This window comes from Capsicum annuum, chromosome 8 (assembly GCF_002878395.1).
Source record: "Capsicum annuum cultivar UCD-10X-F1 chromosome 8, UCD10Xv1.1, whole genome shotgun sequence".
NCBI classification, from domain to species: Eukaryota; Viridiplantae; Streptophyta; class Magnoliopsida; order Solanales; family Solanaceae; genus Capsicum; species Capsicum annuum.
This window is the reverse complement of record NC_061118.1, coordinates 32302051-32374139: the sequence shown is the minus strand read 5'-3', so window position 1 is coordinate 32374139 and position 72089 is coordinate 32302051.

The window sequence follows — 72089 nt, the reverse complement described above, 5'->3', positions numbered from 1 at the left end:
ACAGTTCAAAACCACTATAACAACTATACCAACTCCAGATACCACAGCTCGGATACAACTTTACTATCCGCAGAACTCACTACTTTACTGGGGTACTGCATTACTGAATCACAGGATACCAACAATGATCAGTCGAAAATACTCACACCCCTAACTCCTGAAGATTTATTCTGACACAGAAATCATAAGAAGTAGTTACATAAATTACCATGACTTCTTGGAAGTAACTGAATATGTGGGGGTGCACGCAATAATTTCAATAATATCTTTGATTTCGTAAAACATGCGTACAGAAAATGAAGACTCACATGGCTTGAATTTAATTATCCATACTTCTCATAATATTATATAGAGAAAACATAAGTAAAATCTCATAAATCATCAATATTTATCATAAATTCTCGTGACTAATCATAGACAACCAAACTCATTAACTCAAGCCTCGGAGCGACTCGATAGTTCAACAAACATACTCTTATGGACAGGGGAGTTTCCTATAACCAACATCCCCACGCGAGCCGCGTGGAATACCAACGTTTTCCCTCTTAGGGAGAGTACTCCCATTGGCGGGAGTGTTGTACACTTTCCAGGGAGTACAACCTTAAAGCTTTCATAATCACAATTCGGCTCTCTGGCCAACAATATCATCATCAACAACCCTATGGTGGTACATAGGTTTGGGGAAATACCAAATTTCCCTCTCGGTGCTAACTAATACTCCCCGACTAGCTCAGAATGCGTTAGGAAACCCACCACAATATCACAAGGGTCTAGCATAAACACCAAATCAAATCTCTTTCTCATTTATCAAATCATATCAATTTGTGGATTCCTAACTCAACACATTTTAGCTCAAAACATTTTAATTTTCCTCAACATCAACATGGTATCAATAACACAACAATTCATCTCTGCGAGCTTAAAATCAATATAAATCATCCCGACTCTGCGAATGCAAATCAATATTCTTAAATGATCATTCTTTCATTCCAATATTCAAATCATGACAATAGCTTTTGAAAAGCATTTAAGATCTTCAAATCAATGTAAGATTTTATATGTCGTAATGTAACTCAAATCATGGCTCTTATATCAAGAATTCTTAAAAAAATAATTTCATAGTAGAGGTATGCAATTTATGGCAGAAAATCTCAATTCTAGGAAACAAGAGAATAAGGTTATTATGTATACCAATATTGGACGATTCAAAGTTCCATAAATCATATCTTGAAATCACTTGAAATATAACCTCATGGAAGAAATATGAAATTCACCATATCAAATCATAACTTGAAAATAATAAAGTAATCATGCATATCAAAGCTTAAACAATTTATATTTTTCATAACCTCATAATTCGTCATTAAAACATCTTGGGTATTTACCCACTTTATAAAATCATGAAATCCCAATGATAAAATCAATTCTTTGGGCACAAGAATGAAAAGATATTCTTTTTCAAAACCCCATATGCTAACTTCTCACGGAATTCATGTTAAGTTCTCAAATCATCGAAAAATCATCGATCGTAGCACGACTAAGATTATCGCGAAACTGACTCAGTTCTAGACCAGCAGACTATTTCGGGCATACGTACCCCCAGCAATCAATAACATAAGTATTACGTAGTGCAAAACAATGCATACTCACATGCCAACAGGCCATCATGCACCATGTATTTTTTAACACCTCACACCAATCATTTGAAGATTATATTCATATACAAGTATTGGGATCTCATGCCAATACATTGTAGATCATTCAAAAAGGATGCATATGGTTAAGGAACAATACAATATATCATAGTTCATCCAATCGGGATACACACAAATAACATAAATTCAACACATCATGGTTCACTTCTCAAGGTTCTTTCCTTTAAGATCTTGATATATGCAATTCGATCCATAATTAGACATTTCACACTTAGAGTGGCCTAATGGCTTTACCATTTCCCTCAATCATCATAGTCAACATGTAGCATGCAAGTATGGTATTAAATCATCACTTTGATCACAAGGGGTCATACGATTCATTCTTCTTCAACTAGGCATTTCTACAATTACCTTGCATGCACCATTTAGGCATAGATCAGTATGAACAATTACATGTGCTACAACACTATCATTCATCTTAATTCCACCAACAAAATCCCTCATCCACACTTACAACCATATCATAAGCCTTCCACACAACATCCCCAATTTTAGACAATAACATGGAGTTCATGTTGAACGTATACATAGAAAGTAGTCTAGTCATTTAGAACTTATTATATCCTAAGAACGTAAATTTATAGCTTCTTAGACAATTCCACAAACACCTTACATGCACTTTTAGGCATTGATGAATTTTTCAAATTCTCATATTTTCCGCCATCCCATATATCTCATCCAACACACATAATCATCACATGTATGTATCAACCAACATACACCATCACCACACATATATATATATCAACTAACATGCATAATCATCATATATATATATATCAAGTAACATCCATAATCCTCATATATATCTCAACCATCACATATTAATCAACATATATATATATATATACACATCATTAAAGTTATATATAAGTATATACATAACTTGAACTTTCAAAAAGTGATTCGTAGACTTTATGGACTAAAGGAGTCCATAGATAAACACTTGCATACCTTAGATTTTGTGGCCGAAAGAGATTGACGGAAGGAATTCTTGAATCAAAGCCTCCAATTAATTTCTCCCAATTGAAAACCCTAATCCTAACTTGATATATATATATATTTATATATATATAAGAGAAATGAGAGGAAAATAATACAAGTTTTCAGCTGAATGGGGTATTTATAGAGGTTTAAAAGAGTGGTGAAAGACCAAAATGCCCCTAAGAAACAAATAAAACCCGAATCTCTCCTTCAGTGATCTATCCCATAGGCTGAAGTAAATTAGTCATAACTTTTTACTCCGATGTCCAAATTGGATAAAACTAATTTTATTGGAAAGAAGACTCTCAGGGATTTCTGTTGTTATATAGCAGATCACACAGTTCATTATGCACAAGGAGTTATGATCATTTGAAGTTGCCCAAAAAAATCACCTAGCTACAGTATTTTTTTCCTGCATATTTTAGTGTTCACAGTTCGATCAGAATGGTCGTAGTTTGATCGGAATGGTCGTAACTTATTGCTCGAGTGTCTTTTTTGGATGATCCACATATCGTTTGAAAGCTTATTCGATGCTCCACGAAATGGTTGGTCAAACTCCAAGAAATGTCAAACAAAAAAATTATAAATCATTCTCGAAGATAGGATCCAATATGTTTACACACAAAATTTCGACGAAAAATTTTCCGAGGTATTACAGAGCCAATAGAATGTCTCCTTATATTATCATATGTTTATTATTCCTAAATTATTTAAGAGATGCTTTAGTGATTGTAATGGTAAATGAATATCCATGGTCTTGAATTATTCAAAAATGATTTTGTGTTAATTTTATGTTATCGAGTCCTAGGGGTATTTATACCCAAAAATTTAGTTGCAATCTAGAGCCAGTGTCAGTTTTATTGATAATCTCAGTCAAGCTGCAATTTTCAAAACACAGTGAGTTATAGAACTCTATACTCTCAGATAGATATAGAACGTAAGAAATCTCAGTATTCTCAGTAATCTCTGTATCGCTAGTATTCTATCCTCAGTTCAGTACATAGCTCAGATCTAGAAGTATTCAAGTGTTCAGTTTAGTCCTTAGTAGTATTCGAGTAATCTATCTCGAGCTCAGTATCATTTAGTTAGATGATGGGATTTACTAGTATTTCATCAGGTATGGAACCAAGTGAATTCAGCGTAACTCAGTTAGATCATTCGAGAAATATGATCAGTAATAGACTCAACTAAATTTAAGTTCTGTTAAGAATTAGTTCAGAGTCTTTTAGTTAAGAGTAGGAGCTAGCACCGACCGAGTGCAAGGATGGTAGCTCCCCGTTAGAGAGGCAAAGTTAATAGGAGCAATCCCTGAACTCCAGAACTGCTCTCCAGTGCAAGATGCAGGAGTCACCCGTTAGAATACGACTTGTCTATTATACTGCCTTAGGCTTGACTTCTTATTAGGGTCACCCATTAGAGAGGCTTGACCAGAGTTGAGTTCTTTACCCATGGCACGGTATTAATACCCTTCCAGTTGGGTTATAAGTTGGAACCCACCAGTTTAGATTCGAGGTATGTTGGTTAAGTGAGCACTCCCACAGTTGCAGTTTCAGTATCAATCTTCAGAGTAGAACTTAGAAATTAGGACTGTCAGATTCAATTATCTATCTCATTAAAGAACTCAGATAGTTCTATTGACTCATGGACCACCCACTATATAGGGATGGTCCCACATAAAGTTATTAAGTAATATCATTATCAGATCCAGAGATCACCCATTAGAGAGGCTTGATCTCAGTCTCAGATTTAGTTGAGTAATCTCATTATCAGATCTAGATATCACCTGTAAAAAAGGCTTGATGTCAGTCTCAGATTTAGTTGAGTAATCTCATCATCAGATCCAGAGATCATCTGTTAGATAGGCTTGAGCTCAGTCTCTGATTTAGTTGAGTAATCTCATCATCAGATCTAAAGATCACCCATTAGATAGGCTTGATCTCAGTCTCATATTCAGTTAAGTATTCTTATTATCAGATCTAGAGATCACCCATCAGATAGGCCTAATCTCAATCTCAGATTCAATGAATATTCTTATTATAAAATTTAGAGATCTTCCGCTAGATAGGTTTGATCTCAGACATGATCATTTCTTATCATTGATCGTAGATTAAGGGATCACTCGTTAGCGAGGTTTGATCTCAGATTCAATTATTTAAGAGCAGCAAGCACAGAGGTCAGTCATTAATATGAGTAGATTCAATTAATCAATTTCAGTATCATCAGTTTTTGAGATCACTCGCTAGATAAGACTGATCTCAACATCAGTACTCAGTTATCGATATCAAGAGATTCAGTTATTCCGTATCTCAGTATTGGTAGTGAGTTCAGATGGTAGTAAAGTAGTATTCGAGTTTCAGTATTTAGAGTCATGATGATTTTAGTTATCGTTTGTGCATTTATGCATATGTTCGCATTTAATATACGTATGATTCAGTTAAGTAATTGTTCATACATAAGCCCTCACACTTAGCCTTACCTCATCTTCATACTCAGTACATTCCTGTACTGATGCATTTGTGCTATGGTGTTTTATTGGACACCATAGGTTCAGAGGCACGAGATCTAGAGTACCCTTAGTAGCTCAGGCCCAGTCAGCAGCAGTAGATATAGTAGGGAGTCCTCTTCATTTGAGGATGATCCTTATTTTATTATTGTATCAAGTTTTGTTTATTTTTAGTAGACGGAGTTAGTTACGAACATGTCCTATCAAATCTACATTTTAGACAGTTTAGAGGCTTTTCGAATAGATGTATCAGTATTTAATTTTTAGTTTTGAGTAATTTTATATGTTTTGGACCGTATGGCCAGTTTCCGTATTTATTATCTATATTTTGCAGTGCTCAGGTACAGATATCAGTCGAGGGTTAGTTTATGGTCTTTTGGGATCATGTGCACCGTGTGACCTTTCGATTCTAGAATATCGAGTTGTTACAAACTTGGTATCAGAGCCTAAGGTTCAATAGTGTCCTAGGGAGTCTAGAAATCCGCATCTTGTAGAGTCTTGTACATGGGTGTATTACGTGCCACATTTATGTATGAGAGGTTATAATATGTTTTTAGGAGAAGTTTCCCTTTTTTTAATATTTATGTCATGTGAGTGAGCATGAGCTCAAGTTGATCCTTTGTCTAATCCTTCTCTTTCTTTTATTTATAGAGTATGCCTCCTCGCAGAGATAGTACCCATAGGATTGATGACTAGCAACCCCCTCTAGTAGATCCTGAGAATGAGAGTGTGTTACATGCTGAGTTTCGGGTAGCTTTTCATACCCTAGCCTAAGCTGTGATGATTAATATTTCGAGGAACTGTCAGGCTATGGCCTCACCTCAGCAAGATAGGGGTTCATCCACAGCTAGAATTAGAGATTTCATGAGGATGAGTCTGCCAGAGTTCTTAGGGTTAGTAGCAGGTAAGGACCCACAACTTTATCTAGAGGAGGTAAGGAAGATCGCTCAGATTATGCATGTTTCTGAGGAGGAGAGTGTAGAGTTAGCATCCTATAGGATGAAAGATATTGTTCTTGATTGGGTAGTGATATGGGATATGAGTAGAGGGGAGGGTGCAACTCTCATGACTTGGCAAGAGTTTCAGGATGCCTTTCTAAATAAGTTTTTTCCACTAGAGATAAAAAAGGCTAAGGTAGAAGAGTTCATGAACCTAAGGCAAGGCTCCATGACAGTGAAAGAGTATTGTCTTAGGTTCAACCAATTAGATAAGTATGCTTCTGACTTAATAGCTGACCCTAGAGCGAGTATGAGTAAGTTTGTGACTGGTGTATTCGGGTTAGTGTTGAAGGAGTGTAGGGATGCTATGCTTAATAGATATATGGAACTTACTAGACTGATGATTTATGCACAGCAGATTGAGGCAGATAAGACGAAAAAAGAAAGAGAGTGAGTAAGAAAACCAGAACATATACTCATAGTATCTCTCAGGAAGATTCCCAGGGTGGTAGCCGTTCTCAGCATAGCCAGAGATTTTCAATCCAAGCTCTATCCCCATCTAGTTTACCCACACCAATGTTTAGGGATGTCAGTTATGATGGGGTGCTAGGTTCCAAAGCCCTGAGTGGTGCTAGTGGTGTTCATACCTATCCACTTTGTAAAGAGTGTGGAAAAAATCACCTAGGTGTATGTAGAGCTAGAAGTGATGTGTGCCTTGGGTGTGGTAATCCAGGGCCCATAATGTGAGAGTGTAGATTGATAGCTTAGAGGGGCAGAGAGTTTCATCAGCAAGGTGCCCTTTTCGGTGCCAGTAGTGGTCAGTGTCAGGACAGACTGGTTGCGCTTCAGGCTCACCATGATCAGGAAAAGTTCCCTAATATAGATTCGGGTATGTTATGAGTCCTTCATCATTATGATATGCATTGTTAGATCCTTTGATCCCATTTTGAGCTTATATGCCATCATGGGTCATGCATTAGTTTTAGATCTCAGTCGGCCAATCATTACCCAGTTTGTAGGTGCCCCATTCACCACCCCAATATTTCAGTGAAGTGTGTTTAGAGGGATATAGAGTCCCAAGGGGGAGATACCCCATGATATTGCAATGCTTTCATGTCCTTAGACTCATTCAGTTCTATGTTCAGACTCTCCTTATGAAGTTAACATCAGTTATCATTGCATAGTCATTCATGCTTTTGAGAGTCAGTACAGTTAGACATCCGTGTATTAGATATGCATGTTCATTAGAGAGAATTTAGTTTTTTAGTGTATTTAGTCATGCATTCATGAGATCAACTCATTTATGCATCCATGCATTAGAAATGCATGTCCATTATGAGAGTTTAGCTTATGAGTAGCTTTAATCGAGTATTCCATACATCAGATATGCATGTCCAGTATAAGAGCTCAGTATATCAGTAGTTCCAGTTTCATAGTCATGTTTTAGATGTTCTCATTCCTTAATTTAGCTCAATTAATTAATATTCTTATCCTATCAAGTGACATTCGAGGATGAATTTTTCCAAGGCGGAGATATTGTAATACCCCACAAAATTTTCTCGTATTCTATGCCTTAGAGGGTGTATAGTGAAGCATAAATTCAGCTCAAAAAGATTGAGAAGTTCTTTCCCAAGTAAGAAAAATTTTGAACCATGAAAAATCTGGCATCGAACGAGGAATTTATGGCCGTTTTACTAAAAGTAGTCGGAACCGCCCAGGTGCAACGACCAGGCTAATGGACCATCGAGCTTTCGACGGACTATCGCAACAAAGGTAGTAACTCCCTTTTTAGTCTTAAGTGCGATAGCCAGGATGACAGACCATCGAGGCTGTGACGGACAATCGCGCAGAGGTAGTGTGGCCTCATCCTGGCCAACGTGTGATAGACGATCTGACGTATTATCTGGTTTGCGATAGACCATTGATAAGACTGCTGCATCGAGGAAGTGTGTTATTTTTATGACCAATGTGCAATGAACGATCCGACAGACCATCATACTAAGCGACGGACCGTCGCTTCGATCGTCGCAGCCCTCGTTCAACATTTTTAACTCACTTTTTAAAGGGCTTTTTGGTATTTCTCCCTCTTTTTAGCCCCTATTTATATCTGATGAAGGCTCACAACTTCATAATTAATCTTCAATATAAAAAATTTGAATTTCTAAAAAATCAAAATCCTTCTTTCTTCCTCAATAAAAATCAAGAGAAATAAAAAAATCAACAATCTCTCCAAGATCCTTCAAAAAAGAGTTTCATAAGATATACAGATATTGATTCTTGGGTCTCTTTCATCCAAGAAGCTGAAGAATCCTTTTCTAAACTCAAAGATTCATATGTTTATGAGTTTTCATGATTCTTGTGAATTGAAATTGGAGTTCAGGATATTATTAAGTTTTAATTCAAGTTTGTTTACAAGGTTTTCAAGCTTCAACCATAATATGTGATATTTATGTGATGTTCATGATAAACCCTCTTCAAGTTGCTTGCTATGTGATGTGTTCCTGTCAATTAAGTATAGAAATTGTTGAATAACCAAAGCATGCTCCCCATATGCTTGACAAAATGCTTATGTAAAGGAATTAGAGCCATTATAGCATGTTTACTAGAAATCCCCCATTGTGTGCAAACCCATACATGCCAAGTGTTTGTTTAAAAGCCCTAGTGAATGAATTGTGATATGATAGCATGAAATTTCCTTAATTATGTGCTCTTCGATACATGCTAAGAGTTTAATACATGCTAAGTATTTGATACACGATCTTGTTGCATGCAGTATGAGCCAATAGTGTGTCTCTCTATACTATCACATGTTTATGATTCCTAAATTCTTGAAGAGATGCTTTAGTGATTGTGATGGTGAATGAATGTCCATGGTCTTGAATTATTTAAGAATGATTTAGTCTTACCTTTATGTCATCAAGTCCTGGTGGTATTTATACTCAAAAAAATTATTGTAGTATAGAGCCAGTATCAGTTTTCTTGATAATCTCAGTCAAGCTGCAACTCTTAGAACTCAATGAGTTATAGAACTTTGCACTCTCAGATAGATATAGAACGTAAGAAATCTCAGTATTCCCAGTAATATCTGTATTACTAATGTTCTAGATTTAGTTCAGTACTCACCTAAAATCTAGTAGTATTTAAGTGTTCAGTTTAGTCCTCAGTAGTATTCGAGTAATCTATCTAGAGCTTAGTATTATTTAGTCAAATAACGAGATTTAGTAGTATTCCATCAGGTATGGAACCAAGTGAATTCAGCATAACTCAATCAGATCATTCAATAAATATGATCAGTAGCAGACTCAAGTTAGTTTAAGTTTAGTTAAGAATCAGTTCAGAGTCTTTCAGTTGGGAGTAGGAGCTAGCACCGAGTGAGTGTAGGGATGTCGTCTCCCCATTATAGAAGCAGAGTCGTTAGGAGCAATACCTGAAATCCAAAACTGCATAGCCAGCGCAAGAGAAAGGAGTCACCCATTAGAATAAGGCTTGAGAATTATACTGCCTTAGGATTGTCTTCATGTGAGTGTCACCCATTAGAGAGGCTTGACTAGAGTTGACGTCTTTACTGGTGGCATGGTGTTGACACCCTTCCAGCTAAGGTTACAGGTTGGACTCCACCAGGTCAAATTTGGGGTATGTCAATTAAGTGAGCACTCTCACAGTTGTAGTTTCAGTATTAATCTTCAGAGTAGAACTCAAAAATTAGGACTGTCAGATACAATTATCTATCTCAGTAAGAAACTCAGATAGGTCCATTGACTTACGTACCACCTGCTAGATAGGCAAGGTATCACATAAAGTTATTGAGTAATCTCATTATCAGATCTTGAGATCACCCGTTAGATAGGCTTGATCTCAGTCTCAGAATTAGTTGAGTAATCTCATTATCAGATCTAGAGATCACCCGTTAGATAGTCTTGATTTCAGCCTCGAATTTAGTTGAGTAATCTTATAATCAGATCTAGAAATCACCCATTAGATAGGCTTGATCTCATTTCATATTCAGTTGAGTATTTTTACTATCTAATCTCGAGATCACCCATTAGATAGGCCTGATCTCATTCTTAGATTTAGTGATTATTCTCATTATCAGATTCAGAGATCTTCTGCTAGATAGGTTTATTCTCAGACATGATCATTTCTTATCATTAATTATAGATTAAGGGATCACCCATTAGTAAGGTTTGATCTCAGATTCTATCAGTGGAGAGAAGCAAGCTCAGAGTTCAGTCATTGATATGAGTAGATTTAGTTAATCAGTTTCATTATCATTAATTTTTTAGATCACTTGATAGATAAGACTGATCTCAACTTCAGTACTCAGTTATCAATTTTAGGAGATTCAGTTATTCAGTATCTCAGTATTAGTAGTGATTTCAGACAATAGTAAAGTAGTATTTAAATTCAGTATTCAGAGTCATGATGATTTTAGTTGTTGTTTGTGCATTCATGTGTACGTTTACATTCAGTATTCTCATGATTATTTGTTGAAGTAATTGTTTATGCATAAGCCCTTATATTTATCCTTGCCTCATCTTCATACTCATTATATTCCCGTACTGATGCATTTGTGCTATGGTGTTTTAATTGACACCATAGGTTCAGAGGCATGAGATCCAAAGTACCCTTAGCAGCTTAGGCCTAGTCAGCATCAGTAGACGTAGTACTGAGTCCTCTTCATTTAAGGATGATCCTTAGTTTATTATTGCATCAAGTTTTGTTTATTTTTAGTAGACGGAGTTAGTTGGGGATATGTCCTATCAACTCCACAGTTCAACAAGTTTAGAGGCTTTTCGGATAGATATATCAGTATTTAGTTTTTTGTTTTGAGTATTTTTAGATATTTTGAACCTTATGCTCAGTTTTTGCATTTATTATATATATTATGAAGTACTCAGGTACAAATATCAGTAGAGGGTTAGCATGTGGTCCTTCGGGATCATGAGCACCGTGTGACATTTTAGTTCAAGAAAATTAGGTCGTCATAGTTTAGTTGGGTATTACAGGTGGTTTATTTAGAGCTTCTCTTTTACTGCTGCTCTATTGACTAAGTTGACTCATAAAAAGGTAAAGTTTTTGTGGTTTGATGCCTATGCATGTGGTTTTGAGAATATGAAGGATTAGTTAACTTCTAATCTTATTTTGACTCTGCCCTAGGGTACTAAGGGTTTTTTGTGTACTATGATGCATCTCATGTGGGATTGGGTCATTTGTTGATATAGCATAGAAAGTTTGTGTCTTATACATCTTGGTAGGTTAAGGTTCCTAAAAGGAATTATCCAACACATAATTTATTATTGGCAGCCATAGTGTTTGTATTGAAGATTTGGTGCCATTATTTTTATGGGGTTTATGTTTATATGTATTCATATTATAGAAGCCTGCACTATATATTTACCAAAAATGAGTTGAATCTCAGACAATAGAGATGACTTGAGTTACTCAATGACTATGACATGATTCTTCACTACCATCCAGGATAGGCTAATGTGGTTGTTTGTTCTCTTATCAAATTTTCCATTAGTAACTTGTCTCATATGGGTGAGGAAAAGCTGGTATTAGCAAAGGATATTCACTAATTGGATAATCTTGTAGTTCTTTCTTTAGATTCTGAGAATTGATGTGTGATTGTATAAGGGGTGGTAAAGTTAACTCTTGGTGTAGAGGTGAAGGAGAACCATGTTTTGGATCCCATATTGATGCAGATTAAGGATGATGTATGTCAGTAGAAGGTCATGGCATTTAAGTTTGGTGGAGATGGTATCTTAAGGTACCAAGGTAGGTTGTGTGTTCTGGTTGTTGATGAGTTATGAGAAAGGATTTTCGTTGAGGCTCATGAGTCAAGGTATATAGTTAATCCTGCTTCGACGAAGATGTGTCATAACTTGAAGGAGATCTCTTTGTGGAACAATATGAATAGGTATATGGATAACTTTATGGGTAAATGTATAATGTGTTAGCAAGGAAAGGTTGAGCATTTGACGTCTGGCATCATATCTAAAGAGATTGAGTGTCCCATATGAAAGTGGGAGGTTATCAATATGATTTTTCTTACAAATGTTCCACAAACTCGAAATCAGCATGATTCAATTTAGGTCATCGTGGATAGGATGACTATGTCTATGTACTTTTTGCCTCTTAGGACTACTTACTCTGGAGAGGATTATACAAAGTTATTTATTCAGGGGATTGTCAAATTGCATGATGCCTCGGTTTCCATTTTTTTTTATCGAGGTACATAGTTCTTTTTTTGCTTTTGGCATTTGTTTCATCAAGGCTTGGGCACACGAGTGAATCTTAGCAATGTATTCTACCCCCAAATGGATGGAGAAGTAGAGAGGACCATTTATTGTTTGAAAGATATGCTAAGGGCTTGTGTGATTGATTTTGGAGGTAGTTGGGTGGATCATTTTCCTCACATCAAGTTAACTTTCAATAATAGTTACTAGTATTAGGATGGATCCTTTTAAGAGTCTTTAAGGTAGCAGGTGTAGATCTCTTATTCGGTGGTTTGAGGTTGGTAAGACTAGATTGTTCTGTCCAAACTTTGTTCCCCAAGCCATGGACAAGGTAAAGGTAATTCCAAAGAGATTTAGGATTACTCTGAGTTGCCAAAAGTCCTATGTGGATGTGAGGTGAAGAGAGTTAGAGTTTGAGATTGGTGATTTGGTGTTCTTTATGAAAATGATGAGATTTGGAAAGAAGGGGATGCTCAGTCCCCATTATGTTTACCCGTACTTGATTCTAAGGAAAGTGGGAAATGTTGCTTATGAATTCTATTTTCCTATGATTTTGGGTTCTATTCATTCGGTTTTCCTTGTTAAAGGTTTTGTGATTGAATTCTTGTCTTTTAGTTGTGCTAAAAGATGCCTTGACTCCTTATTTGGGATGAATAATCTGGTGAGTGGGTGGTGTGGTAATGTAAGACCCCAGATTTTGCCTCTAAAAATTTCTTGACCATTGTGCTTACTACCTAGGTAATGACTCATCTAGCAAGTCGTAAAGATTAATTGCTAGACATATGACCCTAATAGTAGCCTGACCAGTATAGGTGTTGTGATACCCCAAACTTTCTTCAAGCCTAATTTCATCTTTAGAAGATTAAGGGATGACATCCAAAGTGAGTAATGTCTAAATTATATAGAATTTTCCAAATTTTGACTTTTTATCATGCGGGAAATTAAATTAGCTTTCCAACGATACAAGATTTGCCTAAATCTAATAATCATGCAAGAAGTTATGGCTAATTTAAGTTCTTGTCGTAAAACACCATCAGGATAGTGTTTAGTCCATTGTGGAGAGGGTTTATTTAATAATTGCCAAATTTTAATGGGACTCCACGATGGTGTCGCGTCGCGGAGGACCCCAATTTCCCAATTGCCAATTTCTAGAAGCTCGGTACGATAATGGTGCATCGAGCCAGCTGCCAAAATGGCATTTCCAAAAGGGCACCGCAATGGCTCCGTATTGCGGAGTCTGCCAAGTTCATAGTAGTCGATTTCAAGTGAGCCACCAGGATAGTGGTGCATTGTAGTGGCCACTCAGTTCGTAAATATTTCATTTTTCCAGTTTGATAAGAGTTAATGGGGGTATTTTGGTCAATTACCCTACCCACAATCCGTCCAAAAACATAAAATCAATTACATAACAAAGCATTTTATGCCTTCATCGTCATTCTCTTCAAAACAAAAAAACATAGTTCATCATACTTCTCCTCCAAGAAATTCAATATTTCTCCATGAATTATCCAAATTGAGTCAAGATTCCAAGTTCTTAGTGCAGGAATTCAAAGAACCCTCATTCAGGAGTTCCAATAACATCTCAAACGCAAGTTGTTCATTAAAATTTATCAATCTAAGGTATGTGGGGTTTGAACAAGAACAATCCTTGCGTTCTAGTGTCCAAAAACATTCTTTAAGTTATAAATTTCTGAATTTTACTATAATTTCCATGAAAATCAAGTTAGGGTTTATACCCATTACCATTATTTTCAAGATTATAAGATTCCCCATGGATTGAGAGTTGAATTACATGATTTTGTTTATATTTCTATGCCTATTGACGAATTTTACAGATTTTAAGTTGAATTATGAATAATTATGTTATAAAGTATGAATTTTTATGGTGTTTGATGAAAAATTGAAGCATGGGCCACTATGACCTAGTATGTATGTTGAGCTTCAAGAATGATCATGATTTAAGCATCCCATGAATAGCTATTTTCAGTTTTTGATGAAGAAAGTTGATCATTTGAGCCAAGCTAAGATAGGAATCCACACTATTCATTCAAGTTATGATTTAAGGTAAAAGATAAGCATCATCAGTTTTAACTCTAAACCTTTATACTATTTCTAGGTGAATTTCCTAAAGTTCTAGTAATAAGTATAGGAGTAGTACTTAGCACTGAGAGGGTATGATTCCAATGTCTCATGCCCCAGAACTATGAGCTACCATAGGTTTCTGAATTTCCCCAAGTGGGTTAAGATAGTGATCATTAAAGTTAAAGGTTCTATTCCGAGGGTAGAATAAAGTAGCTCTCCCTAACATGGGCAAGACGTTGGACTCTATGTCAGCTCACATGGTTTATGTCGGTATAAGAAACTCCCAAGCCCAAAGTCCCTAAGTCCCAATGTCCTATAATCTCTAAGTTTCAAAGAAGTCCCTTATTCTCCATAATATAAAAGTATAAGTTTTGAAAGCTATTTTTTTAAGTTTTCTCTTTCTTACAAAGTTTTGAGAATAATGATTTTAGAAGTAAAAATAATGACTCACGAGATTTGTACTATATGCTTCATTATACATAATTTATGAGATTCAGATTTTAATTTTTCCTCAAGATATGTGAGTCGTTATATCAGCATGCATGTTTTTCTACAAAGTTGATGATATTGTTTACTTATTGCATTGCACCCCCATATGCTCATTGCAACCCCAAAGTACTGATCCACATATACGTTTATGCGCCATATTGTCTTATAATGTAGGTCCAGGTGCTCAGTATCCGCAGTTTGAGTAGTCTGAGCATCTTTATATGTGCTCCCATAGTGGTGAGTACTCATGATATGAGGGCCTACTTCCTTAGATTTTTAGTTTTCTTTTAGTATATGGACTTGGACTATTATTTTTAGTTCAGTTCGAGTCAGCTGGGGGTCTGTCGCAATGACTCTCTAGTTCTTTATTAGTAGTAGAGGCTTATCGAACTACGAGTTTGTTTGAAGACTATTAGTATTTATTTTCCAAACAATATCTATCATTTATTCATTTTAGTTTTAATATGAAACAATATTTATTCTTGGCTAAACTATCTTAACATAAGTATTAGAAGAAGTAGCAGGCTCAAAGGGTTAGCTTAGGGCTACTAGTAGCCTTAAGCACCGTGTAACATCTTGAGATAATATTTTGAAGTGTTACAAACTTGGTATCAGAGCTTATGGTTTAAGGAGTCCTAGGGAGTTTGACAAGCTGCGTTATGTAGAGTCTTGATCATCGGTTTGTAGCATGCCACATCCATAAGCGAGAGGATGTAAGAGGTCGTATGAAAAAGTCACATCTTTCTTTTATATTCTGTTGTATTTATAGTTGTCTCTCTCTGCTATTAATTTGTGCTCTCTTATGAAAAATAATTCCTCCCTGAAGAGCTAACGCCCATAGAAATATCGATTAGCCACCTTAATCAGCCGATCCCCTGAATGAGAACGTGTCTCATACTACATTTTAGGTTGCCTTTCGGGAGTTACCCCAGGAAGTCATTGCTAATTTTTATGCCAATAAATCGACTGCAGTTTTGCATTAGCAAGGAGGTGATTTAGCTGCAGCTAAGATTCATGATTTCATGAGGATGAATTTGTGAGAGTTTTATGGGTCAAAGGTAGGTGAGGACCCACAGTTGTATCTTGAGAAGATGAAGAATATCACCCAAGTCATGCATATTTTTGAAGAAGAGGCTGTAGAGTTGGCCTCTTGTAGGCTGAACAATATTGCTTATGACTGGGTTGTGGCATGGAGGAAGACTAGAGGAGAGAATGTTGATCCTATGACTTGGTAGGTATTCCACAATGCATTCTTGAATAAGTTCTTCCCGCTTGAGATGACTCAAGTAAAGATAGAGGAATTCATGAACCCAAGGCAAGGCTCTATGACTTTTAAGCAGTATTGCCTTAAGTTCAACCAGCTAGCTAAGTATGCTCCAGACTTGCTAGCGACACCCAATCTAGTATGAGTAAGTTCGTGACCAGTACGTCTAGTTTTGTGCTAAAAGAGTGTAGGACTGCTATGCTCAATAGGGATATAGTTTGTCCAGACTGATAATGTATGCTCAGCAGATTGAGGTAGATAAAATAAGGGAGAGAGATAGAATAAGAGGAAACAAAAGGGCTAGGTTAGAGAAGTATGATCATGGTCAAACTAGATCCCATGGAGGGAACCAGCTGCTATTTCAGAGTTGTTCGTCTATGCTAGGGCCTTCATAAGCTAGTGGTCTCGCACCCAGAAACAAGTAGGAATAAGGGAATAAGTTTTCTATGTCCAGATACCAGCATAGTGTGAGGTTTGGCTAAGGACAGTAGCATTTATGGGTCATATTATATTAGCCGAAGGCATTAGAGTTGATCCCCAAAAGACAAAAGATGTAAGAAATTGGCCTAGACCTATCTCTGCGTCTGATATTAGGAGTTTCTTAGGTCTAGCTGGCTATTACCACTATTTTATTGAAGGTTTCTCATCTATTGCGTCTCCCATCACTCGATTGACCCAAAACCTAGTTAAGTTGCTTTGGTCGAATTCCGGTGAGAAGAGTTTTCATGAGTTGAAGACTCGACTCACTTCAGCCCCTGTGTTAACTTTGCCCGATAGTACGGATGGTTTTGTAGTGTAATGTGATGCCTTTAGATTTGGCTTGGGTTGTGTGTTGATGCAGAAAGGTCAGGTTATAGCCTATGCCTCTAGATAGTTGAAGTCGCATGAAAAGAATTACTCAACCCATGATCTTGAATTAGTTGTTGTGGTTTTTGCCTTGAAAATATGGAGGCATTATATATATGGCGTTCATATTGATGTGTTTACAGACCATAAAATCTTATAGTATGTGTTTACTCAGAGAGATTTGAATCTTAGACAGATAAGATGGTTAGAGTTGCTAAAAGATTATGATATAAGTGTGTTATATCATCTGGGCAAGGCCAGTGTAGTGGTAAACGCCCTTAGTAGGTTTTCTATAGGCAATATGGCTTAAGTGCAAAAGGACAAGAAGGATTTGGCTCGTGAAGTGCATCATTTTTCTAGAATGGGTGTTAGGTTGCTTGATTCAGCTAAAGGTAATGTTTGGGTTCAGAGTAGTTACGAATCCTTTTTAGTTTCGGAAGTAAAGAAAAAGCAAGAAATGGATCTTAGTTTGGTCAAACTGAAAGAATCATTTAAAGACCAAAAGGTAGAGGTTTTATCCCAAGGGGGAGATGGTGTATTGATGTTTCAAGATAGATTGTGTGTCCCTTGTTTTTATAACCTAAGACAGAGAATTATGGCTGAGGCGCATGGTGCATGATATTTTATTCATCCCGATGCTACTAAGATGTATCGCGACTTGCGGGGAATCTATTGGTAGAGTGGCACGAAGAAAGATGTAGCAGAGTTTGTGGCAAAATGTGGAACTTGCCAATAGGTTAAGGTAGAGAACCAAAGGCCTGGTGGTGTGACGCAAGAGTTTGGTAGACACACATGGAAGTAGGAAGAGGTAAATATAGATTTTTTGACTGGTTTACCTCTTTCGTGTTGTCATCATGATTCCCTTTGGGTTGTTGTAGATGGGTTGACTAAGTCAGTGCATTTCTTGCCGGAGCATACATCTTATATAGCTGAGGATTATGCTAGATTGTATATTCGGGAGTTAGTCAGATTACATGGATTTCCCTTGTCTTTCATCTCAGATACTGGCACTTAATTAACTTCTCAATTTTTGAGAGCTTTTCAGAAGTGTCTTGGTACCCAAGTTCACTTGAGTTTCGCTTTTCATCCACAGATAGATAGTTATACTGAGAGGACCATCCAAACTTTGGAAGATATGTTGAGAGCATGTGCTCTTCATTTCAAGCTTAGTTAGGATGAGCATTTACCATTGATTGAGTTTGCGTATAATAATAGTTATTACTCTAGCATCCAGATGGCCCCGTTTGAGGCTTTGTATGGGAGGAAATGTAGATCACCCATAGGTTGGTTTGAAGTGGGTGAGGCTACTTTAATTAGGCCTGATGTAGTATTTGAGGCTATGTAGAAAGTCAAGATAATTAGAGAGAGCTTAAAGATAGCTTAGAGTCATTAGAAGTCATACGTTGATATAAGGAGAAAAGATCTTGATTTTGAGATGGGTGATTTAGTGTACTTGAAAATTTCACCTATGAAAAGGGTGAAAAGGTTTGGGAAAAAGGGGAAGCTTAGTCCCCATTATGTTGGCCCTTATAGAATTTTGAGTCGTGTTGGGAAAGTGGCTTATGAAATTGAGTTGCCCGCATATCTATCATTTGTTCATCCCATCTTTAACATCTCCATGAATAAGAGGCATATTGGTGATTCCGTTGTTGTGGATCCTTCAGAGAGCTCGGATATTTAGACTAGTCTTTCATTTGAAGAAATTCCAATTGAGATTTTATACCACTAGATACATAGACTAAGGAACAAAGAAGTTCCCTTGGTCAAAGTTCGTTGGTGGAAATAGTCAGTTGAGGGCACTACATGGGAAATGAAATTTAATATACAGACAAGTACCATCATCTTTTTCCTACATATTCAGATTCAATTTAAGGGAACAAGTTACCTCAGCCCATCTCTTTCGTTCCATGTTTCATGCTTTATATAGGCATTTATGCGATAGCTCATGCACTTGTAAATTAGTGTAGTCATGCTCTTAGTAGCACACACCAGTTATAGCCTCAGTTTTAAGCATATCAATTTAGTCATACAAATTCGAGGATGAATGTTCCCAAGGGGGAGATATTGTGATACCTCGAACTTTCTTCAAGCCCAATTTTGTCCCTAAAAGATTAATAGATGACTTCCAAAGTGAGTAATGTGTAAATCATATAGAATTATCCTAATTTTGACATTTTATCATGTGGGAAATTGAATTAGACTTCCAACAATATAAGATTTTCCTAAATCTGATAACCGGGCATGAAGTTATGGTGAATTTAAGTTCTAGTCATTGAACACCGTCATTATGGTGTTTAGCGCATCGTGTATAGGGTTTATTTAACAATGGTCCATTTCCAGTGGGACTCCACGATAGCGGCACATCGCGGAGGACCCCAATTTTCTAGTTGTCACTTTTCAGAAGCTCAGCACGGTAACGGCACATCGCGCCAGGTGCTGAAATGGAATTTCCAAAGGGGCACTGCGATGGCTCTACATCGGAGTTTCCCCAATTCACAGTTTTTGATTTTGAGTAAACCCCGGTGATAGTGGCGCATCGCTGTGGCCACTCAATTTGCAAATATTTCATTTTTCCAGTTCGTTAAGAGTTAAAGGGGGGTATTTTGGTAATTACCCTACCCCCAATCTATCCAAAAACATAAAATCCATTACATAACAAAGCACTTTATGCCCTAATCCTCATTCTCAAAAAAACAAAAATCAAAGTTCATCATACTTCTCCTTCAAGAAACTCAAGATTTCTCCATCAATTCTAAAAAATGAGTCAAGATTCCAAGTTCTTCGTGCAAGAATTCTAAGAACCGCCATTCAAGAGTTTTAGTAGCATCTCGAACGTAAGTTGTTCATCCATGTTTATCAATTTAAGGTATATGGGGTTTGACCAAGAACAATCCTTGCGTTCTAGTGCCCAAATACTTTCCTTAAGTTATAAATTTTTGAATTTTACTATGATTTCCATGAAAATCAAGTTAGGTTTATACCGATTTCCATTATTTGCAAGATTATGAGATTTCCCATGGATTAAGAGTTGAATTACATGATTTTGTTTATATTTCTATGTCTATTGGTGAATTTTCCAGATTTTAAGTTGAATTATGAATAATTTTGTTATAAAGTATGAATTTTTATTTTGTTTGATATGAAATTGAAGCATGGGCCACAAAGCCCTAATATGTATGTTGAACTCCAAGAATGACCATGATTTAAGCATCTCATGAATAGCTATTTTCAGTTTTTGATGAAGAAAGTTGACCATTTGAACCAAGCTAAGATAGGAATCCACACTATTCATTCAAGTTATGATTTAAGGCAAAGATAAGCATAATCAGTTTTAACTCGAAACCTTTATGTTATTTTCATGTGGATTTTCTAATGTTCTGAGCAATAAGTATGGGAGTAGTATTTAGCACCGAGAGGGTATGATTCTGAGGTCTCATGCCCTAGAACTACGAGCCAGCATAGTTTTCTGAATTTCCCCAAGTGGGATAAGATACTGATCACTAAAGTTAAAGGTTCTATTTTGATGGCAAGGATAAATCAGCTCTCCCCAACGTGGGTAAGACATTGGACTCCATGTCAACCTACATTGTTTATGTCAGTTAGAAGAAACTCCAAAGCCCAAAGTCCCTAAATCCCAAAGTCTTATAATCTCTAAGTTTCAATGAAGTCCCTTATTCTCCATAAGATAAAAATATAAGTTTTGAAAGCTATTCTTTTAAGATTCATCTTTCTTACAAAGTTTCGATTACAAAATGAATAATAATGATTTTAGAAGTAAATATAATGACTCACGAGATTTGCACTATATGCTTCATTATACATGATTTATGAGATTCAGATTCCAATTTTTCCTCAAGCTACATGAGTCATTTATATAAGCATTCATGTTTTTCTACAAATTTGATGATATTTTTTACTTATTGTATTGTATCCCCATATGCTCAGTACATCCTGAAAGTACTGACCCATTAAACATCTATGTACTATATTGTCTCATATTGTAGATCCAGGTGATCAGTTTCCACAGCGTGAGTAGTCCAGAATCTTTATCTACGCTCCTACAGTGGTTAGTCATAATTTGAGTGCCTACTTCCTCAAATTTTTAGTTTTGTTTTAGTATACGGACTATTATTTTTAGTTCAGTTCGAGTCAGTTGGGGGTCTGTCCCAATTGCTCTCTAGTTCTTTGTTAGCAGTAGAGGTTTGTCGGACTACGAGTTTCTTTAAAGGCTATTAGTATTTGTTTTCCAGAAAATATTTATCATTTATTCATTTTAGTTTTGATATGACACAATATTTATGCATGGCTAGACTATCTTAACGTAAGTATTAGAAGAAGTAGCAGGCTCAAATGATTAGCTTAGGGCTACTTGTAGTCTTAAGCATTGTGTGATGTCTCGGGATGAGATTTTGGGGCGTTACAGGTGCCCAAGTTACTATTCTAATTAAGATATCTACCTTACGAACCGTAAGGTGAGGTCATGAGTCATATGGAGGGACTCATGACCAAACAAGTGGATTGACCAACGTTTCTATCCTGAGTACGACTAAGACCTTACGAGTTGTAAAGTCATACTATAAGTTGTATTGTACGACTCATAGGTTCAACAATAAGATTGCCTTGAGTTACTTCCCTGACTATAAGTCCAGGAAATTACTCATACCCAAACTTCTCGAGTTATGACGTAACCCGCATTGACTAGGTACAGTTTTTCCTACATATTTTTACTATGGGAAAATTGGTCTTTTCACCTATCAAACTTTTATCCCATGACTTAAACACTCTTAAGACCTATTATCATCAGATTATAATAACATAAGCACTATTCTTCACTCTCAAATACCCAAGATAAGAACAACTGGGGTTTCTAAGGATTTGGCTTCTAAAGCTTTAATTGGTGATTTCCCTCCATAATTCTCAATACATTCAGGCACGTATCTCTTCCCTAAAAACTTGTGTTTTATTCATGGCATGCAATGTTGATATTCATGCAGTTTTAAATGTTGAATTTGGAACTTAGGTTGAGGGTTTTGGATAATTGTTGCTTGAATGGTTTTCCTATGATTTTATGTGCATTTTTATGCTTAATTGATAGTTTTGAACTGATTGGGTGCATGGGCATGGTAATATGGGATGGTGGTCATTTCATTCCCCCAAAAATGAATTTTCGTATTGGAATTGGTTTGGATATTGTTTAATCTCCACCCACTTGCATAATTTGCCTTGAAACATGGTTAATCACATGGTTTGGCTTACTATCCTATACAATTACATTTCATAAAAGGATAAATGAAATAGAAATGATTTCTTGGAGGGCCTTAATGGCCATGTGTTTACTTAATTTTAAAATACGGGGATCGAGGCATACCTCTAAGTTAATTTTTATAAAATATAGAGGTAGAGGCATTCCCCCTAAGTATGACTTGATAAATCTCGGGGTTCCCCCTTAAGGTGATGAATAATTAGAATGACATAATGATATTATCTTGCAAGCATAATTTATTTGACGATACCAATGGTAAGTTGCGTAATGGATAATTCTTGGTTAATAAATAGAAATGTGTAAACTATTTTAATTGGTATAAATGTGGGGTTGTGTAGCTAACCATAAAGGTTTAAATCCCAGGTAGGAAGAACACTAGAAACCACATTTTCCATCATGGGGGTCTAGAAGATCGTGTGAATAATTTACACTAATATATATGTTCAAGTTTCCTTGAATAACATGGGGTTGGGATATTCCCTATTCTTTCTTAGATATCTCTAGTTCATGCATATAACGTCTCTTTCAGTAGGGGGAGTTGAACCCATTAGCCCTGGGTGCATAGATAATGGGATAGCTACATAGTCCTGGTTAATACTTTAACCCTCATGCTTAACCTTATTCACTATATTATTATGTTATATATATGTGTGTGTGTGTGTGCGATTATGTTTATATAATTTTGAATGAATTTGACTTACTTGATCATAAAATTATTTTGTCCCTTCCCTAAGTTATATACTAGTGCTTACCCCGCTAACCGTCCTCGATTGTTGTATCCCCACATGATCCAAGGCTTGAAGACACTTCTATTTTTCCAACATAACAATTGGTGGTTTTTGGATTGTCTAAAAGTCAGCTTTGAAGTGGGGAGATTCAATTCTTTGGAAGGCCCTTATTTCATTGTCTTGTCTTTATTTATGTCTTAGATTATTTTAGCTTATATTTGGATATGGTTGTAGGCATGTCCCAACTTTGGTTAATGTTAGGTTTCTTAGAGGGTTTTATCGACAAAGTGTGGGTGGATTGTGTTTTGGATTCATAGATCCGTCTTGATATAGTTTTCTCTATCTTTTTATATGTGTGGAACTCAACTTCATCTTTTCATACATTTGGAACTCAGCTCTATCTTATTATTTGTTTGAAATTCATCCACTACTAGTTATTTTATTCTTGTTGGCTAGGCTAATAGGGATGGTCCTTAGTCCTCAGTAAACTTGAGATAGCCATCATGACTAGGCCCAAGTTTGGGTCGTGACAAGGCTTGTATCAGAGTCTAGGTTTAGGATTATTTTGTATCCACAAAGCCGTGTCAAGTATAATCTCTTTTATGGGTGTGTAATGTGCCATACTTATAAGGGAGAGGCTACAAAGGATTTAAAAATGTTCCCCTTTATCTTATTCTATTTTGGGTTATAGAGTATAGCGCACTGAAATCTCCTATAACACTATTTGATTGCATTTCAGATCATGCCTCCCCAAATATCTAATGCTCGTGGAAACTCCTTTGTCTCGACTGAGGACAATATGGATGGAACTCATTCGACTTATAGAGTACAGACCCGGTCTAGGGTCCCTATTCTTAACTACCCATGTAGAGTTCCACTGATCTGTACCAGTCCTTCTTGGGGTTCTTGAACTGATGATATTTATTCCCCAACCCTCTAAAGAGATATTTATATGTCAAATTTCGTCAATCTATTCATCTGCTAACACAGTTGGTGACTTCTCAATCACGTCAGCCTGATCATGTTGGTTCTATTGCTCCATCTTTTGAGGTCACTAGAGTTGGTAAATTTTTTAGGTTAAAGCCTTCGACCTTTATAAGCTCTACTGTATCAGAGCATTCTCAAGTGTTCATCGATGAAATGGGGAATATATTCAGGGTGGTGCTTGATATTGATGTTGAGGTTATTGAGTTTGCCATATATTAGTTGAAGGATATGGCATATCAGTGGTATGAGGAGTGGGAACAACTGAGAGGTGATGCTGGTGAGCAGGCTATGTGGGAGAAATTTTCTAGTGCTTTCGTTGATTATTTCTTTCCTTAGGAGTTGAGAGAGGCTTAGGCTGAAGATCTTGTGAACTTAAAGAAGAGAAGGATAATTGTGAAGGAGTATTCTTTAAAATTTCACTAGTTGTCTCGTTATGCACCAGAGATAGTGTCAGAATGAGGGTGAGAGTGAGTAAGTTTTCTTCAGGTTAGTATGTAAGGCTTGGTACATAGATATCCCTAGGCTTATGATGTATATACAGTAGGTTGAAGAGGAACAGATGAAACAAGTAAAAATAGCGGAGAGGAGGAATAAAAAGTTTGGATATTTAGAGTAGGGTATAGGCTAGCAGAACAGTGGTAATTTTGTAGGCGATGGGGCAAAAAGAGGAATTGGGGAAACTTAGGTTCATATTCTACGACTAGTGCTCCATATCATATGCCATCTAGTGATCATCAATTTAAGACTAACAGTGGGTTTAAAGCCCAAGGTGCCTATTCTCAAGCTAGTGGAGCTTAGTTAGACCCACCCAATCCTCATTTCATATTTTATGGATAGATGGATCATGGTTAATGTGAAGAGGGGAAAAATATGTGTTTCAAATATGGCTATCCTGGACATATTTAGATGAGCTTTCCATTGGAAAATATTGCTACTGGAGCTAATAAAGTTCTAGTTGCTACTCCTCCAGTCTCGTGCTTAAGGGTTCTACTTTTGGTACTAGCACTGGCTTATATTATCATTATGCCCTTTCCTCCCATCATGAATTTGAGGAATCACTAGTATGTTATAGATTTTCTCTTATGATCTATATTATCTACTTATTTGGGGTCCACCCTTTCTTAGGTGACCATTTATGTGGCTATTCATTTTGGCTTTCGTCCTAAGTATATTTCCAATCACTTCTCCTTTTCTACCCCTATGGGTGATTCTATTTAAGCTAGGAAAGTCTATAGGGATTGTATGATGTCTATTTATGGTAGGGAGATCTTGAAGGATCTGATAGAGGTAGATATGGTAAACTTTAATGTGATCTCAGAGATGGATTAGCTTCACCCATGCTATGCGTCTCTTGATTGTAGGACCCAAATGATCAGTTTTGAATTCCATAATGAACTTACAATAGAGTGGGAGGGGATTTCCCTCATTTCAAAGGGAAGTTTCATTTCCTATCTTAGAGCCTATAAGCTAATTTTTAAGGGGTGTCTTTATCATCTAGTTTGGGTTAAAGGTTCTAGTTTTGGGGTTCCTTTTTACAATCTGTCCCTATTTTTAATGAGTTTATCATAGTGTTTCCTGATCATCCTTCTATTATTCCTCATGATAGGGAAATAGGTTTTGGGATTGATCTTCTACAGAACACCCATCCACCTTTATACCTCAATATAGAATGGTTTTATCTTTCTTGAAAGAACATAAGTAGAAGTTAAAGATTATGCTTGATAAGGGTTTCATCCATTATATAGTATTCTCGTGGGGTGCTCCCGTTCTTTTCATGCATAAGAAGGTTGATTCCCTTCAAATGTGTATAGATTATCGATAGCTAAATAAGGTGATAGTGAAGAATAAGTATCCTCTTATTAGGATAGATATTCTCTTTCACAAGCTTAGGGTGCTAGATGCGTTTCTAAATTGGTCTTTGGTCGGGTCACCTTCAGTTGAAGATTAGGAAAGCAAATATCCCTAAGAATACCTTCCGAACTAGATATGGTAATTATAACTTTCTGGTGATGTCATTCCAGTTGACTAATGCTCCAGCTGTTTTTATGGATCTCATAAACTAGTTATTACAATAATTTTTGGATTTATTTTTCATTGTATTTATTGATGATATCTTGGTATGTTCCAAGAGTGTGGAGGTTCATGCCAATCACTTCCGAGTGGCGTTGTAGATTCTTAAGGATTAATGATTGTATGCCAAGTTTTCAAAGTGTATGTTTAGGTTGAATATTATGAACTTTATAGGTTATGTTTCTTCTAGTAAGGGTATCATGTTGGATTCACCAAAAGTTGAGGCAGTTAAGAAGTGGCCTAGACCCACGCTCCAACTGATATTCATAGTTTTTTGAGTTTAGTTAGGTATTAGAGGTGGTTCGTGGAGTGCTTCTCTTCTATTATTGTTCTATTGACAAAGTTAACTCAGAAAAAATTTAAGTTTCTATGGTCTGATGCTTGTGAGGGTATTTTTGAGAAGCTTAAGGATAAGTTCACTTCTACTCAGGTTTGACTATACCTTAGAGTACTGATGGTTTTGTTGTGTACTATGATACATCCCGTGTGGGACTACATTATCTGTTAATACAACATGGTAATATTGTGTCTTATGCTTCTAGGCAAATGAAGGTTCATGAAAGGTATCACCTAACTCATGATTTAGACATGGCAGCTATGGTGTTTGCATTGAAGATTTGGTGCCATTATTTGTATGAGGTTGATATTGATATTTATTCACTTCTTAAAATACTTCACTTTGTTTTTACCAAGAAGGAGTTGAATCTAAGGCAAAGGATATGACTTTAGTTGCTCAAGGACTATGACATGAGTCTCCACTACCATCTAGGTAAGGCTAACGTGGTTGTTGATTCTCTTAGTGGGCTGTCCATGGATAGCTTGTCTCATGTGGATGAGGTGAAGTGGGGATTGGTGAAGGATATTCACTGATTGGCTAATCTTTGATTATGTCTTTTGGATTCTGAGGATCGAGGTGTGATTTTACAAGAGGTGGTAAAGTGATATCTTTGTGTAGAGCTGAATGAGAAGTAGGTTTTGGACCCTATCATAATGTAGATTAAGGATGATATGGGTTGGCAGAAGGTAATGGCATTTGAGATTGGTGGAGATGGTATCTTGAAGAATAAAGGTAGGCTATGCGTTTCAGTTGTTGATAGGTTGTGAGAATGGATTTTCACTGAGGCTCATGAGTTGAGGTATATAGTTTATCCTATTTTGATGAAGATGATCATGACTTGAAGGAGATCTATTGGTGGAAAAATATGAATAAGGATGTGGCTAACTTCGTGGCTGTGTGTGTTCTGTTAGTTTGTGAAAGTTGAGCACTTGAGACTTGGCGGCATGTCTCAAGAGATTGAGTTTCCCATGTAGAAGTAGGTGGTGATCAACATAGATTTTATTACTGGTCTTCTGGGGATACAAAATTAGCATAATTCGATTTAAGTCATCGTGGATAGGATGACTAAGTTTGTGCACTTTGCCTTTGACGACTACTTGCTCTAGAGTGGATTATTCTAAGTTGTTTATTCAGAAGATTGTCAAATTACATGGTCCCTCATTTTCCATTATTATTGATAGAGTTACGTTGTTCTCTTCCTACTTTTGGCATTTGTTACAGCAAGGCTTGGGCACACGGGTGAACCTTAGCACCTTATTCCACCTTCAAATAGATGGACAAGCGGAGAGGATCATTCATATTTTCAAAGATATGCTAAGGTCCTGTGTGATTGAATTTGGAGTTAGTTGGGTCGATTATTTTCCTCTCATTGAGTTTGCTTACAATAAAGTTATCACTCTAGTATTAGGATACCTCCTTTTAAGGCTCTTTATAGTAGGAGTTGTAGATCTCCTATTGGGTGGTTTGAGGTTTGTGAGACTAGATAGTTTGGTCTGGTGTTAGTTCACAAAACCATGGAGAAAGTGAAGGTGATTTAAGATAGTCTTAAGACTGCCCAAAGTCACCAAAAGTCCTATGCGGATGTGAGGCAAAGAATGATGGTGTTTAAGGTTTGTGATTGGGTATTCTTGAAGGTATCTTCTATGAAGGAAGTGATGAGATTTGGGAAGAAGGGGAAGATCAATCCCCATTATGTTGGCCCGTACCTGATTTTGAGGAGAGTGGGAAATATTGCATATGAATTAGATTTTCCTTCTATTTCGGGGTATATTTATCCGATTTTCCACGTATCAATGTTGAAGAAGTATGTTAGTGATCTTCTTATCGAGTCCAGGGGGTATCCAATACCCAAAACCTTAGTTGTTTACCTAGAGTTGTGGTAGTTACAAAATAGTCTTAGTACTGTCATGAACAGTAGTCCTAGTAGTCAGTCACATTTACATTTCAGTATTCAATTCAGACCTTGGTCGATCCAGCTAGTTAACAGAATTTAGTAGTACTCCGTTAGTAAATGAATATTAGTCAACTCAGTTCAGTTCAGTTAGACAGTACGACAAGTATAGTTCAGTCCAGCCTAGTACAGTTTAGAAATTAGTCCGGTGTCTATTCAGTTGGAAGTAGTATTCAACACCGAGCGAATCTAGGGATGAATGCATTCCAACCAGCAGAGGTTTTGACCTTTAGTAGTAGTCACTACATTACATAACTATGTATCCAGCATAGGTTGAGATATCTTCTTGCCAAACTAGGGTTAATATATCTTATACGAGTTTTCTTACAAGCGAGGGTTGATGAAAGAGCTTCCTGTCAGAGAGGGTTAACTTACATTTTATCATTACCTGTGGCACGGTAGTTACACCCTTTCGATTGGGGTTACAGATTGGATCCCAATCTATCCAAAAGGCGCATGTCAGTTAGATGATTTTCTCCCACAATCTTTGTTTTAGTTTCAGTCTTGATATAGAACTCAGCTTAGTTCTATAGAATCATGATTGTAAGATATAGTCACTTAGTTTAGTATGAAACTCAGTACAGTTCCACAGAATTAGGACTATCAGCTACAGCCATTCAGCTATCAATTATACAGTATCAGTAAACTCAGATATCAGTAAATCAGTGATTCAGACTTTAGTATCTAGTGACATCATGACCCTAGTTACAATTTATGTATTTTATTCATGTTCTCTCATTCATTTATACTCATATTATTCAATCAGTATTGTTCATGCATATGAACCCATTCATCTCAACCTACCTTACTTATCATACTAGTACATTTAAAATACTTACGCATACCTTTCTTTGCGCTATGATGTCTTAAATCATAGGTTCAGATGCTTGGTCTTCCGATCATACTTAGCACCCCGATCCACCAGCAACAGACTAGTGGTAAGTCCTCATTGTTCGAGGACAGATTTATTATTATAGTATTTCAGTATTCAATTTATTTCAGTAGTTGAAGCTAGTTGAGGACTTGTCCAATCAACTCCTTGTTCAAACAGTAGAGGCTTTTCAGACTATAGTATTTATAGACAGATGTTCAGTTTTGTTATTGATGTACCGTACTCAATATTTACTTATAATTTTTAACCTTATGGTAGATTTTTTCCAAATTTCTGCGTAATTACAGTATTAAAAATCCGTTATTGCAGCAGGTACCAGTCATGGGTTAGCTTGTGGTCCTTTGGGATTATAAGCACTGTGTAGTATCCAAGATACAGACTCGAGGTGTTACAAACTTGGTATCCAAGCCTAAGGTTCAACAGAGTCCTAGGAAGTCTGAAAGCCACATCTAGTAGAGTCTTGTGCATATGTGTGTAGCGTGCCACACTTATGGACAAGAGGCTACGAGATGTTTTAGGAAAAGTTTCCTTTCTTTTAGTAATCATGTCGTTTGAGTGAGCTCAAGATTAAGTTAAACTCTCTGTCTAGTTCATGTTTCTCTTCCGCTAACAGAATATGCCTCCAAAGAGGTCTAAGAGAAGAGAAATAGGAGACCAGCCAGACCTCAACCCATCCAGCCCGATCTTCTAGACGAACATGTCTTCCACACTGAATTTAGAGCAGCTTTCACCACCTTAGCTCATTCTTTGGTAGCCCAGAATGAACGCCCAGCTACCATTCTAGCCAACCCAATGGCCAATACTTCTGCATCCAAAATTTAGGACTTCACTCAAATGAACCCTCCATCTTTTACCAGGTCAAAGTTAGATGAGGACCCATAGGAATTTCTTGATTAGGTGCAGAAGGTTTCAGATATAATAGGGGTGACAACTAATGAGATTTTCGAGTTAGCTCCATATTAGTTGTAGGATGTGGCTCACTCATTGTTCAAATAGTGGAAAGCAGAGAGGGCCAAAGATGCAGGGCCCATAGAATGGGATGAATTTTCTATTGCTTTTGTAGATAGGTTCTTCCTGCTAGAGTTGAGGGAATCGAAGGTTTTGGAATTTATAAATTTGAAGCAGGGCAACATGATGGTACAAGAGTATTCTCTTAAGTTTACTCAATTAGCCAGATACACTCCTCATGTGGTAGTAGATAGCAGATCTAAGATGAGTAAGTTTGTGTCTGGCGTGTATAATAGTATGGTCAAGAAGTGTAGGACCATAATGTTTATTAAGGAGATGGACATATCAAGGGTCATGGTCCATACTCACCAGATAGAAGAGGCTAAGAATAAAGAAAAGGGGAGGGAGAACAAGAAAACAAAAATAGGTAGCTTCAACTTCACCCAGCCTAAGTCAGAGAGTGGTAATCATTCTCAGTTCCATCCAAAATCCTTAGTCCTAGCTCTGTCCTCAGCCAGTGCTCTCGTGCCAAAATTCAAAGATGATAATAGAGATAGGGCATCAGGACCTAAACCCCAGGGTAGTGTTAGCAGTGCCCAAACAAATCCTCTCTACCAGAAGTGTGAAAGAAATTATCAGGGTGTCAGTAGAGCTGGCAGTGACGTATGTTTTAGCTATGGCAAGCCAGGCTACAGAGTCAGACAGTGTCCTCAGGTGGGTTGCTAGAGTCAGCATATCCATCCCTCAGCTCATCCCAATCACCTAAATCAGCAGGGTTGTGCCTCCAGTGACACCAGTGGGCAACACCCAAATAGACTCTATGCACTTTAGTCCTAACATGTCACGACCCAAAATAAGGCCTGGCCGTGATGGACATCCCGAACCCTAAGGGCCCAAAATGTACCTCTCTATTTAGTAAGCATGCACACTTTTATATAAATAAAGAAGATGCAGAAATATAATCGGCTACGAAAACATGGTCAATTCTGAATTCAACATAAGTATGAAAATTGAAAATCAACTACACATCTAATAACATCTGACTCAGTTCCCAAAATCTCTACTAAAGGAAAATCTGACAATTGTCTGAAAATTGAGACAAGGCCCCCGGTAGACCAAAATCTGAAAGATGGGCCTTTTGGAATATAGAAGGCTTACTAACTAATTACTGCAATTCTATTTGACGAATCTACTGCCTTTCTAGACCCCTAAACTGAGCCTCAGAACCTAGAGGGAGGAAGGGGGGTCAATACAAATATACTAGTATGTAAAGCGATCCAAAATAAAGCTTATATGTAAATAAAATAGTTTGGGAAAGAACTTTGTCAAAACATTATACATCAAGTGGCTTTCGAAACACATGGGTGCATTTCCAAAAAACATGTAACTTGCCTGTTAATACAAGTCCTAATCTGTATATTACTTCTGAGTTAGGTGACACTCCCCTAAAATTCTGATATTCCATGGGTAGTATGGAATCCTCCATTGACTCGGCGGGAAAGCCCCCAACCCAAGTGTGTCGCAAGGGTTGGAGTTCCTGAATTTGATACGCCAAAGGGCTCTAGGCCAGCATAATAAATAAACCCAGATCATCAAATCATGGTTTTTGGCGATGACTTGTTTGATACTCAAGCCTTATTCGGGGAACCACCTAAACTCTTTTTATGCCCAATTTTATCCTGTTCTAAATCATGCATGTTTCTAGTGTCAACATCTGAAAAGTCTGATTTCAAACATGCATTAAATCTGTTCTAAATTATCATGGCATAATCTGAATTGGTGTCGTCACACCAAGAATTTCAAGTCCTATTTCTGAGCCATAATGCATCATGCATAATTCTTTCATTAAAACGCATTTCAGACCACCCAAACATGCAAACAATATAAAAGATTTCATATTTCGAGAACACAAGTCAAAACTATGTGGAGATTGTTCAAACTTATGGTGTTCATATGCTTTTGGCAAAATCATGAACTCTTTCATTATATGAATATTTTCAACATTTATCAATATGTACAACCCTCTCTTTCGAATCCGAAATCATAAATCAATTTGTAGCATTAATCAAGATATTTCATATCATGCTTTTCAAGATATATTCAAAACAATCCATATCATAAGAAAATTGGGAAAATAATACCAAGAGAAGGATTCATGTGCATCATGCTATCAATTTCTTCATAAATTATAAAACATATACATATGTATATATAATTTCAGATCAATTTGGGGAAGGTCAAAAGACCAAAAAAATATCGTCAAGATTTCTAAAATATGAATGTATTCATAATTCTGAAAACCCCTTTCTTAAAATCATGATTTCTATGCCCATGAGATTTTTAGGAAAATCCCGCGTACCTCAAAATAGGAAAACAATGGGTGTTTCTTAGAGCCTATTATCCGAGGATTTCAAATCTTCAATCGATTTTGAAAACCCACGGTTGAATCTTGAGTTTCTTGAAGTTCTTGTTTGAAGCTTTAGAGAGGATTCTTAAATATTTTGATGAAAGTAGGGTTAAGTTGCTCAAACATAACCTAAATCCTTTGTTTGGACAGTTTTAAAGGCTAGGAACAATTCAAAATTACCCTTAATGACTCCTAAACAAAACTAGAAATTTGAACTTAAAAACCCGATTTCGGGTGCAACCGCAATGCGCCACAATTATAGTGGTCCACAGGAATTCTACGAGTGGGAAATTGAGTGCCTCCGAGATGCACCACCATCGCGGAGCCCCATTGAAATTTGACGATTGTCAATTTGACCTTCTCCGCGACACGCTAGACACCAAAATGACGATGTTTACGATAGGAACTTTAAATTATTTATAACTTCTTCACCGAGGGTCCGTTTTGGATGAATCTTCTATCGTTGGAAAGCTAATTCAGTCATCTACATAATGAAAGGTTGAAATCTAGGAAATTCCATATGAAAGTTAATTTGATCATTCTATAAGATAATGCTTAGACTTTCCAAGGATGGAATTTAGCTAAGAAGACATCCGGGTGTTACACAATAGGATCAAGAAAGTTCTCCTGATGTGGTCATTGGTATGATACAATTTTATCATTTACATGTTTATGCATTACTAGATCTAGGAGCTCTTTTGTCTTTTATAACTCCTTATATAGCTGTTGACTTTGGATTCAGTCCTGAAATTCTAGCAGAGCCATTCTCAATCTCTACCCCAGTGGGTAAATCTATTATAGCCCGGTGGGTATACAGGAGCTGACCAATTATGGTATCTCAAAAAGTCACTTCAGCAGACTTAGTTGAATTAGAGGTGACTGATTTTGATGCCATTCTCGATATGGATTGGCTTCATTCATGTTATGCCTCAATCGACTATAGAAATAGAACTGTCCAGTTTCAGTTTTTTAATGAGCCTATCCTAGAGTAGAGGGATAATACTTCAGCACTTAGGTGTTAACTTGTTTCCTAACTTAAGGCAAAGAAATGATATCTAATGGATGTGTATACCATCTCATTCGAGTCCAGGACTCTAGATCAGAAACCCTAACTCTTGAATTAGTATCAGTAGCATATGAATTCCTAGATATGTTTCCTGAAGATCTTCTCGGAGTTCCTCTCAAAAGGGAAATAGACTTTGAAATACACCTTCTTCTAGATACTCACCCCATGACTATTTTGTCATACAGAATGGATTCAACAAAACTCAAAGAATTAAAAGAATAGTTGAAAGATCTCCTAGATAAGGGGTTCATCAAACCCAGTTTGTCCTCGTAGGGTGCACAGTTCTATTCGTGCATAAGAAAGATGATTCTCTCACAATATTTATAGACTACCATCAGCTAAATAAAGTAACAGTCAAGAACAAGTATCCATTACTCAGAATCGATGACTTATTTGACCAACTTCAGGGTACTAGTTGTTTTTCTAAGATAGACCTCAAATCAGGCTATCATCAGCTCAGAGCCAGAGCATGTGACATTCTAAAAATAGCTTTCACAACTCGATATGGTTACTTTGAATTCTTAGTTATGTTCTTTGTTCTTACCAATGCCCTAATAGCTTTTATGGACCTGATGAACAATGTGTTCAAGCAGTACTTGGACATTTTCATCATAGTCTTCATAGATGAAATTCTTGTCTACTCTCGTAGTGAGCATGATCATATATACCATCTCAAAAAAGTGTTATAGACCTTCCAAAACCATCAGCTATTCTTCAAATTCAGTAAGTGAAAATCTTAGCAAAGGTTAGTAGCTTTCCTCGGCCATATCATTTCTTGAGAGGGCATTAGAGTTGATCCCCAAAAGATCAAAACGGTAAAAAACTGGCCCAGATCCATCTCTTAGACAGATATTGGGAGTTTGTTAGGCTTGGCTGGCTAATACCGATGGTTTATTGAGGAATTTTGGTCTATTGCATCCCCAATGTCTAGATTGACTAAGAAGAATGTCATATTCCTGTGGTCAGATTCTTATGAGAATAGTTTTCAGGAGTTGAAGACTCAACTCACTACAGCCCTAGTTTTGACTCTACCAAATAGTTCCGGTGGATTTGTGGTATATTGTGATGGTTCCAGGGTTGGTTTGTGTGTGTTTTGATGTAGAGAGTTAAGTTCATAGCTTATGCCTCTAGATAACTTAAGCCCCATGAAAAGAACTATCCAACTCATAAGTTTGAGTTAGCAGCAGTAGTATTTTTTTTAAAGATTTAGAGGGACTATTTTTATAGGGTGCACGTTAATATGTTCACTAACCATAATAGCCTATAGTATGTGTTCTCTCAGGAAGACCTGAACCTCTATCAGAGAAGGTGGTTGTAGTTGTTGAAAAACTATGACATGAGTATTCTGTATCATCCGGGTAAAGCCAATATAGTGGCTAATGCTCTAAGTAGGATGTCTATGGGTAGTGTTTCTCATGTCGATAATGGTAATAAGAAGTTAGCATTGGAAGTTCATCATCTATCTCGACTAGGTGAATGCTTAGTTGATTCAGTAGAAGGTAATGTATGGGTGCAGAGTAGTTTAAAATCATCTCTGGTTTTTGAGGTGAAGGAAAAGCAGGATAGGGATCCCAACCTAGGTAAGTTGAAAGAATCAGTCAGAGATCAAAATATAGAGGTTTTCTCCAAAGGGAGAGATAGTGTATTACATTGTTAGGGTTGGCTATGAGTGCCAGGTGTAGATGACCTGACACTTCAAATTCTTGTAGAAGCGCATGGTGCGCGTTACTCTGTTTATCTAGGGGACACTAAGTTGTACTGTGATTTGTGGGAGATCTACAAGTGGAGTGGGATGAAGAGAGATATTGTAGAGTTTATAGCCAAGTGCTCTACATGTGAACAGGTTAAGATCAAGCATTAGAAGACTAGTGGGGCTTTGAAGGAGTTCAGTATTCCTACTTAGAAGTGGAAAGAAGTGAACATAGATTTTGTGATGGGTTTGCCCCGTACTCATTATCAGCACGATTTAGTTTGGGTTATTATATATAGGATGACCAAATCATATTATTTCCTACCAGTTTATACCTCTTTTTCAGCTGAGGACTATGCAAAGATCTATGTCAGAGTGTTTTTCAGATTACATGGAGTTTCACCATCCATTATCTCAGATAGAGGTATGCAGTTTACCTCTCATTTTCAGAAAGCCTTCCAAAAGGGTCTTGATACCCAAGTTCACCTTAGTATATCTTTCCACCCTTATACAGATGGTCCAACAGAAAAGACCATTCATACTTTAGAGGATATTCTGCGGGCATGTGCGATAGACTTTAAAGGGAGTTGGGATGACCACTTATCTTTGATTGAGTTTACATATAACAACAACTATCATTCCAGCATTCAGATGGCTCCATTTGAGGAGCTCTATAGGAGGATATGTAGGTCTCCTATTGGTTGGTTTAAAGTGGGAGAGGCCACAGTGGTAGGGCCTAACTTCGTGTTTGACACCTTAGATAAGGTTCAGCTGATCCGGGAAAGGCTTAAGACAGCTCAAAGTCGACAGAAATTGTATACAGATATGCCAAGAAAGGATCTAGAGTTTGAGATTGCTAATTATGTGTATTTGAAGATCTCTTCTATGAAAGGAGTGAAGAGGTTTGGCAAGAGGGGAAAACTCAATCCCCGATATGTCAGTCCTTACCACATTGTTAGTCATTTCATAAAGGTAGCATAAGAGTTTAAGTTGCATTTACATTTAGCTTTAGTTTATACATTATTCCATGTCTCCTTTCTAAAAAAATGCATAGGTGACCCAACAGTTGTAGTCCCTGTGGGGAGTATAGACGTTCAGAACAACCTCTCTTATGGAGAGATTCTAGTCCAAATCCTTGATTATCAGATCCGCAAACTGAAAAACAAAGAAGTCCCTTTAGTCAAAGTTATTTGGAAGATCAGTTAATTGAGGGGGCTACTTGGGAAGCAAAAGCAGATATGCAGACCAAGTATCCTTACCTTTTCTTCGGAAACTCAGACTCAGCCCAAGGTAACAGTTTTTCCTTGAACTTTCTAAATTCCATGCTTAGATTTTCCTTATAGACTTTGTATCAGTTACTATTGCATCTTTTAGTTATGTGTTCATGCATAAGATATGCATGTTCATCATGAGACACTCAGCTTATCAACGATTCCAGTCATGTATTCATGAATTATGTTCAACCATGTACTCATGGATCAGATATGCATGTTCAGTATGAAATTTCAGCATATTAGTAGTGTCAGTCATGCAATCATGTTACAGTTGTGCATGTCCTATATCTAAATTCAGTCTATAAGTATTCTTAGCTCATTCAGCCTTATTCGAGGATGAATATTCCCAAGGGGAGATATTGTAAGGCCCCACAAAATTCTAAGCTTAACTCAGACCTTTAAAGCTTGTTAAGGGGTCCCATACTTAGAAAATTTTAGCTAAGTATCCAGACTTAGTTTTATTTTAGCCTTTGTAGGTTGATGACTCTATTTCATGACCATTATGACCTTAAATTAATGATTTTTAGGTTGAATCACGATTAGGAATGTCCATGGGTGTTCCCGGACAAGTTTTAGATTTTTTGGACTTAATTTGGATCACATTTGAAAGCTCAAACCAGTGGATCGACGCGATCTCAATGTGCCACATCGCCCATAATGTCGATGAATATTTTTCTCCAACTCCCAGTGCAAATTCTAGTGAACCGACGTGGACTCAACTTGGCGCGTTGGCTATCACGTCAATGCCAATAACGTAGTGCATTGGTCTGTACGTTTCTAGGTCAGTTTTCAATCATTAAAAAGCCAAGTCCTTAAGGGTAATTGGTTCTTTTTTCCACATTTATCGGCCATAAAACATGAAATTAAACCCTTCTAAGAGCAAAAACAATTCATTCTACATAAGTTGCTCTCAAGAACAAACCTTAGAAGATTTCAAATTCAATTCAAGGCTCAAGAACTTACCATCAATCTTTCAGAATTTAATTGGTAAGGTATGTCAAGTACTCATTCAAGTGTCCCTTCTACCCTTGGAGTTCAAGAATCTATTTTTAAAACACCAAGTGTATTTATTACATGAATTTCATGTTGGGTTTGACTATATTCATTATTTTAATGATTAATTGGGTTTCTAATCAATGTTTTGTCACAAGTTTCATGTGGAATTATTTGATATATGATAGAATCATGTTAATCCATGCTAAACTCTTGAAATTCTAAATGGAGATTTCAATTATAGTGCCCATATATGGTTAGTGTTATGTGCAAGGATTATGTCCTCCAAGTATTTGATAAATTGCTCAAATAAACAAAGAAAAAGGGAAAACAATCATGTCATGTTAGCTTATGTGTAAGTTATATCAAGTGCACATGATTATGCCTTTTAAGTTTATGCTATAATTTATTTTTCATGCTATCGATTCCTGGGGATATCCAATACCTAAAACCTTAGCTGTTTACCTAGAGTATGGTAGTTACAGAACAGTCTCAGTAGTGTCACAAATAGTAGACTTAGTAATCAGTCACAGTTACAGTTCAATATTCCTTTTAGACCTTAATAGATCAAGCTAGTTAATAGAATTCAGTAGTACTCCATCAGTTAACAAAACTCAGTGAACTCAGTTCAGTTCAGTTAGACAATACGACCAGTAATAGTTTAGTTCAGCCTAGTAAAATTTAGAAATTAGTCCAATATCTATTCAGATAGGAGTATTATTCAGCACCGAGTGAACCCAGGGATGGGGGTATTCTTGCTAACAAAGGGTTTGACCTTTAGTCGCAGTCCCTGCATTATAGAACTACGTAGCTAATATAGGTTGAAATATCTTCCTGCTAGACTAAGATTGATATATCTCTCCCAAGTTTTCCTACCAGTGAGGGTTGATGAAGAGATTCATGTCAGAAAGGGTTAACTCATAACTTGTCATTACCTATGGCACAGTACTGACACCCTTCCAACTACAGTTACAGTTAAGACACGAATCTATCCAGAAGGGGGAAAGTTGGTTAGGTGATTAACTCCCACAGTATTAGTTTTAGTTTTAATCTCAGTATAGAACTCAGTTTAGTTCTACGAAAGCATGACTGTCAGATATAGTCACTCAATTCAGTACAGAACTCAGCATAGTTTCACAGAATCAGGACTGTCAACTACAGTCATTCAGCTATCAGTTATACATTATCAGTGAACTCAGATATCAGAAAATCAATGATTCAGAAAACAGTATCCAGTGTAATCATGACCTCAGTTACAATTTACTTATTTCATGCATGTTTTCTCATTCAGTTATACTCATGTTATTCAGTGAGTATTGTTCATGCATATAAAACCATACATCTAAGCCTACCTCACTTAGCATACTAGTACATTCAAAGTACTGACGCATGCCTTTATTTGTGCTATGATGTCTTATATCATAGGTTAAGATGCATGGGCTTTCGATCATACTTAACAGCCTGATCCATCAGCAGAAAACTAGTGGTGATTCCTTAATGTTCGAGGACAGATTTATTATTATAGTATTTTAGTACTCAGTTTATTTAAGTAATCAGAATTAGTTGGGGACTTGTCCCATCAACTCCTTGTTCACACAGTAGAGGATTTTCAGACTAGAGTTTTTATAGACGGATGTTCAATTTTGGTATGGATGTATCATACGCAGTATTTACTTATAGTTTTGAACCTTATGGCAGATTTTTGCCTAATTTATGTGTAATTATAGTATTACTATTCAGTTATTGCAGCAGGTACCAGTCATGGGTTAGCTTGTGGTCATTCGAGATTATGAGCACTGTGTAGTATTCGGGGTACATACTCGGTGTGTTTCAACCTATTTCTGCTCCATGTCTTTCGGCTGTACTTATTTTTTTTTTTTTTAATCTTTTTTACCTCAAGTCCACATCTTTCTATCTCATAACCTATATGCTTGCAAAAGGTGAATATTAGTGCATTTAATCATATATCTGTCCTATTATACATTTAAATAATAGAAATGTGTATGAATATTAAGTGAAAATAAGTGGTAAATTCACGACTCATCATCCTTCCTGGACATATTATAGTTTAATAAAATATGTAACTTTGTATAATCTGCAAATTCTATATTTTCAAGGTCGACTGAGCAATTTTTAAAGATGATTCGGGTTTCCTTAGCTCCTCTTTAGGTTGAGATATGAGAGTCTAACTAGGATTTTCACTGTTATAGTGAAATATTAATTGTGTTGACATATCTTGTAGCTTAGAATAATTAATAACAACAACAACGTACAAATTATAAATTTACAACTGATGTCTGCAAAGGATAAAGTATTTGTTGACCTGACAAGTACCTAAGGGAGGTATATTGCTTAAAATGTTCAAAAGGAATAAATGTATCAAAGATTAATTATTAGTGGACTATGCAATCCTACATTACCTCTTTAGAGCTAATGTGGATTGGTTCAAGTACACAAATCTCGTTAGTTTTTAGACTTTGCCTTTGTAGGCTATCATGTATTCAACAATAGAGCATATTTGAAAGAGCCAGATTTGTTCTGTCTCATCCATTGAGATAGTCCTAAAGAGTAATGTAGATGATAATAAGATTCTCTAGAGACTAATATGAAGTAGATTAGATACCAGGGGATCAAAGAGAGCTTTGAATGATTATGATGTGGTTTTGTCTGAGTATGAATCCCTTCCAAACCTTAATGAAGCTATTTCGATTCTCACTCATCCCTATCTCAAAAACCAACTATAGAGGTATCTAGTATATCTAAACACATTGAGGATACATATGGTCTTGATACTACCCAAGTGGCTAAATAAGAGGTACCTGCAACCTCAAATCAAGGCACCATTGACCTATGTAAGGCTGCTTTAGTAAGACTGACTCTATCCTATTCGCAGATATCACAAAGGGACTCACATCTTTATGTTTCTTTAGTTTATTTCCTTTAAGTACAAAGCATGACTTTTCAATGGGTATGGGGTCAATTCATATTGATATGTATAATTCAAACATTCATTTGATTTTTGCTTGGTATTATTACATATGATGATGAGAACAATACTTATTTCTATTTTATTTGATGTTGTATAGTGATGTGACATGCATTTGTATTTTATATTTTAAATTTTTCATTATTTTAGTTTAATTAGACTAGAATCTATTCAGTGTTGTACTCAAGTAACATTTGCTAGAAATAAAATAATCTGACTCAAAGGGTACTCCAGTAGTGATTTTCACATAAATGGAGTTTAAATTTTTTTATTGAACATGTATGTGTCCATTATTAGAAATTTGTATTGGTTTAGGTGAGATATTTGGATACTCATTAATATGAATACATGCATATTCTGTTGACTATTTAGTACCTTCTTGAAATGTGCAATAATTGAGATATATATCAATTTGGGAATTTAAAATGATGCTTGGAATGTGTAGTCAGGTAAAATGTGTGGTGAGGTCTCATCTTTGATATTGTGTTATTACATCAACTATAAAGTTTATTATTGTTCTTTTACTAAAAATAGGGTTTTATCAAGTTGTAGAAATCATCTCGGGCCATGAATATAGTGATACTTTGAAAAAGATATTTTAGCTTCTCATACTGTTAAATGAGTGATGCGAGACTACAAATCTTTCTTGATCAAATACATTACAAGCCACAATCCATTCTTGCAAAATACCCTTTCTTGAACCAAATCCTCCTTGAAGAACTAAAGTGTGGCCATAAAATAACTTAGGGCAAATAAATACCTAAGTTGGTGGTAAGGTAATCATTGAGTAAGATTTGGAAGTAAAAACAAATAAAGGCTGATGACTTCTTTCCTTTCTTACATGTATAATGTATAAGGTAGGTAATATAAGTTATAAGAAAAAGGGATTTTAGTGTAACTAAATAAGTCATTTTTAAGATCATAAGAGAAGGAGGTAAATAAGTGGCACAATAAAAAAGGTTACCATATGTTACAAAATGTTTCATGATTCTTTAGCATTGAAGAACAAGGTTATCAAGGGTCTCAAATAGTACTTCAGGAGGTTAGAGTCTCTATAATGATATTGTATCCTAGCATACCCATTCCCTACATTACAAGTACAAAGATATTTGAGATCTCTTACTTAGCATGCAAAAATATAGTGTGATGGAAAATATGGGCAATCCTATGGCATGCCATTAATGAATGATTTTTAATATAGTCCTTTATTTTATTCAATTGAATACATGATGAGTGAAGGTATATCTTTTTGTGTAAGGGCACTTAAACTATATACTTCTTCAATATTTGTAGGCCTTGGTTGGTATATATAATCTTGTGTATAGTATGGTAATATATAGTCATCATTTGAGGCATATACCTCATGTCCTAGTTTTAGATAATTGATTCTAGAACAATTGGTTTAAAAATTCAAGAGGTCATGGATGTTTTCACAAATGCATTTGTGCAAACTCCCAACAAGAACCAATTTTAGTCTCTGTGATTTTGTTGTGGCTAATAATTTGCTTAAGGAAAAACAAAAGATTATGTTTTCAGTGTTGATTAGAAAGTAATTTTTGTCTCACTTAGCCTTCAACTAATACTAAATTTATGTCCCTAATACTAATTTGAGTCATTTCTTATGTTAGTTTTTTTGGAATGTAGCTACTTAAGTTGAGAATACATTCAAGGAACACAAATTGGCCGAAAGAAGAAAAAACATTGAAGTAAAAGATAATATAATGGAAAGAAGAAGAATATAATATGAGTCAAAGGGTACTCCTGTGGTGATTTTCACATGAACGGAGTTCAAATTTTTTTATTGAACATATATGTGTCCATTATTACAAATTTGTATTGGTTGAGATGAGATATTTGGATACTCATGGTTGTGAATGCATGCATATTCTTTTGACTAATTACTACCTTCTTGAAATGTGCAATGATTAAGTTGTATATCAATAAGGGAATTTAAAATGATTCTTGGAATGTGTAGTTAGGTAAAATGAGTGGTGAGGTCTCATCTTTTCTATTGTGTTGTGACTTTAACTATAACTTTTATTGTTGTTCTTTTACTAAAAATAGGGTTTTGTGAAGTTGTAGAAATCATCTCAGGTCATAAACAAAGTGATACTTCAAAAATATATTTTAGCTTCCCATACCGTGAAATGAATGATGCGAGAATTTGAATCTTTCTTGAACAAACACATTACCGTGTCTTAAACCAAATCCTCCTTAAGCACTAAACTGTGGCCATAAAAAAACTTAGGCCAAATAAATGCCTAAGTTAGGGGTGAGGTAATCATTGAGTAAGGTTTGGAAGCGAAAACAAATAAAGGTTGATGACTTATTTCCTTTCTTACATGTATAATGTCAAAGGTAGGTAATAAAAGTTATAAAAAAAGGGATTTTAGTGTAACAACATAAGTCATTTTTTAAGATCATTAGCGAAGGAGGTAAATGAGCGGAACAATCAAAAAGGTTACCACATGTTGCAAACTATTTCAAGCTAGTTTAGCATTGAAGAACAAGGTGATTACGGGTCTCACATAGTACTTCAGGAGGTTAGAGTCTCTATAATGATATTGTATCCAATAATACCCATTCCCTACATTACAAGTACAAAGACATTTGAGATCTCTTACTTATCATGCAAAAATATAGTGTGATAAAAAATATGGGCAATTCTATGGCATGCCATTCACACACATGATCTTTTTTAAGAGTGCGAGCAAATTTTAATATGGTCCTTTATTTTATTCAATTGAATACATGATGAGTGAAGGTGTATCTTTTTGTATGAGGGAACTTAAACTATGCATATCTTCAACATTTGTAGGCCTTGGTTGGTATATATAATCTTGTGTATAGTATGGTAATGTATAGCCATCATTTGAGGCATGTAAATCATGTTCTAGTTTTTGATAATTGATGCTAGAACAATTGGTTTTAAAATTCAAGAGGGCATGGATGTTTTCATAAATGCATTTATACAAAACCCCAAAAAGTACTAATTTTGGTCTCTATGATTTTGTTGTGGCTAAAAATTTGCTTTAGGAAAAACAAAAGATTGTGTTCGTAGTATTGATTAGAAGGTAATTTTCATACCAGTTAGCCTTCAATTAATACAAAATTTATGACCCTAATTCCAATTTGAGTCATTTCTTATGTTAGTTTGTTTGGAATGTAGCTACTTAAGTTGAAAATACATCCAAAGAACATGAATTGACCAAAATAAGCAAAAACATTGAAGTAAAGGATAATATAATTGAAAGGAACATTACATAAGGTCTAGTTGTATCTCATATAAGTGCCCTATGGGTTTTCATAGTGTAAAAGTATATCACAAAACTTGACAGAAAATGAATAGAGCTTCAAGCAAATTTATGCAAGCCAAAACTACTTTTGTGTATTCCAAAATAGTTCTACGATGGTAAAGCATCACCATTAAAGTGAAAACTTGTTGAAGATACCATGTATTGGAATTTTTGTTATGTGAGATCGAAGAAATAGTTATGAATTGCAATAGTTTTAAGCAATCCCAACAAAACTCATATAACTCTCCGATTTGTTAAAAAAAGGGAATTTTAGATTTCTAAATCTTCATTAATTTCTATCTTTAGTTATGAAACTTTGTAATCATGTATATATGTTTTTGGTGAAAGATATTTTGGATTTTTACTTTTGAATTCTTTAATATCATTGTAGTTATTTAATATATGGCAACTATAACTTAACTGATGATATGAATATAATTACTTTTCATTAACTATGAAAAATTAAATCCCCAATACTTGGGGGTGTATATTGTTAGAATCTTGACTTGTTATTAGGTTTTAATTATTTGCTTCAATAATTGGTTATTTCAAGTGGTTTTACCTTATTCTCCATGTTTTAACTTTTAATTAGTGATTGAAAATAGTTGTTGGTCTTGGATAGCTTATTTTGTTGTATAAAAATGACAAGGTTGAGGAAAAATTATTGACAAAAACTTTATCTCATTCATAAAATAACTAATTCTAGAGATAGATTAGATAATTTGAGGATTTTGGTTAACTGGGGTTGATAAAATCCATTGGGAAATTATTGATGGATTGAGAAATTATCAATGATAATAATGTCCTACCCTACCAACATTGATAATGTTGTTTAAGCAGTGTTAATTAAGCAATTACATGCTTAGGTTCATTCTAGCACACACCTAAGATCATTTAACTTTTTATTCTAAATTCATTAAAAACAAATGTGTTGATAAATTATTCTATGTTGATGATTATGTTGACACAACTACTCAAATAGTTCTTAACACCCGCTCCCCCCCTCCCCCTTGTCCATTTACTTTATTTGCTTCATAATGAATGGAAACATCTAGTGAATCAATAAAATTGTAGGGTGATTTTTTTTTTGAGAGATCAACCCCATTTCTTTTGTTGGATTATTATATTAAAAATAACTATTTATATATCTTTTGAGTTGTATATTTGTAGGTTACCACCTTACATGTATACTGTTTGACTTCTACACTTGCCAACAATAACTAACAATTCAATCTACATAATAATCTGAGTTTAATTTACATCACAAAAAGGCAAAAGAAGCTAACTTTTTTAACAAATATCGTGTTTAAAGAAAATTTCACTTAGGGTTCTATTTTGAAATACTATCAAAACCTTTTATGTCAACAACTCTTAAGCATTTAATTTTGTCATCTTAACTCATCAAAAATCATGTTACTCAACAATTCTTTTGGTTTACTTTTGAGATTTTATTTATAAAAATTCAAAACAGAAAAGTCTTTAAATAAATGCACCAATATATACGTAAATTACACTAAATAAAAAATAAAAAACAAAAGCCTACTTCCAATGGCCCTAACCCGACCCAGTCCAAAATATGTAAATTTGCATATAAAAAAGAGTAGGGCTTCCAAATTGAGACATTCCTCTTCAACTTATTTACTATGCCTCCTTTTGAGTAATGTTCCCCTTTGTCAATCTTCATTTCTTTGTTCTTCAGCTTTGGGTTATATATATTGTGCGATGGCTGACCATTGATGGAGCTTTTTTAAAATTGTAGAAGTAAATCATTTGTATATCATCCAATTTGATTTTTGTTGTTATTCTTTTTTGATATCTTTGCTTTTTTTCAACTGTATTCTCCAGTGTATGGGACTTTGTTGTATGTTTTGTGATGAATTGAGGGTTCTAGTCGAGTGGGAACTATTACCACCTCCAAGTAAACTGCTTATGACCTGTTTTCTCTTCTTGATGTTGTGTATTTATATTGAGCTAAAATTCAAAAACCCACCTCAATAGATATAGCTAGTAGGGAGATAATGCGATGCTCAGAACCATAAGTGTTTGGCGAGTAACATGGCTCATGATCTCCGATCTAACTAACTTACCCTCCTATTTTGCCGTGAGTCCTTTTTTTGGCTGTTGTAAATTAGGCTAAATAGTTATTTTACCTTTTTTGTTCCCTTTTTGTTTTGTAATTATAATGCTTGTGAAAAACTTAGCTTTAGCCTTTCCAGCCCTATCACCCTTTTGATGGTTACAATCCCGGATAAGGACACTATAACTTATCACTTTTGACGATTCTCTTGCCTACTGCTTGTACTTGTTGAACATTTGTAAATGTGAAGTCCCCTTCATCAAATACCAAATAAGCAAAGTAATTAGCTAACTGGTTTACTTCCCTGAGTATATGCTGAAACTACACTTGCTTAATTGATATTAAATGCCAAAGTTGTTATACACAATCTGATATATTCCATGGACAATCCTAGTCTTTGTTTAAAATGCATTGCATTGATGATGAATCTGTCTGAATGATTACTTTATCATGTTTTTTGCAACTGCAATTCTTACTTTCCTATAGAATTGCAATTGTTTGTTCATCCATATTATTTCTATCCTGAATTATAGCACATTTTGCATATATTAAATAACCATACATATCTCTTAGATAAAAGGCATATGAACTAGCTCTTGAATTCCCTCTTGATGCTCCATTTAGTTTGTGCATCACCCATCCTTCTACAGGAAACTTCCATAAAACTTTAGTTACTCTAACTTTAGTCTTTAATTGTTCAAAATCTTTTTGAATTCCTGGACATTTGTAAGAGAATTCCAATTTTGATTTTCTCAAAATATGCAACATTCTGAAATTCCTTGTTATATTAAAAATCAGCCTCTGTCCATTCACTTCTTTACCTTCATGCTTAATGTTATTTCTTTTTCTCCATAATTTCCATTGAATTATGCTAGTTAAAGCATGGATATACATTTTTTCCGTCTATTTCACTTTTGCATTACACTATTTAAGTATTGTTTCCCTGAGGCTTAAACCTTGAATGTTCATACCGACAAAAGAAGAAAAGTAGGACCATATCCTGTTTGTAATATGTGATCTTAGGAACAAATGAAACAACGTTTCTTATGCTGGATTTGCACAACAACAACACCTATATGGGCCTTGAACTCCGCACCTCCTTATATTATCATCTACTGGGTCATTTTCTTTCCGCAGTCTCCACATAAAAAGGTAATTTTAAATGGTAACCCTTTTATCCATAAATACTTACAAGTACTGTTAACTAGATTTCTTTGTCAAACATACTGCCATGCGGATTTCACTGTAAAAGTACATTTTGAGTCAATACTCAATATAGCTTTGTCCCTTTTTTATGTCTGCCCTAGTGTCTTATTTTATATAAAATGTGATCTAGAAGTTCATCTAAGTAAATGTCAATTATCAACTATACATTCCATGCTCCAATTACGAGAAGGTCCCTCATATATTGACATCTCTCATCCCATTTCTTTCTTTTTTGCATAATGGTATACATATTTCCTGTAATTTTCAAAGTGCCAAACCAGGTAGAGAATTCTATCTTCTGATTTTCCATATAATAAGGTGCTCTTTAAGATCTCTAGCTTGTAGCATTTTCTTCAAAACTTGAGACCCCCCATCTTTCCATATTACTTCGTAGGATGCGCTTTTTTGCAATACTTATTATACATGTAAGAACTCCATATGGACTTTATAGTCCTGATGTTGCACCTTAGTTTGGGAAAAAGAGCAGTAAAACACATTCTGCAATAATCTAAAAGAGCAGTAAACACATCCTGCAACCTTCCATTTCCACCTATTGCACTACTCGAGAAGGACTGAGTGAAAATTCTCTTTATTGTATTCAAAATATTCATAGGAGAATAAATTATTGATATTCTATTAATATTAATACTCTGAAAAACATGTTTAATTAGGATGGCTCTACAACCAAAAGATAGTAATTTTCCTTTCCATCTTTGTAATTTGTTGCTTATTTTATTCATAATTGACTAATAGTAATATTTCTTATTTCTCATGTAATAAATTAGGCAACATAAGTAGGTAAAGAGAAAGTCATGTCTTAGAATCCCTATAGCTACCTCTGCCACCAATATAGTCCTATTAGAAACTCCCTTATTCAAATATATAGCACTCTTCTCTTTATTGATCTTCTACCCTGATACCTTTTCATATCTATCTAGTATTGTTGTTACCATCTGCAAAGTGCCTATCATAACCTTATATAATATAATCATATCATACACAAAGACCATATGGTTAATTTTAGGACTTCCCTTTGCCATGCAAATCAATTTGAACACCTTTTTAATTAGAAAAGCCTTTAAACTCCTGGATAACACTTCTGTATCTAAGAAAAAAAAGTAGGATATATTGGATGCCCTTACTTTAGACCCTTAGATGATTTAAAAAAACCATAAGTTTTCCCATTTAACAATATTGAATACCAATTATTTTCATGCAATCTAAATACCATATTTATTACTTCTTAACAAAAGCCTATCTTTCTTAAGTCTTTTGTAAGAAACAACCACTTCAACCTATCATATGCTTTCATCATGCATAACTTTATAACCTTATTAGGAGGTTCTCTATTTTCCTTATTTTAGACATAATTTCCTGGACGCTAACATTTTTTTCACTATACTTCTCCCCTGTACAAAACCAACTTGTTCTTCAGAGATTATATCTTGCAAAACTCTATTAATTCTTTCATAAATAATAATTGAAAATATTTTATTCACAAAATTACTATGAGATATGTCTGTCATATCTGAGAAGGCATTCACCACAAATATTTTTGGCAACAACAAGATATTATCATTTTATGTATGTCTTTCCGAATAATAATCCAAGTATCTTGATTGAATGGACCAGTTATTCCATTAGGAACCCCAGCACTATTTATATTCAAACCCTTAATTGTAACTTTAACATCCTCTAAATTTGTAACTATTTTTAATTTTTTATTCTGTACTTTTTATACTACTCTAGGCAATTCCTCTATAATCAAACATTTCAACCTCAAATTTTGTAAATTACTTCTGAAAGAATGTTGTAGCAGCTTCGGCAATCTTTGTTTTCTCTTCTATCCAAATTCCTTCTTCATTCTAAATTCTTCAAATATTTATCATGGATCTTCTTTCACTCACTATTGTGTGAAAGAATTTGATGTTTCTTTCACCATCCTTGAACCATTCAAAGTTTGTTTTCTATCTCTAAAAATCTTCTTCCCTTATAAGTTAGAAGCTTCACTTTATCTGTGCCATAATCAAGTTTAATCTATTTTCTCCTGAAGAAACCTCTTCAAACTGTTTCTCCCGTACTTTTATAACCTCCTCCGGAGTAGCTATCTGATGAAAAATATTACCCAATTTCTCCTTACTCTACATGGTTAAATCTGTTTTAGTCTATTTTAACCTTTGATAAAATATGATGAAAGGATTACCTTTTATTTTAGTTTGTCAATTCAACTTTATGACCTTCTTGGATGAATTCTATTTCAATCAAAAGTTAAGAAATCTAAATGATATGACCATTTGCTCACTTACGCTACTGAAATTAAATAACAATGGAGAGTGATCTGAATCACTTCTCACCAAATGTTTTATTTCTATGACTGGAATATTCTGCATCTTGTGATTGCATAACACTTTGTCTAATCTTTTGAAAATGCAGTCTTCATCAATTTATCTAGTCCACCATGCATATTTGCTTCCTTGAAAAACACTTTCATCAAAATTAGAAATGATAATACTGTGATTATACTATTTAGTCTCTGCTATAGTAACAAGTAACTCTCTATGCTTTTTTACTTCAGTTTTTATAACATTGAAATCACCCCCTACTAGTCATGAATTTAGAATAACATTAGACATATATCATAAAGATTCCTATAATGTTAATAATTTATTTTGAGTGCATATATTAATATAACAAACATTGATAGAGTTGCATACTAATTCTCCAGTTTCAATGTCAGTTGTTGATCCTTACCACTAACCATACTATACTCTATTGTTGAATCCATAAATGTGTATATCTTGCTAGATGTATACCTTGTATCCCTGAACTTCTTTTGTAATCATAAATATTGTGACCTTCTTGAAAAGGCTCCATCAACCCAAGGAAACAAAATTGATGCTTTTTGGGTAGTGTTGCCAGTCTTGTGAATGTTTTATCAGTATTGATAGATCTTAGATTTCATATCAAAGCATTCATCTTGGTATTGATTATGATGTATGACTCCTTTTCTGTATTGTGCTTACATTTGAATTTTTTCCTTTCCTTTGTTGTTTTTCATGCTTTGCACTCAATGTTTCCTTTTTGGTTTTGAGATAAATTATCTTCAATGGATATCTTTCCTATATTATCCTTCAAATATTCCTAATCCATAATTTTCTTCTTCTTGTTTGTGATTTCCATATGATTTTCTACTTTTATTTCTAATAGTACCATACCTTCTATCCCCATGACTTCTTTGTTTGAATGTTCTTGTTCCAATACCATCATTTCTCCTACTATGGCCTGTTGTTCTATTTCGTATTATTGTTCTTCTTTAATCTACTTTTTCCACTTATTTTGTTTCTCTCTGTCATTCTACTTTTCATCTCTATACTTCATATGGTTCTTTTCTCTTGTCTTATCATCTATGCTTTGTTCTTTTCTTTTACCCTCTAGGGTTTGATCTATTAGCTTTGCTAGATGTGCATATTTTTCTGACTTGCAAAAAATCTTTTGTACTTTCCTTGCATTGATCCACCTTTTCTTCTCTATCTTAATCCTATTTCTCCTTATTTAAGACATCAAAGAAATTTAAATTAGCAACTACATCCTTAGTTCCATTCTCTATTTCGCCTACAATATATCTATCCTATCTCTCTTGTATTTGCTTCTCCTTGTTAACCACTGCTCATTTTTTATGTTTTCTCTCATTCTTGTATTAGAATTTTCCCTCTGCCTATTATCTTTCTCCTCTTCTAATTTATTAGCATTCTCTTCTTTTTCCCCTACACCTTACCATGCAACTCTAGATAAATATTCCAACAACTTTCTTCATACATTCTATACAGAACCTAGGCATATAATCATATTTTTTTGGATCTATTTTGACTTTATTTCCACTATTAGGGGTTTTTCTACTACTGAAGTAATCGAGAAAATGCTACTCTTATTTTAGTCTCAATATCAGGCTCAAACCAATAATCCTACTTCTGTGTTCTCATATGCCAATACATGTCCATGATTTTTATGTAATATGTTGTTGTAGAAAGCAATTGTACATAATCCTTCAATCCCTCTAATCTAATAAGAATGTTTCTTGCATCCAATACTCCTATTGTACACAAACATTTTATTCAACACTACATTGGGATTATTTTTCTCAGATCTTTTATATCAACATTTTCATAATAAAACACACCAATGATAGCATATTATAAATTTTCTTGTATCATTAATTTTCTCACCTTTGATGATCTAAACATGATACTAGGTTTGCCATGCATCAAAACAATTATTTTTGGAGGAACCCCAGTATTATCATGCACATGGACTTTAGGTTTCAATATATCAACATACTATGGTTCCTTAATGTCAAACTATGGCAAACTATTCTGCTCTACATTATTCTTACTCGTCGTTTCTTCCGGTGGGGTACTCCCAACGGAGGTAGTGGTCATGATGGCCGGAGAAAATACATATTTTATAAAGTAGGTTTAGGGTTTTTACATGCAACGCCTAGAGAGGTTTAGGGTTTAGTTAGCTTCCCCTTTTATTCAACAACTCAAAAGTTTATTTGCTATTTAAGACTAAGCTTTATTGCAACTAGAAATAATTATTTGTACACTAAAATAGAAAGTTATTAGGAGAAGGAAAATATTAAGGAGGAATAGTTGTTTCATTGCATAAGTTAATTGATAGAACATTGACCAAAATAATAAAGGGTTATAATAACGTTTCATAAGAACCCTAGAAATAAATAGTTACTGCCTACAATGTGTGTTTTAATTATTTTAATATAAAATTGAGTTTCCCTTTTGTCTTCTACTTTTGTCATGAAAACTTATAAAAAACATTGTGAAATTTTTGGGGTTGGTCCACAATAATGTCTTCTTTAGTTATATATATGTATGAATATTCAAGGAACATTATTTATATCCCCTTTCACCCATATCTTATAATATTAACATACTATAAAAAATCTTGATTAAGATTGTGTGAGACATTGTACTTCATAGACACGGTTAATAAATAAATAAACAAAACTAGTAATTATCAAAATTTTAAGCCTAGAAACATATGTTCCTTTAAATTTTTCTCATACAAAAATGTACACCCTTAAGGTAGCATATGATCAGTATCTAAATAGGTCTTTGTAACAACCCAGAAATACACCATGGTTGTCACATGGTTCTTACAGTTCCAAAAGATCACAAGCTAACCCATGAGCTGGTATCTGCTATGAGCGCTAAATAATAACAATGAAATAGAAAGTGCAGAATATCTGAATATGCTATAAGGTTTTAAAAACTATATTCAATATAGAAACATGATGTTAACGTCTTAAAACATACTTAAAATTGACTATCTATCTGTACTAGTCTGAAAGCCTCTAACTGAATAACTGAAGAGTTGATGCGACAAGCCCCAAAATAACTCCGTCTGTCTGCTAAAACTGGAAAATTAGAATAAAATTTTTTTTCCTTGAAACATGAGGACTCACCACTATTGCTGCTACTGGTGCACTGGGTTAACTAGGTACGGTAGGGAACTTGAGCATCCGAACCTATAATATGAAACATCATAGAAAAAAAATGGGTATGTGATCGTTACTTTTAATGTACTGGTATGCTAAATGAGGTAAGGCTAAGATGTATGGGTTTGCGTGCATAAATGATAACAACCTGAATGAATAACATGGGATAACTAAACATGAAATAATAACTAGGTGAATGATATAAAGTAACATAGTAAACATGCATGAAACAGGAATTATCTGGTTATCATGAGAATACTGAATATAAATGCGTGAAAGTTGTAAAATCTGAGAATGCATAACCAAGCATATAATACATTTCTGATATAGTCTGTAACTGAAATATTAAAATCTGATAAATGAATAAGTGATAAAATGTTTGCTATGGTCAAGCACAACTTAACTAAGTTCTGTACTGAATACTAAAACTAAAACTGTGAGAGGTATCATCTAACCGATATGCCCCAGACTGAAATAATCAGGACCCAACCTGTGACCCCAGTTGGAAGGGTGCTAGTACCGTTCCACGGGTACTAACAATGGCTATGAGACTACCCTATCTGCCAGATATGTCAACCCTTATCAGAAAGGAAGATATCTCAACCTATGCTGGATACGTAGTTCTATAACTCAGGGACTACTATTAAGGGTAAAACCCTCTACTAATAGGAATGCGCCCATCCCTTGGTTCGCTCGGTGCTGAATGCTAGTCACAATTGAACTGATATTAACTAGGGGACTAACCTAAGCTTAACTAAAGAGGGAATTGACTCGGATTACTGAACTATTCGAAGTTTGACTGATATTATAACTGACTGAATTTATAATGCTCATACATGTCTGAAACTATTCTGAAACTATTGAAACTAAGTAAATAGCTAAAATTTTGGGCATTATTATCCCCCGGGACTCGATAGAAATAATAAAAAGGACAGATAAAAGCCTTGAAACTATGGAAGAAAATCATTGTTCAGAATTATTCACTTAAGCATTTCATGAAACACATGGGGGTCAAGACTTAAACATGAGGATATTTCTAGACATGATGAGATAGCATGCTCACATGACAAAATCATTAACTGAGGATTTATTTTGAAATTCTCACGAACATGATATGGAAACCACAATATTTAAAATATTCTAAAGCTTTAGGGACATATTAAGTAGTCATAGTTCAAAATCCTTTCATCTAGGCATTTTATCAAACACTTGCAATGCATGGTTTAAGCTAAGCATAGGAATAGTGTTAAAAGTTGTATTAATAGTATGATTTCACTTTTAAGATCACTAGCTAGAGTTTAAATTCAACATACAACACCATTCAAACATGTAAGGTTTAATATGACCAATGATTTCATAAAAACTTAATGAAGATTCAAAATTCATGTAAATTCATGGACATAATTCATAAAATAAGTAATAAGGGCTGCTTTCAATGAAAATAGATTGTGAACATCATGTATAATCAAAATCCATAAAAGCTTCATGGAGAGTGACAACACTTAATCGCACACGTAAGTGTACGTGGTCTACCAAGCAATATAGTGGCCTTTAAGAAAGCTGAGTTATCAATCCCACTGAGACTAGATTTGTCAATGATTTAATTTCAGTTCACACTTTAGATTCAATTGATGCGAGAGTAACAAAATAAAGAGTTTGGAAATTATAACTAGAGAAAAATAAAATAATGGCTAATGTAAAGATCTTGAAAACAATCAATAAGAGGAAAACCAGGGTTGAAGCACTCCAAACAATCATATTATGTTACTGAATTTCATTCGTTAAGTTGCTTATATTGGTTGTTGATTCATAGGGTTAATTGTGTGAATATGGTTTCCCAATCTCCAATCCTTTACCTAAGTTGAATCTTACAATTACATCGTTGAGAGGGGATGTAATAGTTCACTTAAATTCTCAACAAATATCATCCTACATATGAATCAAGTAAGATAACTAAGTACATCCTTTTCCTAGATACTAATTCAAGTTTCTTATTTTATAAGGAATAAAGAACCATTCTATGCTTATCCTAATGTTCTATCACCCTATTCCCTCTCCCTATTTCACAAGGTTGACAATGGATGTATTCTAAGGGTCGCAAATCCTTAAAATAGTTAAAACAAGAATAAACAACTAACCAATATTGATAAGTAAAGAAAATAAACTTAATCCACAATAATAATAATAATGTTCTTAGCTTCAACCCTAGAAAGAGGGTTTTTAGACACTCATAGTCATAATCAACATTCAATCCCTTGGAGTGATGATACAAACCATAAAAAAAACTAAATTAAAGAATGAGAAAACCTAAAAAGACGTTGTGGTAGCCTCCAATGATATCCGAAGTGATCTAGGGTGTTCCAAGATAGATAAAACGTGATTTAAAATGTTATATTTATAGTAAAAAAGTCATAAACCAACTAGGATTGGCTTCCATGTTATTAACCTTCAGCTGGGCAGTTTTTATTCCACTTTTGATGGCCATCATGATGCGGTGACAAGCCAATCGACAAATGTCAATTTCTAGAATCTCACTGCAATTTCACCGCATCGCAGCGCCTCCTCAAACTCCACCAAGTACTACACACGCCTATGGGTCACAAAATTTGTCCTCTTATGAATATATTGGTGTTTTGTATGCCTCCATTGGCTTCTTATACAATATACATGGGCCCAATACTTTTTGGGTATCCAAATTGCATCAATATTTATATTGTGCTTCAATTGAGCTATTCCTAGCCTTCTTGAGTTGTTCCCACTTGATTTGAAGCTTGGATATCCTTCATATATAATAATAATATATTTAACAAGCCTCATATAGTATTAAACACAATAATTTAGAGCTCAAAACATCACAACATACTCAATGGTGAACTAGAAACACGAGCTAAGCATAGGCTAATTTCACATTGAGCTTTAACTCATTGTTTTGACTCTTTTCTTGATACAATTGACCCTTTAGAATTATAAATAAGTTATTTCACATATAAATACATAATAAAAATCTTAGTAACTCATTAATACACATTAGAACCAAACACAAGAGACTAGACAACACCTAACTCAAGCTAGTCACACAAGTTTTCTTGGTTGAACTGTAAATGGTCCAATTGAATCAATACTCATGTGAAAACACCATTAAACATTGTAAACACATACTTGGACACATAAATACTAATTTATATCATTATCAACACATTTAGCATAAGAATCATTCTAAAAACAAGGCTAAAAAGTCTAGGTTATTAATGCTAGAATGCATAAAAACACCAAACATCAGAGAGAAATCATATAAATATGTAATTTCAAGATTTAAAACATGAGAGACAAATTTTTGGACTCCATGGGTGAAAAGGACCCATGGATGAACATCTAACATACCTTAAGGCCTTGATATTGAAAGGGAATTAACTTTTCTTGAATGTTGTTAGATTGAGAAACACAATTTCTTGATTATATTGAAAAGAATATAATAGAGTCTTGATGTTCTTGGGAGATGACCTTAAGAAGAAACCCTAATCTTGTTCTTGAGGATAAAGAGGATTAAGGGTTTTTAAAACTTCTTTATGATAACTAATTATGTGTTTTTGGTGATTTATATTGTGGGGGTGAGGAAAAAGACCAAGATACCCCTCTGAAATTGTTTAAGGGTAATGTTTTTTGAGTGAGCTCATGGGTGATGACTTGGGTTGATAAGCCATCACTTAGGTGATGGCCCATCACCCCAAGTCATCACTTGGATGCTGAAATTTATGTTTTCTGCCTAAAGCTGATAACTTAGGCTGATAAGTCATCACATAAGTGATGGCCCATCAGCTTAGGTTGTCACTTTGTTTATAGGCTGACATACTGGAGTAAAATAGGTATAATTTTTCACTCCGACATCGGATCAAGGCGAAACTAGTTGTGTTTGAAAAAAGATTAAAAGATCTTTCTTTTGATATAAGGTAGGCCATATAACTTATTACATACAAAGAGTAATAGTCGTTTATAGTTGATTCAAGCTGAATCATTTACTACAACTTGATTAACAGAAGTGTTCGCAATTCATCATTGATTTTGTAGATTTTTATGACTTCGATGGTATAAAAGGACATTTTAACATTATAGTATTGATCATCACACATATATAGACATAAAATCATTGTGTTTAAGTCTGTACGTATAGGAAAAATAATTGAAATTCTAGCCCAAAAATGTGGGGTGTTACAGTCTTCAACATCAACCTTGTGAAAAATATATACACTAGCTTGTGCACTATCAGCATAATTATAGATGCATGTCTGGCCCACTCATGAAATTGTGACTTGTATTCTGACATTGATGTCAAACCTGGGTAGAGATATAAACTTATCTTTCAAACATTTCATTATTCCAGAAGGTTCATACTTTCCTAAAAAAGCCTTAGAGAACTACACCCAAATCTTCATTTGACATTTTTCTAGCCTGCACAACACCACTATTTATCTAACCATCAAACTGAAATATAGTATAATCAACTCCATCCGACTCCACAAGCTCAATATTTAAACTTTCCATCAAAGAACCAAATAACATTAGAGTACCTAAGATGATAAAATGACCTGGCACCTTCTACTCCTTAGATTTCATCATTGTCTTGGCTGCCATAAACTAAGATATCATTGGTATTATAAGTACCTCTACAAGACTACCTACAACTTTTGGATACACCATACACCCTGAACAACTTGTACTACTCCCTATGTAGATGCCTATGACCTGCCTCTAACCTAAGGATGCTATAAGTACAAATGTCAGGACCCGAGACTACCCACTAGTCATAACATATTGCCTAAGGCCATAAGTGACCCAAGCTAACCCATGGTCTTGCATAAGCTGTGAATACTTAAAGAAATTAACAAAATATTATGCAAAAGTCACTAACTAAATGTTTAAGTAATCAAGATAATAAAGAAAGAGTCTAAAATATGTGAGTAAAGACATAACTAACTATTTGATTATTTAAAGCCTCTAAAACATACTGAGTTATTCAGACAGGTCCCAAACTAACTCTGACTACTGAAATAAGCATGAACTAAAATACTGGATAGCATGATAAATAATATAATTAGTCCTTTGACTAGTGAAGACTCACCAAATATTGCAGCTGAGTCACACACAAACTATCTAAGTACAATCGAGCAATTGAGCATCTGAACCTATGTTATAAGACAAGAAAGAACAAAAGAGTGTATGTGGTTAGTTCTTTGAATGTACTAGTATACAATATGAGAAATTACTGATATTCATGTATACTGAGTATGAATGCATTAACATGGAAATTGAACACAAGACCAAACATAAACATGTACTGAAATGATCTGATTAACTGGAAAAATGATATATGAAGACTTGTTCATGCCAAATTGAACTGATGTAGTCCTTATACTGAAATTAAACTTTAGGATATATCATATAACTAACATGACCCAATCTAATCTAATCGGGGTCCAACCAGTAACCCTAGTTGGAAGGGTGTTGATACCTTGCCACGGTACCAACACTGGCTTTGTAGATCTACTTACCTTATGTCTCAAAGGAATAGGGTGTCATTCTTCTACTAGAGGGTGACCCCTAAGACAGTGTCAGTCCTCAACTGGCAGGTGACCTCTAATAACCTATGCTAGCTATGTAGTTTTTGAACTTTGGACTTCTACTAAAGGTCTCAGTGCTCTACTGGTATGTGAGCCTTTATCCCTAGGTTATCTCGATGCTAAATCCTACTCGTAACTAAAATGACATTGGTATTTATGAAAGTCTTAACATGATTAATACTAACACATGCTCAACATAAGGTTTTTTTGAATTAAATGATATAAGTATGCTATGAATAACTTGTAACCTGACATTTGTGACATGTATGAATATATAAGTATCTGGTATTCATAACCACCAGCACTATCTAATGCATACTAATCTTGACAAATATTGAACAATCTATGGTATAGGAAAATCATAAATAACACCTAAATCTATCAGAAATAATTATGTAGACAAATCTATTATCAAATATTTGGCAACATAATTATCACGAGGGACTATATTTTATCATGAGGGAATATATTTTTAGGGATGAACTTGATAATTTACCAAAATAAATTATGTAATTCATACTTCTCATAGAATCCTAGACAAAAAGGGGATTAACTTGAAAAATTTGGAGAACTTTTGGACTCAATAGGTGAAAGGAGACCACTGATGAATATCCTACATACCTGAAGTAAAATCCTTGAAGGAGCTTTCTTGAAAATTAGAGGTTCTTGAAAATCCGTACTTCGTTCTTTAGAGATAAAGGAATCGCCTATTTGGTCCCCTTGGGTGAAATTGATTTATTTTATTATTTGGGGTTTTGGGTATTTTATACCTCCCCTTGTGAAGAGAAAATATTATGGGTTTAGATTTTAAGAGAGTGGTAAAATACATAAAAATCCCTAGAAAAAATAGGATAAAATGTTCCCAGTCATTTCAACTCACCTTAAAACTTATTAAGACTGGTCAGAGTCATAACCTAGAATCTTAGTATTTTAGATACATTTTTTATGACTACTACTTTCCACCTAATGACTCATTATGACTGATTATGAGTCATAAGTTGATCTTGTAGTCTGAGGCTTTATTGTTAGATCCTGTACTGGTCAGGCTACAAGTCCACACTATGACTCATAAGGTCTGATTACGAGTCTTGTGCTAGACTCTTAACCATTGGAAGGGATTTTTGGTTACATACTATTATGCCTAGGACTCACTCATGATGACTCATCACAAGTTGTTACGACTCATTTCCTAAGTCATAGTCATAATAGTGCATGGGGTCCTTAAGCAAAATATTCTAAAACTCTTCGCCTTGACATTAGATTAAAGTAAGACTTGAAGCATTGGAAAGATAACATCGTGGCCTATCTTTTAAGGTTTTAAAGCTTGAAAATTTTGAGGTATTACAATATATCCCCTTGAGATCATTCATCCTCAAATAAAACTAACTGACTTGGGACACTATGAAAATTGAGATGATGCATGAAACATTTAGAAGCTAAATCATGACTAAATATCTGAAATCTAAAATGTGATGCATGAATTGAGCTTAAATCATAATTGCATGTTAGGACATAAGGATGGTTAGAAATTGAGATATAAAACAAGATGATAAATTTAATAAACCATTACCTGAAGTAGAATCTGAATATGTATACAAGTGATAGGGATACTTAGCTTGCATATCAGCTTTTGCTTCCCAAGTAGCTCACTTAATGGATTAACATATCCATAGAACCTTAACTAGGTGTAAAAACTTGGATATTGGTCCTTGAAAAATTCTTGATTGTAAAGCTTACCATCCTTACTATGACTCACCCTGCGAGTCGTAGGGTGTCATTGCGGGTCTTAGGGACACAATCTTAGCCTGGACGATATGTTTGACAGGAGTTTCCATCTTGAATTTGAATTTTACCCTATGAATCATGGGGTCTCATAATAAGTCATATGGCATGAATCGTAGGGAAACCAGCCTACTATCCTAAGTTTTTATTGTGACTACGACTAGCATATTATGAGCCATAAGGACTGGATACGAGTCATACAGTGTGACTCTTAACTAGACCAGTGTGGGGTAACTCCATGTACTATCACTACTACGACTAGACTAAATGAGTTCTAAGGTGACCTTATGAGTCATGAGGTCACTCGTAGTGACTGGGCATCGATTTTAAGTCATTTAATTAAGGGCATCTTGGTAATTTTCCTTCTACCCCACTTAGCCCCCACGATTTAAAACAATATTTAGGACTTCATTAGTATACTATTTATAATTAATACACTCTCAAAAAATATTAATCTCTCCATGTTCAAGATACGTAGTGATTCTAAGAAGTTTGTCATCTAAGGCTTAAGGGTTGAATTATGATCATAAATCTTTTCATTTAAGGCATGTTACTCTTCCCCGACTCTTATTTTATAAAAATCACATATTTTACATGGTTTAGTTGTATGGTTTTTAATGTGGGTTTTGACATGGTTGAGGGATTTGGAAAGATTGGTCCTTGAATTATTTTCCCATGGGTTTTATGAATTATTCATTCTTTGAAAATGCTATTTTGAACAAATAGGGTTCATGGGTGTGGGAATTGTAATGGGGGTCTTTGTATTCACCCTAATTGATATTTTAAACTAGAAATTGGTTTTGAATAGTTGTCTTCCCTCAACCCACATGGGTAAATGGTTTTGAATCTTGGAATTGCCACTTCGTTGACTTACTCACCTATGTTATTGCATTGTATAAATGGTTAAATAATGAACATGGAATTATAAGGCCTCATTTTCTATCTTTTTATTAATGACTAAAGGGGTTTGTGGCCTTCTCCAAAATTAATATGATTGTTATGGCATAGAGATACGCTTGGAAGTGTAAGGGTATGATGATAACCATAGTGTTCCTTAATGGTTGGTTCATTGGTTAGTAAATGGGTTATTTAAAACTTGCTTTAAATTAGGCTGAATGGGGGTTATGTATCAAAGCCATGAAGGTGTGGATCTTGGATGACTTATACTGGAAACTCATGTTTGCCGACGTGAGGTTTGGTATTGATGATTTGTGTGCATGGTTCAAACTATTGATATCTTCATATCTTTGATTGACATGGGGTCTAGGCATTCCCTATTCTTCCTTTATACCTCTTGTACATGCAGCAAACATGTACTGGGCATTTTTTGTAGGAAGAGCCGAACCTAGTAGCCCGTGGGTGCCTATTTGTGATAGTTGAGCTTATAGTCATGGAAAAAGTTTAACTTTATGCTAAACCTTTTTACCTATCCTAGTATATTATTTATATATTTAAATAATCATGCACACATGGTTTTAAATTGGATTAGAATTGGCATTATTTTATCCCATATCCCCAAATTGTATGATAGTACTCAACCCACTAACCATTTTCAGAAGATGTATCCCTACGCGATGTAGGAACTAGAGATACTTCTATTTTTCCTACACAGTGTTAGGTGGATCATCTTTGTTTGTCGGTTGGTTGTGGTAAAGTGGTGAGCTTTCATACTCCACAAGATTTTGTTATTTCATTGGTTTCCCTTTATATATTAGAATTGAATACTTCACATTAGCATTTTCACTATCACTAACATTGTCATTGTCATTGTCTTGGTTGGGGGCATGTCCTGACATATATTTGTTTTCAATTTTGTTAGATTTTTTATGAATATTACTAAGGACATGGGTATTGGAGTTGATGTTGGTTATTAGCATTAGTTGTTGAATATTAACACATCTTAGAATCATTAAATCTTTTATATCATATCTTGTTATATTTTTGGAGTTTAGCCACTGCTATGTGTGTTATCTTTTGTTTGATTAGGCAACGAGGGTGGTATTCGTTCCCCAATTGACTTAAAAAAGCTATCATGGACTGGCCATTGTTTAGGGTATGACAAAGATTTTATTAGATCCTATTTTTTAGTGTCATTGACTGTTCACAAAGTCATGTAAAGTAGAGTCTCTTTTATAGGTGTCTAGCATGCCACACTTATAATGGAGAGTCTACAAGGCATTTAGGAATGTTTTTCTTTCTTGTGAACTACTTTTGGGTTGTAGGGCCTAGGGTGTTTAAATCTCCTCTAATTTCTATTTGTTCACTTTTTTTATCATGCCTCCAAGAAGATCTAATTCACATAGAAATCCTTATAATTCATCTAAGGACAATGTTGATGGAGCTTGTCCTACTCAAGGAGTTCATACCTAGTCTGGGGTTATTGTTACTAATTACCCTAGTGGAGTTCAATCGATACCTATTGATCTTTCTTCTCCTAAGGATATCCCTGCTCAGTCACATCTAGTAGATATTACTAATACTGAGTTTTGCTGTTTTATTCATCTGTTGACCCAGCTGATGATATCTCAGTCCTTTCAGTTGGGTCCTACTATTGTTGAGTGTCCTTTTGAGATCATCAGCAATGGCTAATTTATGAGGATGAACCATTCGATCTTTACTGGTTCTAGGGTTGAGAAAGATCCTCATGTTTATATAGATCTGATGGAGAATATTTTCCATGTTATGCATGCTTCTATATTAAGGGTGTGGAATTTCTACATACCAATTGAAGGAAGTGGTGTATTTGTAGTATGAGAAGTGGGACTATTCTAGGTTAGATAATGTGGAGTTCGCTTTATAGGAGGACTTCTCTGATTCTTTTCTGGATAGTTTCTTTCCTTAGGAGTTGAGGGAGGCAAAGATTGAGAAGTTCATGAATTTATAGTAATTCAAGATGATAGAGAAAGAGTATGCCTTGAAGTTTCATTAGATGAATCATGTATGGACCCAAGCAAGTATAGAGCATGAGAACTAAAATAAAGAAGTTTTCTTTGGGCTTATCTCCGAATCTAGTGTTAGAGTGTAAGGCTGCCTTGCTGAATAGTGACATGAATATCTTTGGGCTTGTGGTGTATATTCAATAAGTGGAAGAGAAAAATAAGAAACAACTAGAGATGAGTGAAAGATAGAACAAGAAGTTTCGGTATTCAGACTAGGGTAGAAGTTAGTAGCACAGTTGTAGAGATGGTGGAAAATGTTCTAAGAAGAAATAGGGAAATTCTAGTTCTTATTTTACAGCTAGTGCTGTATATCCTAAGCCACCTAGTGATAACTTTTTTTAGAGAAATAGTGGATTTAAGGCACAAAGTGCCCAATCTTAGGCCAATGGGGACTAATCAACCCGTACCATCCTTCTTATAGATTTTGTTGACAGTTGTACCGTGGGTTTGTGAAGAGCAGAGGAATAACTGTTTCAGATATGGTGAACCTGGCTATAGTCACAGTAACTATCATTCAGGCAATGTTGCTATTGGGCTAATAAGGTCTCGATTGCTGCTTCTTCAGCTCCTATACCAAAGGGTGATTGTTTTGGCTCTATCACTAGTAGGAATCATCTATATACTCTTGCACCCATTAGGATTTTGAGGTGTTTCTAGATGTTGTTACTAGTATGCTAAAACTTTTCTCTCAAGATGTTTATTGTTTGCTTGATCTTAGATCTACTTTTTATTATGTAACCCCCTAGGTGGCTATTAATTTTTGTTTTGGTCATTAGTGTATTGTCGATCCTTTTTTTGTGTCTACTAAGTGGGTGACTCTATTATAGCTTAAAGAGTCTATAAGAGTTGTGTGGTATCGATTTGTGGTAGGGAGACTTTGGTGGATCTAATTGAGTTTGATATGTTAGAATTTGATGTGATCTTAGGGATAAATTAGTTAAACTCATTGTATGACTCTCTTAGTCATCTGACCCAAAAGTTTGGTTTATAATTTCGGAATGAGCTAGTGATTGAGTGCAAAGGTAGTTCCCTATTGCATAACGGAAGGTTCATTTTGTATAGTAGATCTCAAAAATTGTGTTTTAAGGGGTGTCTTTATTATTTGGTCCATGTTAAAGGTTCTATCTCGGAGAGTCCTTCATTACCGCCTATTTCTGTGGTTAATGAGTTTCATGAAATATTCCCCGATGATCTTCTTGGTATTCCTTCCGGAAGGGAAATTGATTTTGGTATTAATCTACTATCAAACACTCGTCCTGTACCTATCCCTCTTATAGAATGGTTCCGACTAAGTTGATTAGATTCAAGGAGCAGTAAAATCTTCTTGATAAGGGTTTTATTTGCATAAGTGTTTCCCCATGGTGTGCTTTAGTCCTCTTTGTCCGTAAGAAGGATTGGTCTCTATAGACGTGTATAAATTACTACTAGTTGAATATGGTAACAGTGAGTAATAAATATACCTTCCTAGGATTGATGACTTATTTGAACAACTTTTGGAGATAAGTACTTTTCTAAGATTGATCTTCAGTCGGGCAATTATTAGTTTAATATTAAGAGGGTAGATATCCCTAAAACTGCTTTCCAAACTCGGTATGATTATTTTGAGTTCTTGGTGATGTCTTTTGGCTTTACTAATGCCCAGACGCTATTCATGAATCATATGAATCGGGTATTCTATCAGTTATTTAATGTGTTCATCATTGTATTTATTGATGATATTTTTGTGTACTCTAAGATTGAGTCAGAACATGTCAATCACCTTTGCCTTATGCTGCAAGCCTTAAATGATTAGCAGTTGTATTCAAAGTTCTCAAAGTGTGAGTTCTTGTTAAATATTATGACCTATCTGGGTCATGATATGTCTAGTGAAGGGATCACGGTGGATCCTAAGAAATTTACTAGTAAAGAAGCGGCCTAGACCCATGACTATAACCGATATTCATAGCTTCTTTGTTTTATATCGATATTATAGATAGTTTGTGGAAAAAATTCTCTTTCATTGCGGCACTATTGAGTAAGTTGACTTAGAAAAGGTAAAGTTTATATGGTTTGATTCTTGTGATGGTACTTTTAAGATGTTGAAGGATAAGTTGACTTTTGATCCAATTTTGACTCTACACGAGGGTACCAATGGTTTTGTTATTTATTGTGATGCGTCTCTTGTAGGACTTGGTTCTAAGTTGATACAACATGTTAAGGATATTACATATGCATCTGAGCAGTTGAATGTGTATGAGAATAATCATCTGACTTATTACTTAGAATTATTAGTTGTGGTCTTTTCATTGAAGACATGGCATCACTATTTGTATGGAGTTCCTGTGGAAATATTCTCTACCATAGTATTTTGTTGTATATATTCACCTAAAATGAGTTGAATCACATGCAGAGAAGGGGTCTTGTGTTGCTCAAGAATTATGACACAAGTCTTCAATATTATCTAAGTAAGGCTAACATGGTTGCTAATGCTCTTAGAAGGTTGTCCATAGGGAGCTTATCTTATGTTAACATTGAGAAATGAGGGTTGGTGAAAGGATATTCACCATTTGGTTAATCTTGGAGTTCATATCGTGGACAATGAAGAAGGAGGTGTAGTTGTGTAAGTATTAGTGAAGTCATCTCTTGGTGATGAGGTGAAAGAGAAGCAAGTTTAAGATCCAATCTTGATATGGATAAAGAATGATGTAGGTCACCATAAGGTGATGTCTTTTGAGATTGGTGATGATGGTATCTTGAAATACCAAGGTATATTATATGTTCCTAATGTTGATGGAATACGAGATAAAATCTTAGCTGAGGCTCACGAGTTGAGGTATAAAGATTATCCTGGTATGATGAATAAGTACCATGACTTAAAATAAATCAACTCGTGGGAAACATGAAGAGGGATGAGGCTAATTTTGTGTATAAGTGCATGTTATTCCAGCAGGTGAAGGTTAAGCACTTAAGGCCTAGTGGTTTGTCTCAAGAAATTGAGTTTCCCATGTAGAAATAGGATGTTATTAATATGGATTTTATTATTGTTCTATTATGGTCTAGCCATTCGTTTTATTCTATTTAGGCTATCATGGATAGGATTACTAAGTCTGCTCACTTCTAGCTAGTGAAGACTAAGTATTCGGCAGAGGATTATGCTACCTTCTTCATTGAGAAGATCGTGAAGTTGCATGGTTCTCCCATTTCCATCATATCTAATTGAGGTACTTAGCTTTTATCTCACTTTTGGTTTTTCTTTTAGAGAGGTTTAGGAACTAAGGTTAACCTTAGCACCGTTTTTCACCCTCAGGCAGAGAGAATGATTCATACTTTAGAAGATATGCTAAGGTTTTATGTGATTAATTTATTTTGTAGTTGGATCAACCATTTTCCCCTCATTGACTTTTCATATAATAATAACTTCCAATAAAACATTGGGATAGCTCGGTTTGAAGCTTTATATGGTAAGAGATGTTGTTCTCCTATTAGGTCGTTTGAGGTTGTTGAGGCTAGGTTGTTTGGTCCTGATTTGGTTTATCAGACAGTGGAGAAAGTGAAGATGATTTTGGAGAGACTTAGAACCTCCCAACATCACCAAGAGTTTGATAAGGATGTAAGGCAAAGGAACTTGGAGTTTGATGTGGATGATTTTATTTTCTTGAAGGTTTCTCCCATGAAGGGTGTGATGTAGTTTTGAAATAAAGGGAATCTCAATCCTCATAATGTTTGTCCATATTGTCTTTTAAGTTGAGTAGGCAATGTGGCTTATGATTTTAAATTTCCTTTGAGTTTGGGTTCCATACATCTAGTCTTTCATATCCTCTGGTTCGTCGGTTGCAAGCAAAGGAAATGGTTTAATAAAGGTTCTATGGAGGAACCAAAAGTGTGAAGAATCTACTTGGGAAGTCTAAGACGACATGAAGTCCTAAAATTTGTTTTTGTTTCCCACTTTAAAAAATCATTCTTGAGGTATGCGTACTCCTTGACATCTTTGTTTACTAACTTTGTTAATGGAAACTGTGATTTTCTTGATATCTTTGTTTTTATGTGATTGTTAAAGATAAGTGTGGTTTAGTTTGATCTCAAATCATGTTAATGAAATCTTTGTCCCATCATTCTGTGATAAATAATCCTAAAGGGGGAGAATGTAATATCCCGAATCTCGATCCCTAAAAATTTCTTGATCATTAAGCTTACCATCCGCACTATGACTCACCCTGTGAGCCGTAGGGTCTCATTGTGGGTCATAAGGACCAAATCATAGCCTGGCCAATATGCTGACCTAGAGTTTCTTTTTAGACTATGGCTTGGAACCTACAAGCCGTAGGGTCTCATAACTAGTCGTAGTGTGTGAATCATTGGGAAACCATTGTAATATTCTATGTTCATGTTGTTATTGTGACCAGCATATTACGAGTTATAAGGACTTCATATGAGTTGTATGGTGTTCCTCGTTACAAGAATAGTGTGGGGTGTCCCTGGACACTATCAAGACTAAATGAGTCATAGGGTGATCATACGAGTTGTGAGGTCACCTCTAGCCATTGGGCGTTGATTTTATGTCTTTTAATAAAGGGCATCCTGGTAATCTTCCTCCTACCTCACTTAGCCCAGATGACCTATAACCCTTATTCGGAATTCATTAGCATACTATTCACAATCAAAACACTCTCTCAAAATCCCTAAACTCACCAAGGTAAAGTTACTTACGGTTTCTAAGAAGTTGATTATCTAAGGGTTGAATTCTCTTAATAAATCTTGTTATTTTAGGAATGCTACTCTTCTCCAACACTTATTTTACGAAAAACATGTGTTTTATAGCGTTCAATTGTATGGATTTTAATATGGGCTTTGATATGGTTAAAGGTTTTGGAAAGATTGGTCCTTGAATTGTTTTACCATAGTTTTTATGAATTATTCATGCTTTCAAATTGATCTTTTCAACTTATGGGGTGCATGGGTGTGGGAATTGGAACGAGGTTCGTGGTTTTTCTCCAAATTGATGTTTTGAACTTGGAGAAGGTTTTGAATAATTTTCTTCCCTCAACCCACTTTTGTAAATGGTTTTGAATCAAGGATTTGTCACTTGTTTTTACTTACACACCTATGTTATTGCATTTCATAAATGGTTAAACACTGAACATAGATATTGAAGGCCTTGTGTGCTATATTTTGATTAAATGACTAGAGAGGTTCGAGGCATTCCCCAAAGTTAGTTTTATTTTTATGGCATAGAGATAAACTTATGAGCGTAAGGGTATGACGATACCCCTAGTTTTCCTTAATGGTTACTTCATTGGTTAACAAATGGGTTATGTGAAACTTGCTTTAAAATTGGCTAAATAGAGGATACGTAGTGAAGCCTTGAAGGTGAGGTTCTTGAATGACTTATACAGGAAACTCATGTTAGCCGACATGACATTTGGTCTTAAAGAGGGTCAAGTCAATGTACTAAATCCAAGACATCTAGTACTGACTAACCTCTTAGGAGGAACTCTGGAAAGATCTCCAGGGAACATTATTAGAAAATAGTTTACTACTGAAACTAATTCAAGACTTGAGGTTTCAAAACTTAAGTCCTTAACTCAAACGAGATGATATATACACCCCTTAGAAATCATTTTCTTTGCCTTGAGGAAAGAGCTTAACTGACCTAGAGGGGAGTTTTTAGAAGCTTAAGTATAAGCTAACTTTGGCTTCAGTTTTGACCTGGCTTGAAAGAAATAAGGGGTTTATGGTTTATTGCAATGCATCCGGGGTAGGACTTAGTTGGGTTTGATGCAGCATGGGAAGTTGATTGCCTATGCTTCCAGAGAGTTATCCAACTCATGATTTGGAACTTTTATAAGTGGATTTTGCTTTGAAAATCAATCGACATTAATTATATGGTGTGAACGTGGACATCTTTTCTAATCATAAGAGTCTACAATATGTGTTCACTTAGAAACAGCTTAATCTCATGTAGAGGCAATAGTTGGAGCTTCTTATGGACTATGATATGAGTCTTCACTACCACCCAGATAAAGCTAACGTGGTTACTAATGCTCTTAGTAGATTGTTCATGGGAAGTTTAGCTCATGTAGGTACGGAGAAGTGGGAATCATTGAAGGTTATTCACCACTTTTCTAATCTTGGAGTTTGCCTCTTGGACTCCTTGAAAGGTGGTGTAATGGTATATGAAGTAGTTTGGTCATCTCTTGGTGCAGAGATCAAGGAAAAGCTATGCCAGATCCTGTATTAAAAAAAGTCAAGGATGATATAGGTAGGGAAAAGGTGATGGTATTTGAGATCAGTGATGATGGTACATTGTGTTACTAAAGGCGGCTGTCTGTTCCCGATGTGGACGGCTTGCGACAAAGAATTTTACTTAAGGCGCATGAATCGCTCTATGTTGTTCATATTGATTACTCAAAAATGTATCATGATATCAAGTAGATGTATTTGTAGAATCGTTTTAAAAGGGGTATGGCTAAGTGTATGGTGTGTCACCATGTCAAAGTTGAGCACATAAGGCCTTGAGGGTTCTATTATGAAATGGAATTGCCAAAATGGAAATGGGAGGTGGTCAATATGGATTTCCCTACTCGTCTTCCTCGTTCTCAAAATCAATTTAACTTAATTTGGGTCATTATGGATAGGATGGCAAAGTCTACTCACTTTTTGCCAGCGGGGACTAACTTCTCAGCCGAGGACTATGTGAGGTTGTATCTTCATGAGATTGTAAAGTTGCATGGGGTACCTATTTTAGTTATATTTGATCATGGTACACAATTTTTATCTCACTTTTAGCGTTTCTCAGAAGGGGTAAGGTAGTACAGTTAGTCTAAGTACTTTTTTCATCCGCAAATAGATGGGCAAGCAGAGAGGACTATTCAAACAATGGAGTACATGCTTCGTACGTGTATGTTGATTATGTTGGAAATTGGGTTGAGCATCTACATATGGTAGAGTTTTCTTAAAATAATAGTTATAATTAAAGCATTAGGATGGCCCCTTTCAAAGTACTGTATGGTGGGAGGTATCGATCCCCTATTGGGTGGTATGAGCTTTGCAAGGGGGATATGTTCGATTTGTATTTGTTTTATCTTTCTATGGAAAGGGTGAAGGTGATTCGGGGATAGGCTTAAGGATACCCAAAGTCACAAAATTTCCTATGCAGAAGTAGGGGAGTAGAGACTTGGAGTTTGAGGTTGGGTATAAGATGGTCCAAAGGGTGTCTCACATAAAAGGAGTGAGGCGGTTTGGTAAAAATTGGAAGCTCAGTCCCTGGTGTGTTGGTCCTTATGCAATTTTGCAGAGGGTTGGTAACGTGGCGGAAACAAGTAGAGTTTCCTTCTAGTTTGAGCTCCATTCATCCAGTATTTCATGTCTCTATGTTGAGAAAAGTTGCTTAGTGATCCTTCTACAGTAGTTCCTTTGGAAGGGTTGGTATCTCAGATTCTCTATCTTATAAAGAGGTTTGGATTGAGATATTGGATCGGCAGGTTCGGCGATTACGAACCAAGGATTTGTCCTTGGTTAAGGTTCTATAATGGAACCACATGGTGGAAAAGGCTATATAGGAAGAGGAAGTGGACACGAAGTCCAAAAATTTGAATTTGTTTTTGGCTCCAGATATTCGTATGGAAGGTATGTGTTCTTGGTCACATCTTTTTTTCTAACTTAGTTAAAGGTAATAATAGATCCTTGCATCTTTTTTTTCTAACTTTGTTAAAGGCTGGTTTATGTTTGATGATTCAAATGACTTATGCTTGTACTTTCTTGTCCGTTATTAGGGGTGAATGATCCTTGTGGGGGAGACAGAAACACCCTTGGTTTGGACCCTTAGCAAATTTCTTGGAGTTCTAGATTCTGGACATCGTATGGCTTATGGGTACCATTTATATGATGGGGTATAGTTGGTATGCTCTTAGTCGTATCCTAACCATTGTTGGTTGGTGTAACGCCCCGAAATATCAACCCGAGATGCCACACGGTGCCCAACGCTACACGTAACCTCAAGCTAACCCTTTAAGCCAAAACACTACCCTTGGGTTCCAACACAACAACATACACGCTACCCTAAGGATATATATATAAGTACATATCATATCACATCACACATGGCACAGAATATCATTAGATTGTACATATATGGAATGTCTATACACAAACCAACAAAACAATACACTAGGCTGACATAGCCACTATACAGCAAAATCAACGAGCCATTGGGACAAACCCCCAACTGACTCAACAGACCAAAGGGATCACAAAACAACAACATCAAAACTAGCAACTTGGTCTTAGAACCATGAGGACTCACTGCTGAAGGAACGTAGATGCGGCACTCGGATATCACGGTCGCGACTCCAGCTGAGTACCCGAACCTACATCATGGTAAAAATGTAGCCCATAGAGAAATATGTGGGTCAGCATAAGATACGTACTGAGTATGTAGGGGCGTATGCAAAATATAAATAATATCATAGATTTCGTAAAAACGTACATACGGACCATAATGACACACTTGGCTTTAGTGACATTGAATCATGCAACTCATAACATCTTAGATAGGAAATGTAGGAGAAAAACCTCATAAATCATTATAGATCATCATAGGCAACTTGAATTACCACATCAAAACTCAGAGTGCCTTGGTATTTAAATAAACATGACTCTTATGGACAGGGGAATTTCCTATAACCAACAACCCCACGTGAGCTACGTGGAATACCAACGTTTGAAACCCCCATTGGCGGGAGCGTCATACTGCTTGTCAGGGAGTACGACCTTAAAACTGCAATAATCACAATCGGGCTAGCCAATATTATCATAATCAAACAACCCTATGGTAGCACATAGGTTTGGGAAAATACCAAACTTCCCTCTCGGTGCTAAGTACTACTCCTCGACAAGCTCATAAAGCATTAGGAAATCCATCACAACATCACAAGGGGCTATCATAAAGACCAAATCAAATCTCTTTCTCATTTATCAAATCATATCAATTTGTGGATTCCTAACTCAACACATTTTAGCTCAAAACATTTTA